Source organism: Mauremys mutica, chromosome 2 (assembly GCF_020497125.1).
Source record: "Mauremys mutica isolate MM-2020 ecotype Southern chromosome 2, ASM2049712v1, whole genome shotgun sequence".
Lineage (NCBI taxonomy): Eukaryota > Metazoa > Chordata > Testudines > Geoemydidae > Mauremys > Mauremys mutica.
Window position 1 is genome coordinate 128,752,516 of NC_059073.1, and position 72,089 is coordinate 128,824,604.

General features: G+C 40.5%; 1 long non-coding RNA gene across 1 annotated transcript; it reads left to right on the forward strand.

Annotated features, from left to right (window-relative positions):
- The first annotated feature begins 8,893 nt into the window (after window positions 1-8,893).
- Window positions 8,894-36,951, forward strand: LOC123362501. Its single transcript, XR_006576459.1, has 2 exons — window positions 8,894-9,089; window positions 36,760-36,951. It is a non-coding gene; the product is annotated as an uncharacterized LOC123362501 (long non-coding RNA).
- The last annotated feature ends 35,138 nt before the right edge of the window (window positions 36,952-72,089 follow it).

The following is a 72,089-nucleotide window of genomic DNA, read 5'->3' on the forward strand; positions in this document are numbered from 1 at the left end:
TGTTGACGTGGACGGTGTATCGCTTCATGAGCCGGGGGAGCAAGTGATAGACTAGGTCCCCCGGATCAATACTGGCAATTTGACATTTCCAATGGTAGTCAGGAAAGAAAGATCCATCTTGCAAATTTCTTAACAGTCCTGTGTTCCTAAAGATATGGGCATCATGTACCAGCTAACAATGATGTCACTGAAGTGTCCCTGGTGATCCACCAATGCTTCCATCACCATATAAAATATCAATTTTGGTTGATGCTAAAACAGGGATATCTATGCCATGTATTGCTACACTGCAAATCCTTCTGCTATGTCCTGCATATTGCTGAGAGTCACAGTGCTGAATAGCAGATGTTAAATGAACTCTGCACACTTGCATGACAATGGTCCCACAGTGGATTTTCCAGCTCCAAAATGATTTCCCACTGACTGGTAACAATACGGCATTGCAAATTTCCACAATGTGATCACCACTCATTTCTCCACTGTCAGTTCAGCTCTAGAGGGCTGGGCGAGCTCATCAGACAGATCCAGGAATGTTCCCTTGTGCATCCAAAAGTTCTGCAGTTGCTGCTTGGCAACCCAACCCTGGATTACAATGTAATCCCATCAATCACTTATCATATCTTGGGTGCAGATGTACTATTGGGTTACCGGGAGAGGGGGCGGGCGGAAGCCCGCCCCATGCTAACGGATCTCCCCCCCAGCCTAAGGGGAGGATCCACAGGGCCACGGAAACCCACTAAATGCGTGGGTGCAGATGTGGCACTCTGTCATCTGCTGCTGCTATGTGAACATCACCAACAGCCTTGAATTGGTTCTCACCATGTCCCACACCAATCTGTCCTCCACATAATTGTTATGTTCCTCACTTATTCAGTTCTTCTTGCAGATCTGCAAATACCAGGCAATTGTATGTCCTGTGCTTGCAACACTCATGACAATGGTGAAGAGCAGTGCCAGCTCCATGCTTCTGTAGAGATGGCAGACAGTGAGGAAGGATGCACATATTCATGGGATTTTTTTTTTAAAAAGTGCAAAAATGATGAGATATAGATTCCATTCTAAGGTGGAGAATGTTGCATGCTGGGAAGTTGACCTGTGTGACTCATTTTTGCTTCACCATGCTTTGCCAAAATTTCTGAAAAGACAGGGAGCTGGATGTTGGCTAGTTGCACTCTGAGATACATACCCAGGATGCACTACACTGTGCATTGACACAAGAACTTCTTTTGAGTACATGCAGCACTGACGCAAGGAGTCAAGTATACATGTGCACAAGCTATATACTAACTGCAGTGGCCTTATGTTGACGTAACTTGCATTGGAAAAAGTTTGTAGTGTTGACATGCCCTAAAGGCCCTCTGTTCCTCTCTGTGGAGTGTGTGTACTGAGGCAGGGGAGGACAAACACACTGAAGTACAAACCAAATATAGCCTGGACGTGTGAAAATAGGAAAGCAGAGGCTACTGAGCATGCTCTACTTGCTCTCAGGCTGTCCAGTGGTGCTGGTGTCAGAACAATATGGTTGCTTCCATCAGTGAAAAAGCCAATAGATGGATAGGAGAACAGTGAGAAAAAAAAAACCACCTTGAAAAATGTTGCTTATAACTAGGAACTAGCCCAATCTAACACCTGGCCCAAGGTCACAAAGCATCTTGTTAGCCCATCAGGAAACAGCTCTGAACTCCTAATTCACAGTCTGGTGTCTAGGTATTAGGAATTCTAAACCAAACTCCACCCTTTTGTGTCTCAGCTGATGTGCTATTACCTATATGTATTGAAGTCAATGGAATTAAATCAGAAATGAATTTGGCCCACTCACTGTAAACCTTTTTAAAATTACTTCTTAAATAGCCTCATCTGAAAGTTACCAAATCTGAAACAAGTGTTGCATAAACTGGCCATAGAATATGCAAATATCTGCACATTTTCTCTTCCTTCTATTGCAAAGGAATGTGTGCACTGATTGATGGCATCATAATTCATGGCTCTGACACAAGATGTTAAACTATCATCCTTAAGGAAGTCATGCATTAGGAAGCTCCATTTTTTTAAACCAAATATTAGTGAGATTGTGGCATATAAGCTATGCTTGGGGGGAGTTCCTTAAGGCAGTGCCTGACTCAGGAGCCCTGGAAGAATATAGGCCAGCAAAAATCACTTCAATCCCAGAGGAGGCCTGATTGGGGGTAATTCAGAGTTGGAGAGAATGAGCCAGGAGAGAGATTGAGGGCAGGCACTAAAATGGAACTGAGACTGGAAGACATTGATGGGCACAAAGCAGCAGCCAAGGACCCCTTTTCATCCCTATCCTAGTGCATCTCCTCAACAGGTCCACAGATCACTTGCGTCACGACAAACAGCTTGTGCTCCATTCTCAAGGATGGGTAGAGGTAACACACATGGGGCACAGCATCTGCTACTTCCATGCTGGCCTAGTAAAGGGTGTGTGGCCTTAGTGTTTTTCATGCCTTTCAGTTGTAGCGAGGCTGATACTACTGTTATCATTCACTGTGTGCATTTCTTGCAGTCTATGAGCACATGGAGTGAAATTATGAGTAGCTTTTCAGAGAGCACAGGCACAAAGATGAATGCTTCCTGCATTTTCTTCTTCTCTCCACTCCATGTATTTGTCTAAGTCTAGGAACACTCCAGCTCAGTGGTTCTCAACCATTCCTATACAATGACCTAATGTTACAACAGAAATAAGATTTGGGACAGTCCTCCTATAATTCATCAAGGAGGACAGGTCATTGGTACAGAGCGATCTGGATGGTTCAGTAAACTGGGCACAAGCAAACAGTATGTTTAGGAAAAAAAGAATGAAGGCCATATTTACAGGATGGGGTACTCTACCCTGCAAAGAAGTGACTCTAAAAGATATTTGGGATGGGGGTGAGGGTGGATAATAAACTGAATGTGAGCTCCTAGTACAATGCTGTCGCCAAAAGGGATAATGTGATCCTTCTGAGTAAACAGGAAGAACTCAAGTAGGAGTAGAGAAGTTATTTAATATCTGTATTTGGCATTGGTGTGACCATTGATGGAATATTGTGCCCAGTTCTGGTGTCCACAATTCAAGAAGGATTGATAAATTGGAGACGGTTCACAGAAGAGCCACAAGAATGATTAAAGGATTAGAAACCCCGCCTTACAGTGGTAGTTAAGGAGCTCAATCTATTTAGTTTAACAAAGAGAAGGTTAAGGGGATCACAGTTGGTAAGTACCTTCATAAGGAACAGAAATTTGACAATAGATGTCTCATCAGTCTAGAACATAAAGGTATAACAGGTTCCAATGGCTGGAAGTTGAAGCTAGACAAATTCAGTCTAGAAATAAGAAGCAATTTTTTAACAATGAAGGTAGTCAAACACTGGAACAGCTTACCAAGGATTGTGGTGGATTCTCCATCATTGGCAATTTTTAAATCAATAATGGATTTTTTTTTCTAAAAAATATGCTGTAGTTGAACTAGAAATTAATTCAGGGAGGACCTGAGGCCTGTGTTATACAGGAGGTCAGACTAGATGATCTCAATGGTCTCTTCTGGCTTTACCATCTATGGATTCCCCCCCACGCCCCGTTCCCCATCAAGACTGGAGAGCTGTCTGAAAGAGATGCTCTAACTCAAACAGAAGTTATGGGTTCAATGCAGGGATCATTGGGGAAAGTTCAATGGTCTATATTATCCAGGAGGGCAAACTAGATCATACTGGTCCCTTTTGGCCTTAAAATCTATGAAACGAAAGGGAGTAATGAACCATCTAAACCTGTTTGCAATCCCCCATCCCCTGGTAAAGAATTCATTTTTAGCTTGTAATACATATGTATTAAACAATAAGATATTTTTTCATTAAATTAATGTCAAAGTAACTCAGAATTGGAACCCAGTTCACAATGTCCTTTCACAATGCCAAATATCATCACTTTTTAGCCAGAGTGTGTTGCCAGAACCTAAATGTGAACCGTTGTAATTAAAATGAATTAGTAATGTTTCCCAATTTTATGCATGCAGACAAACACTTTGTACCATGTGAATGTTTCTGATCTTAGGGCAGAGAAAAATTGGTTCCGTTTTTCTTTAAGAGATTAAATAATGTTACAGATTTCCATAGAAGTTGATTTGAGTGATTCTTGCAATGCAGCTGCTACTCCTGAAGACCAAGAAGAGAAGGTTGAATAGCTGATGCTGAAGGATTACTGGAATATGAATAAGACTAAAGAATGAGGACAGTACTTTCAGTTCTGGCAACTGGAGGCTGAAAGAGAAAATTTAGCACCTTCTACAGCTGCTGTTGCACCATCTGCCTCTGCTTTTTTATGTGATTGTTTTTAAACTGAAAGAAACTAAGCAGAAATCTTTGCTGTCTTGTGTTCCCAATACTTTCCCTTCTCATGCATATCTTTTTGCCTTTTTTTCTGTTTTTATAAATCAGATGCTAGGATATTTAAAATCACTTGCCCTCTTTTGGGATGCCACCTGATGTACTGGGATTTCACTGAGCCTCTCCTGCTTAATCAGCCTGGGTTCCCTCTCCCTGCTTTGCTGAATTAGGTTCTCCAGTCTCTTGCAACACACACACACACAGGTAGGGCCACACGCAGCTGCAGACACAGACTGAAGTCAGTTCTGTGTGAGAGGAGTCCCCCAGCACTCACATGCCCACCCCTTTTGGGAGACAAACTCAAAATAATACTGTCTTGAACTGTTTAGAAATATCTGTACAACACAAGCTCATAAAATTCGCCCTCTTCATTAATGTGAAGAGAGATATGCATGACTTCTTACCTCCCCCCAGTTAGAAATTGCATAAGATGGGTTTAATAATAAACAAAACAAATTGTATTTACTATAAAAGGCAGATTTTAAGTGGTTCAATCAGATTACTAAGTAAATGAAACAAAACATGCAAATTAAGCTTGACACACTAGATAGGTAGGGTACAAATTAGCAAATTCTCACCCTGAGTGAAAAACAGGCTGACAGATTCTTAAGGCACAAGTTGCCTTGGCTTTCCCAGGTTTTTATACACAGGCTAAAGATCTTAGCCTGGGACCATCACTTCTCACAGTTCAGTCTTCACACTTCAGGTGTTTCCAGGTGTGTTGTTGTAGGGAAAGTGAGGTTCTCTCATGTTGTCATTGTCCCTCTTTTAAATCTTCCTCCCACTTGCTGAAAAGCTTTTTTGTTGTGACCTGGGTCAAACAGTGTCCATTTTGTAGAGCTCTCTCTGAGAGGTTTCTATTGCACACAGTTCCTGGGGTAATCATCATGCTTGTGTGCATTTCTTCAATAATCCACTAACATTGTTTGGCCTCATCCAACGTAGCACATTTGAAATACAGAGCCATGGTCAATATTCTCAGCTTCAGATAAAAACATGGTACATGCATACAAATTGGATAAACACATTCAGTAAATCATAACCTTTCCAATGATACCTTACGAGTCATCGTGCATAAAGTACATCTCTTCTGTCATATCCATATCATAAGGGTATTTCCATAAAGAATATGGAGTGAAACGTCACACACAGAGGTAAAATCTGCCTTCTGTTACACCAGTGAAATCCGGTACATTTCAGTGGTGTTGCACAAGAGAAGAATTTGGCTCATAGAGCCTCAGAGAGGTTGCTGTCCTTTTTAAATTGTTATTAATCACATTTTAATCTCAGTTTCCTTCTTCCTCCTTTATCTACGATCAAAATAAAACTGGGCACAACAGAACTGAATTATATGCATTACAATATTCAAAAGGTGAATTAAATATGGATTGCAAGTATTCTATACATCTCAGTATTGACATAGTGACACCAGTGCAAATATCTTATGTAGATGTTCTGCACAAGCACAAATTTGGGTTTAGATAGGAGTGACTTACCCTGATGAATTACTGGAGTCAGCTACACTCATACTAACCCTGCTTTATACCAGTACCATGTTCCTACATTAGGGGTTTATACTGATGTCACTGCATTGATGTACTTCCAACAGTGCAGATTTCTCCAGTGTGGTGAGGGATTAAAAAACAAAATAAAAACAGAAAACAAACCACAACAAAGCCTTACCAAGTGTGTTGACAGTTTTGCAATATTTGTCAACTTTCCCAACATGTCTGCTCAGGTGCTGATCACATGGACAGTGATTTCTCCTACGAAAATGGGATACGTCTCATAAAAGTTACTTTTCAACTTGATTTGTTTTGTTCCAAAGCTTAAAAGTTGCTTGGTTTGGATTTTCATTACAAATCCTGAAACTGAGCCCAAGTTCCTGAAAGCATCCTGATCACAATTATGCCAATTCCAATCAGAATGTAAATGAGATGTGAAGGATTAGGTCAACAGTTTGCAAAACACATATACAGCTGTTGCCATTGCTTGTACGATCCTGTACCAATTTTCCTCAATGGATGTTATTTTTGGTAGGGTACAGGATTTGTTTTTGTTTAATTTGTGTTCTGACTCAACAGCAATGAACCCACTGACACCAGCATTGATGGTTTCTCATTTTATTCTTCCTTCTCATCTGCCTTTTTTTTTTAAAGGCTTTATTTCTCTTACCTATCACTTTCAGCCCACTGGATGGTTGTATTTTGGCTGGTCTTATTTCTCACAACCACAGTGAGATTTGGGGGATAGAGAGGGGTTTAGATTTGAAGAGCTGGTGCAAATCCATATTGCTTCACTGAAGTCAACTGAGCTAACATACATCAGCCAATGATCCAGTCATTGCATCAGTGTCATCTGCCCTACTACCTCTGATGCCCCAATTCCCAGCATCTAATGGACCTGCACTGTTACTGCAGAGATAGTAATTACAATGATATTTTACATTTTATGATACACACCGACACATCTTTTATTCCTTTCTTTTCTTCAGTGTTAGCATCGGTTACAAAGAATCTCAAAGATAAAACATGGCACTTAGCGGGCTATCGCCACCAAAGTGCTTTGCAATTCCTGACTGTCTGCAGGTATACCACAACCAAAAATGCATGTGTAAAGAAAGAAGGCTTGTCAGACCGTGGGATACAAATAGAGCTAGCACTAAAAGTGTTGTTCTGGAGTTTTGTCCGTTGTTCTTATTAATGGCTCTAAGAATAAAAAACTAGCAACTTTAAAGGACCCCTTTTACTCTATTACCATAAAAAATGTTTCCCCCCCATGTTATTTACAATCCATGACTTGACCTTTGCATGTAGACTAAACCCAGATTGCCTCAATAACAGGAGTAGTCCCACTAGAAGAAATTGGATCACTCAGTGATTAAAGTGAGATGGATTTGTCTCACAAAGTGTATTTACCACATTTTTCTCTCTTACATTTGACTGAAATAGTATGGTTTGGCCTACATTTAGTGTTATTGTCTAAGTGTTGGCTTGCACTTGAATTTTCAGTGAATAGGAGCTCAAAGAACTTTAAACAGGGGGGAAAAAGGGGGACAGTATTGTGACAGTCCCCAGGGTACAATCTGGACTGTTGGACAGTTGTGTCCCCTCAGTTCTCCAACCTGGGGTGCCTTTTACACTGCTTTGATGTGAGAGTAACCACTGCTGGCCTGCTCCTATACAGCTGCTAGCATATTAATTACTCCCAGATGAGTTATATGAGTGCTCTCAGCCAGCCACTCCTCAATTCTATTGTAGAGCAACACCAGCAAATTCCCAGTTCCAGACTTGCTCCTAGAAATGTTCCCAGCTCTTTCCTTCTGGACAATACAAGCTCATCATTTTGTTAACAGGATTTGTACATATTTTCAATTATCTCAAATGAAGTTTCCCCAAACACTTCAATTCAAACACATACTGGTTTAGATAAAACAATAAAACAAGGTTATTAACTACAGAAAGAGAGATTTTAAGTGATTATAAGTTATGATGCATAAAAGTCAGAATTATACAAATAAAAGGTAAAATGCAAACTAATATCTAATTTAACAAGCTTAGTGAATTCAAAGCAAAAAGGGTTTTCTCACCATATGCTTACAGCTGTCTGGCTAGATTCCTTCAGCCAGGATCCCTCCCCCAGTTCAACAATGCTTTTTTTGTCCTTCAAATGCTGTTGATGCCATGAGTAGAGATGAGGGAGAGTGGTAATTTTGGGTCTCTTTTCCTCATTTTTATATCTTTTCCTCCTCTTTGAGAATCACCTCCTGGGGTTCTGACAACAGCCAGTCTGTTTACATGGGATGGTAAATTTCTCACTCACACCCTTCTCCCTGCCAAAGAATAGCCGCTCAGCCAGGTGATAGTCCATTTGATTTTGTTGACACCTGGCTGAGGCATCAGTTTGCCTTTGTCTCTGAAGAACTGGTTTGTACCTACTTTTCTAAAATTGGAGGATGTCTCAGAAATGTCATATGGTAGAATCTTATAATTTTACATACAATATTGTTACACACATTTTACCAGTATAATAAAGATCAGCAAATTATAAGTTTTCAAATGATACTTCACAAGGCATGATTTGTACAAGATTTTACATAGTTTTGTAAAAAAGATGAACATGAAGATACAGACTGTCACAAGTATTATTAGCCCCAATTTACAGATGGAGAAACAGACAAGAAGTGAGCTATCCAAAGCAGCTGAGCCAGGAGTAAAATAAAGACATCCTCATTTCCAGGCCCCTGCTCTAACTACTAGACAACCCTGCTTCCACTGAGTTTTGTGTATCTTGTTCTCAGGACCATAAACTGTGAAGGTATCTGAGACTGCAGAGGAGATTGGTAAAACAGATTGGAAGTAGCTGACACACTTTTGATCCAGGCATATCTCGTCACAGGAGATGACACAACAATGCAGTGATGTCAGCAGCTCATCCCTGATACAACTTGTCACAGAAAATGACAAAAACTTTGTGATGTCAGATGCTCATACCTGGTGCTGCCTAGCAACTTCATAACATTCTGGTCCCAGAGAACAGGAGAGCCAACCAAGACTGGAGGAGGTGGGGTGCCTTTATCCATTAACCAGACTGCAGATTGCAGGGGCAGAAACAGCAAAGAGAAAGGAATGACAAGGGTCAGAGAGGAAGAAGCGGAAACAATGAAGAGGTGATGAGGGAGGAATAATGAAGGATGAGAAAGGAATGGTGAGTGAGAAAGAGTCACTGAGAGGAGCTTCACAGGGGACATATGAAGTTTCATTCCTTTATGTTTGTAAAGTACTTTGAGCCTCTTAATAGAGAAAGGCTAAAACTTTGTGGTTATTCTCCTTCATGCGTGTAACTGAGACAGATATAAAACTTACTTATGTTTGTATGAGGATTGTCTCCAGTGGTGCGTTCCCCACTCCTGGGTATTACCTTGGCGTGGTATCTGGGCTTCTCTACTTTCTCTTCTGAAATAGACAGCACCAAAGACTATCACCTCACTTATGGCTCCACAAGTTACGGTCCAGATTTCTGAGGGTTAGATGGACAGGTTCAAAATACCCCAATGTAACCACTGTCAGGGGAATCTGATGCACACCGGGCATCACACACTGTTGTCTGGGATTATCTGTTCCCATGTTCTGCAATGTCCCTAAATCCTAACCCTGAATAGACCCAGTGTCTGTGAGATAGAGAAAATGCACCACACAGTGACACAAAACCTGATATGTTCAACATATGGTGATGAGTCAGTAAGTATTGTCACTTTTGAAATATGATATTGTCTTCCGTGGGATATGTATCCTGCAATACTTAAAAAGGCAAACAGTGCTTAGTACAGTACTGAGCAATGCAGTCATGGAGTTTGTAGACTTCTCACATTTGGCAGCGTGTGCCTCCATAAAATACATCTGCTGAACAAAGTCTAATAACACAGAAGGTGATTGGTAACATTTTCCAAAACATGTGACTTGAAAATTAGACTTTGACCCAGATTTTTAAAGAATTTAAATGTGAGTTAAGTGCTTAAATATCTTTAACATCTGGTGCTTTGGCTTCAAAGTCACTTGTGTAATTCTGAACATTTTGAAAGACGTGACTTTGGAAAATGAGACTTCAGCTCCTAAAACTGATGTTGGCGCTTCCGACATGTTAACTCACATGCATGCAAAGCAAGGTTATAGATGGAGCAGATAGTGTCACCTATAGTAAAGGTTTCCTGATGCTGCTCAAAATAAGACTTGGCTTTCAGTTGCTTATAACTTTGCCAAACTTTTCCATTCCGGATTCTGCCTCAAGATGAAGTTTTTTGGGAAAAAATGGTCCAGCACTTGACATTTTGCAGGAGGGGTCTCGCTGGTATCTGGGATGTGCCTCTTCTAAACCCATGGGAATTCACCTGACATTCTGCCAAATTTAAGCTTCTGAAAAATCTCAGTTCAGACATGTTCAGTAGAGAGTTAGAGATTTAGACCTAAATTCTCTAAGGCTTTTCTACGTAACCGATTAGTTCACAGCAGTAGGCTTTGAGCTAGTCCTGTTTCAAAGAGGAAGACTAGTACAGGAGATTCACAGTCAAGTTTGTCACAAACTAAATTTTCATGTAGACAAGTCCAAAGATTCTATTTGCACTGAGCATGCTCCAACCTGGGACTGCAGGTGCAGAGCAGAATTTTCATGCAACTGTTGCTGTGGGCTGTGCCATGTCGCTGGGCACCAGAACTGAAAGCAGAGAGATTTTATCTGTGCTCTTAATGCTCCCTCTGCTGGCATCCAAGTTGCATGGAGAGGAAAAGCAACCTGTCTCCAATGCACTCCAGACATTGTGGGAGAGCCAAACCCGGGGTGTGGGAGGGGACAGCAGACTGGAACAGCATGGGGACAAGGAGACTGGAAGCGACTGGGACTGGCTGGACAAGGAGATGGGGACCAGGAGCTAGTGAGGAGGAAAACTGGGGTGGGGGCAAAACTGGGACCCAATGGAGTGGGAGGAAGAGTAAGATTGGACAAGGAACTGGGTAGGGAGGAGATGGGAACTCTGTGAGCAAGGAGACAGAGTAGGAGCTGGGTGAGAAGACAGACATGGAGGGGGTTTCCAGACACACCTTAATTCTGCCATTTCCTAAATGTTGGGTGCCTGACTTTGAAAACTTAACATTCTTTTAAAATAGGGCACCGCTGTCAGCTATTACAGGATCATAGAATTCTATGATAGCAAAAAGGGCAATAGTGCTGTAGGCTATCACGAAAGTCAAAGCCACATGAGCCAAACAGTACAATGGACACTGCTGTACAAGTCAAGACATGTAAATAGGTCTTGTAAATAGGTCTTTTCTCTGTTATGTTTACAATTTTTTTCTGATTTTTTCTCATTTGTAACTTGATATAGCGAATAGAGAGTTCTCTTGTTATTTTCTCCATTCCTATGATCCTGAACTACCTGATGGTAGAAAATAATTAGTACCCTTATTTTAAAAATGGAATGTATGTTTCCTAAATAATATACAAGTTTATTTTAAAATTTCCATTTCAAAGGATCAGCTAATTAAACTGTAAGGCATAAAGGCTCCTCACCCTCCATTCTGGCTTTATCAAAAGACAGGGACCGGGGGAGCAAAATTCACAGATTAGAAGATCCATTTAATAAGAGAAGCAGGTTCACATCAGACGAAAGCTTTAATTCTTTCCGAGTTTTACTATATCTGTCCTGAAATACAAGTAAAAATATGACAAAAATGTAATAGGCTTAACATCAAACTCACAAAATTAAAATTATGGTCACTTAAGTGAATGCAGGACTTTGATGATAGATTCAGAAAAAATATTGTGAGAAAAAAGCATCTATTTAAACTCCTTTGAATCAGTGATGGACAATCCTAACAGGGGGCAGAATTTGGATTAGGTTTCTCTGTATTATCCAAAGCTTCTCCATTATTGGCAAACCTTTGAAGGCACCATGACTCTGTGTCACCAGACAATTCCCTGCTACCTACCTGGTATGTGTCTGCTGGAAGAGGATACCAGTTCAGGGATCTGCTATCTCCTTCCAAGAGAGGGAATCAAGGAGAATAGGGTGGGCTTTTCCTTCATTCCGGTTGGGCTGCTACAACAGAGAGCTCAGTTATCCCCCCATCCCACTCCTCAGATTCAGGTCTCCTCTTATGGGGGAAAACTACAGTGCCTTTCTATTGCAGTGGGACCAAGTGACCTCAATTCTACTGTGTTATCAGCCGCTCTTTTAAGATATGAAGCAACAAGAAGCTTATTACACAATATGCATCATAGTGTTGTAAAATCCCCTTCCCCCACAGACACACTTAATGTTACAGTCGTTAATGCTGTGGGAATCGAGGGAGGTAGTGAGGAACTCATCAGTTCATTGCCTATCACCAAGGAGCTCGAATTCTGGGAATGGTAGCAGACTCCAGGGAGTCATTGCCAAAAAGATAATGCAGTTTGTATGAACAAGTTGCAATGGGAAAGTATAAATTAACAAAGGTGTTTGACTGAGAGGGGGAGGTTACAACATTGGCAGACCAAGCGCCAGCTCATGCCAAGGCCCAGGGCCTCACTGAATACTGATAAATGCTTACATGTGGGTTTGTATAGTTAAAATAAATATTTGTGTTATAAGAATGAGTTTAGACTTTATGAAATGTTTGTAGGATGCTGCATGTATTAATCCTTATATCATCTGTATCCCATGGTATAAATTTATATTCGAGGTTTGCGTCCTAAACCTCTGTAATTGTGTAACTCACCAAATGGGAAAAGAAACATTAATTAAGGTAAAGTGCTCATCCTGCTCACAAGATGACCCATTGAAGGAAAATGAGGCATTGTGTGTCATCAAAGGACAAAGACCACATTGATTATATTCCTCAGTCCCTCCAGGAAGGGGAGGCCTGCACATGAACTCAGAGCATCAACTTGGATTCTGGTGATAAAAATCCCTGACAAGGAGAAACAGGAACTTTCATGCTTTCTAGATTCTGAGGGGCAAAGATGCCTATACATAAGCAGGAGATCCCCTTGCTGCTTGGCAGGGGTCAGCCCAAAATATAAAGCTGCTTATTATAGAATCTTATGTTATCTTTTTAAACCTAAGACTAACTTGTTGTGTGTTGGATGTTCCCTGTTTTAACCTTGAACATAACCAATTGACCTATGGAATCCTGCCAAGACTACACCAATTGTCACAATGTCTGGAGTGGATCATAACCATGAGTGCCAACCACAGGGTAGATGATCACAAAAACAGTACAGAAACCACAAACTCATATGTTCTATAATTGGATTTCACCAAACCCAGTAACAAGTATGAACTCCTAAAGCACTACTGCAGTCTTAGCACAGCATTACAGAAAGCCCCCTTGGGCATTCCAGACTAAGGAACCCTGAATGCTGAGTCACTGTCAAAAAGATAATGCAGCAAGTTTAAATAGGTTGAAGTGGTAACAATAAGGATGGTGTTTTTCTGGGACATGGGAGGTGATGGCCTCAAACCTCAGAAGAGGGTCATGTTTAATTTGAATAAGGGAAGGGAAGGGGGGTTTTAAAACCATATTGAAGTCGCTACTGATATGAGATTCTGCTTTCAGCTACTCCCTGTGCAACCACAGTAACTTTAACTCACCTCCACGGGGTTACCTGAGGTGAAGACAGAATTTGGCCAGAATGTACAGAAATAGTTACATATAGGGTCATATTGTGACTTAGCCTAAATGTGCCTGCATAGAAAAATAAAAGCACACACATCACAGACTGATGCTCTTAGGAGGGGGATGTATGGAAAGAACAGATTCCTAACCAGCCCTGCTTATAGCTTTGATTCCTATTAAATTATTTCAGTTTTAACCTAATGTTAAGAAGTAATACACATTTCACACTATATTACACCCTCAATCACAAACCACATTATTCTTAAGAACTAGTGACACATATTGTAGATTAAAAATGGGGCTGCCCAAACTTTTACACAAACTCAAACTAAATTTTAAGAGACCTTTTTGAAGTCTGTAAACTTTCGGATAAAAATAATAGAAAGGAAAAGTTAAGTTCTATTCATCTTTGCCCTTTCTGGTTCTAGTCAATTTTGGAAACAGAAGTGCCAAAATATTGTGAGAAGGATTTTTCTTGCAAGATTCCAAAATGTGCAGATTCAAAAGGTTCTGAACTTCAGGTAAAGTTTGGATGAGCATCCAAAGGGATATTTGATGTTTGACCATCACTAGTTATTAAATTATAAAATATTATTATAAGAGTTGGGCAACATTTTTCATACAACATTTGTGTATGAAAAAAATGCAGATTGGGTAACACAAACATTTGGGAAATTTGTGAAATAATTCTGCAAAGTTGACAATCAAACAATAAACCTAAAATGAATTCAGAAAAAGAATCAAAATGTTTGATTTTGACATTTTTAAAACCAACAATTTTTTTGGCTTGAAACGATGTTTTATTTCAAAATATCCTTTAATTGTATTTAAAAATGTTCACAATAAAAAAAAATCAGGTTGAATGTAATGTTTTGATCCACCTTCAATGATTTTTGAACTGTTCAATTTGCTGCAAAAATTGTTTTTGTTTGACCTGAAACTATTTCTTTAAATCATTTTTTTTAATTGGTAGTGAACCAAAAAAAAATTCTTGTTCATCTGATTTGAATTGAACACTGTTATATAAATAACTGTTGGGCTATGACAGACCAAGACATTTTTCAACATTGACTCCAGCTCCATCTTCTGCTTTCATAATATGATAAGTAATTTTATTTGAGTGAAAACAGCTATTGAGCATAACTGGCAATGATGCAACTTGCAGAAAGTGAGTTTTATTGAATGTGTCACAGAGTTCTAATAAGGGGTATGAGTAGGTTTTAACAAAGTTTCCAATCCCAGTTCACAATGATGTTTACATAAGACTTGTCAACCTCACTAGTCAAGGCTTTAAAAAGTATGCATAATGAAGTTCAGGATTTGAAATTTGACTGATTAACATAAGAAGATAAACTATTCTATCCCAAAGGCCATATATAGCAGCTGCTGCAGACTCACGTGACTCAACTTAAAGGAACAAAATATTAGCAAACAGAGTTTTTTGAGGCTCTGAACCAGACTAATAATAGCTAGTAAAATGAGAGGCAAATCCAAAACTGAATGAGAAAAATGAAAATCTTTCTGCTGACTTCAACTGGCTTTAGATTGGGACTTCAATAACAAAGTGAGAAGATCTTTCCTCTGGGTTTGTATCTTCATTTGGGTGTCACATAAACTGGATTTTTTCTCAGGGCCTGATCCAAAGTGCATTGTGGATCTTACCAGTTGCTCCCATGGGCTTTGAATCAGGCCCTTAGAGTACTCACATTTCCCCCACATTATTTCTATGCAAGATTTCTTCTGTCTTTTAGACTGATTCTGGAGATTTTTGCCTTTTAAAACTAAAGCAAATAACTGTAACCCTTCTGCCAGGTGGAGCTGGCAGCAACCAGGGCTGGGTTCAATATCTAGGGTTCCTTTTCAACAATACAACACAGAACCTGCTCGAGCCCCCACCCAGCAACATGGAAAAATTACACACCACCCCTGCACGCCTCTTAGAGGCAATATTTTCCCACTCACAAGCACAGAGTCTGAGTATAGAAAATGACCATTTAATGAAAGAAGGAAAATCACCCAACATTAATTGCGGAAAATGCCACAAGCAGGATTCATAATCATAAAACTGTGAACAGGACACCCACCCCAGAATGGGTGGGGCAGTGCCTTCTGCCTCATGTTCTTGAGTTCTACAACCAAAAGTTCCTTTTCTGTGCCCCTCTCTGCTCCCTCACCATACCTCACTCACAGTGGTTGTTCTTGGTCAGTGAGGACCCAGGGTTCAGAGGTCCATCTGTGTGAGTTCTCCTCTGACCCAGGGAAGAAGGCACCTTTCTTGCTTCACCACCTGAACCCTTGATCTGGCTGGCTGCTCTGCCGGCCGCGGTTCCTCTCCTCTGGCCGTCCTGCCAGCTACAGTTCCTCTCCATTGGCAACCCCACCAGCTACTCATTCCATTACCGCCAGCCACTTGTTCGCTGCTCCCGACTGTCACTCTGCTGTGACCTCTGCAGGTCAATCTCTTAGTGACTGTCAGGAGATCTGGGGAGGTTGGTGGGACAAGTTCATTGTCCCAGGCTGTTCTCATCGTTGATGGGGGGTTGCCAGCAACAGGCCTAAATGCTTCTGCCATGGGGTTTAGAGCTGAAGCAGTGGAGCTCTCACTGGGTTCAGCTGATGGAGGCCAGAATCTGATCTCCATTCTAGGATACTCCACAACAGTTTCCTCCTCTTCAGTCTCACTCTCGGATGTGCTAGATAAGGGTGGATTAGCACCACAGGGCCCACTGTGCATGTTGGGTGGTGGATTTGGTCCAACACCCTTTTTCTGCCCAGGTCTTATGTCATGGTCCATTCCATAAGGGGCGCCTACCAACTCCTCCCCAGTCAGGTTCCCTTTGTTTGACCTTTTGACTGCAATCATGTTCCTGTTATTTCATTAGTTGTCCCCCGGAATCATTTGGTTTCCAGGCCCAATGGATCCTCCCCTTACGCTGGGGGGAGGCTCTTTAGCACTTCCTGGATCCCAATAGGAACTCCTCCACAGGTACTAGGAGGTTTCTATGTATTATCTTAATTTGCCCTGGCCCCATCTCAGGTTTAATTCTGTAGACCAGCAGATCTCCCAGCTTTTCCAGGTATGGTATTGCCTTCCATCTGTCAGCAAACTTGTGTTTGCCAGTAACACCCAAATTCCGCACCCAGAAGTAGGTGTGTCCACGTAAATACAGTTTTCTCCTGAAGTCTCTCCCCCTCCCAGCTAGCTGTCAGGAGAGAGTTCATTCAGACCCTGGTTACATAACTTTAGTGTGCAAATGAATCCAGGAAAGGAGAGCCATAGATTTCTTCTGTTTTAAAGACACCTTTCCCCCCATCCTTTCTTTCTTAACATTATATCTACCTAAATGTGTAACTGTATGCCTGATACTAATAAAGTGGAAACCTACCCTCATGGCTTGGCTTAACAGTGAAATCCTTGCTGATCTTAAACACAAAAAAGCAGCTTACAAGAAGTGGAAGATTGGACAAATGACCAGGGAGGAGTATAAAAATATTGCTCAGGCATGCAGGAGTGAAATCAGGAACGCCAAATCACACTTGGAGTTGCAGCTAGCAAGATATGTTAAGAGTAGCAAGAAGGGTTTCTTCAGGTATGTTAGCAACAAGAAGAAAGTAAAGGAAAGTGTGGTTCCCTTACTGAATGAGGCAGGCAACCTAGTGACAGAGGATGTGGAAAAAGCTAATGTACTCAATTCTTTTTTTGCCTCTGTCTTCATGAACAAGGTCAGCTCCCAGACTGCTGCACTGGGCAGCACAGCATGGGGAGGAGGTGACCAGCCCTATGTGGAGAAAGAAGTGGTTTGGGACTATTTAGAAAACCTGGATGAGCACAAATCCATGGGGCCGGATGTGCTGCATCTGAGGGTGCTAAAGGAGTTGGTGGATGTGATTACAAAGCCATTGGCCATTATCTTTGAAAATTCATGGTGATCCGGGGAGGTGATCCGGATAACTTTTATCTTTAAAAAAGGGAAGGAGGAGGATCCGGGGATGGAGGATCCCATCAGCCTCACCTCAATCCCTGGAAAAATCATGGAGCAGGTCCTCAAGGAATCAATTCTGAAGCACTTAGAGGAGAAGAAAGTGATCAGGAACAGTCAGCATGGATTCACCAAGGGCAAGTCATGCCTGACTAACCTAATTGCCTTCTGTGAGGAGATAACTGGGTCTGTGGATGAGGGGAAAGCAGTGGATGTGTTATTCCTTGACTTTAGCAAAGCTTTTGATACGGTCTCCCACAGTATTCTTGCCGGCAAGTTAAAGAAGTATGGTCTGGATGAATGGACTATAAGGTGGATAGAAATGTGGCTAGATCGTCGGGCTCAACAGGTAGTGATCAGTGGCTCCAAAGGTCAGTCCTGGGGCCGATTTTGTTCAATATTTTCATTAATGATCTGGAGGATGGCGTGGACTGCACTCTCAGCAAGTTTGCAGATGACACTAAACTGGGAGGAGTGGTAGATACACTGGAGGGTAGGGATAGGATACAGAGGGACCTAGCCAAATTAGAGGATTGGGCCAAAAGAAACCTGATGAGGTTCAGCAAGGACAAGTTCAGGGTCCTGCACTTAGGACGGAAGAATCCTATGCACTGTTACAGACTAGGAACCGAATGGGTAGGCAGAAGTTCTGCAGAAAAGGACCTAGGGGTTACAGTGGACGAGAAGCTGGATATGAGTCAACAGTGTGCCCTTGTTGCCAAGAAGGCTAACTGCATTTTGGGCTGTATAAGTAGGGGCATTACCAGCAGATTGAGGGACGTGATCATTCCCCTCTATTTGACATTGGTGAAGCCTCATTTGGAGTACTGTGTGCAATGATTAGGGGGCTGGAGAACATGACTTATGAGGAGAGGCTGAGGGAACTGGGATTGTTTAGTCTGCAGAAAAGAAGAATGAGGGGGGATTTGATAGCTGCTTTCAACTACCTGAAAGGGGGTTCCAAAGAGGATGGATCTAGACTGTTCGCAGTGGTAACAGAGGACAGAACAAGGAGTAATGGTCTCAAGTTGTAGTGGGGGAGGTTTAGGTTGGATATTAGGAAAAACTTTTTCATTAGGAGGATGGTGAAGCACCGGAATGGGTTACCTAGGGAGGTGGTGAATCAACTTCCTTAGAGGTTTTTAAGGCCTGTCTTGACAAAGCCCTGGCTGCTATGATTTAGTTGGGAATTGGTCCTGCTTTGAGCAGGGGGTTGGACTAGATGACCTCCTGAGGTCCCTTCCAACCCTGATGTTCTATGATTCTAAGTAGAATAGTTAACTTTTAAAGTTGATAGTCACTTTAGTCATCTTCCTTAATATCATTCCATCCAAAGTGTTCATAGAGCAAAATAGGGAAAATTTCTCTCCTCCACGTCTCAAAATTGAAAGCTCAGATCTCCTAGCCATTGCTTGCTTGGAGAACAAAATTCCTAAAATGAACATAAAAATGGCCCCATAGTCTGATATTAAGTTTGGAGGGTGTGTGTTAAAATACAGTAGAACTCCAGATGATATTAACAGGAGTTCTATGCAGAGTCAGCAGGGCCACTATTATAGTCACTTAAATCATGTTAGATAACTTGAAACAGGAGGACTAAATACGTCTTTGGAATGAACTGATCTCATAATTTTTCATCTAATTGGATAGTTTAGGAATCTTTAGCAAATTCTCTTATATACAGTATGCATATATTTCAATATACTGCTGTTGTGCCTTTTTTTCCCCTTAAAAACGAGTTGAAAGAAACTATGCATTTTGATTATGTAGATCATTATCTTGTGTAGCAGTGCAATTAGCTGTCTGCTGGTCCAATAACATTGTTTAACCTCCAGCAATGAAGATACATACTGGATTAGAACTTTGAGATCCTGATGGAATTTGTATTTTCTATCTAGAGTTATTACCTCTGAACAGCAACTGGCAAACCAATAATCTTTTTCACCAGCATTGAAAATAAATTCAGCCAAGGACGATAACTGGCCAACCATGAAATTGTGCACTTAAGCGAACTTCACACTGAAAACAGAAATGCCAGATGAAATTTATATAGGCCTGCTAGTCTCACATCTGCTGAGTCTTATTCTCCAGAATCTTCTTTACCAAAATCCATTTGTAATGAAAGGAACGGTCTATCTAGTTGCTGTATCAATGACAGTTTTCAGCCGTATGTTGATCAATTTTTTGTTCCCTAAAGTTCAAACAGCAGAAATTATTCCCTTCATTCCAAACTTTTAAAAGAAAGTGGCAGCTTACAAACTTTATGTCTGAATGTCAGGAAAAAGAATTGGTATCTTAAAGAAGCTACTGTACCTTTTTGATATTATAATATGTGATAAAATGGGATATAGTGTGAAAAAGCATGATTTCAAAGGCTGGGAAATTGGAGAAAATGCATTTTATGAAAAACAACAGAAAGTACATGAGTTAAAAGTGTGTTAAAACACGTGTTGAATTAAAGCATGTACATGACTGGCAAAAATGACTTGTCAAGCAGGAAGACAAAGCGATCTCTGGAAAAATATGACTTTTCTGTTTGCTTTTAAAAGACTGAATTTGATAGGGTTGAATTTGTTCTTGTATGTTTGTTGTGTTTGTTTTGTTATTTGTTTAAAAACAGAGTTAGGTCCTTAATAAACATGTTTTCCCATCAAATAGTGATTTTAAGCCTACTTCATTATTTTTAAAAAGACCAATTTTTTTTTCTACAACTCCATTTTTTTCTTGAGCACTTATAATGATAGTTTTGAGAATACTCATTACACTGACACAGAATCTGGACTGCTGCAGCTCATATTACATACAAGGCTGAGAAAATATTTTTCAGTAAATATTAAATACATATGGCTGAGTGACCATGGTCTCTCAAAAGTCCTATTGCCATAGAAAGTCTAGAAGTGCCCATCTGAAGTTCTAATTTTCTTCAGACCAGCATTCTCCACACAAATCAAGTAGCTGCACATATAAATACCCAAATTCCATTAATAAATTTGAGGTTTTGGGCATGCCCAAATATGAATCCTGAATACAGTGAGCACAAATTTAGCCTCAAATTCTGCAACTGATAGCATATGGTCAAACTGCTGTGACTGCATGGAACCCTATGCAACTCAAGAGGGCTCTCTGCAGGCAAAATAATGCACCCACACATTATCAACTTCAGGATCAGGGTCATAGGAGGTGGGTTAATTCCATTCTGAAAATATGATCCACTGTGCCAGATCTTTAGGTGGTATAAATAGGTGTAGCTCCATTAATTTCAATGGAGCTGTGCTGCTCTATACCATCTGAGCATCTGGCCCAATTACTATTTTTAATGTGTGTTATAAAATGAATTTTTAGTCCTGGCAAGCATAGCATAGCTTCCATTGGCGCACACAAGGGTGCCAGCTGGAATTTCAGCCCCAGCCCACATCCTCTCGCCATAAAACAGACTGTGTCTCCTTCTGTGCAGATGAGGGATGTGAAGGAAAACCCCTTGTCCTCCACCCACTTCCTCCCTGGAGCACCTGGCAAGGGCCTGCCGTGGATCAGAGAGTCCATCCACTCAGTGAAATATAACACTGATCTTACTCAGTGACAGAAAACCACACCCTTCTGGTATGTAGCAGTGCTTAGTTGCACTGAGTGCCCCAGAAGCAGACCAGAGACTGAATTGCAACTCAAGAGAGTGACAGTTTGTACCCTCATTCCCCCTTGCTCCAAGGAGGAAGAAAGTTGCATCACTTGTATACCTAGCATACAGTAATTATTCCCCAAGCAGACTCAGCTATCCTGGCCACTGAGTTGAGTTGGGGAAACAGAGTCCAAGTTTACCCCCTCCCTGCCCTGCCTACATGCATGAAAGGGGGAGTAGAGACCCAATGGAGGCTATTCTGCACCCTGTACTGCAACTTGTAGCCTGAACAAGGGAGTAAGGAGTATCTTAAATGCAGTTTACACCCCTCTGCTGGCAAACAGATTGTCATGGTGACCTTATCCCAAGTTAGTAGCAACAATCTATTGTAGTCTTGATCATGGTTTTCACTAAACAATTCCGGATAGTGGTTTTCAGTAACAACTTGTAACCACATTATAACTTGTGCACAACGGGGGCAAAATTAAAGTAGGTAAAACCATTTTTAACCATGGTCTTGTTAGCAATGTAGAGAGGAGCTTGTTGGCAGATACAGAGCTAGTACATGAAGAAAGACCAAATAAATGAGTGTTGTTCTGCTTGCATCATCCATTTCTGCAAATCATGGTGCTGAATTTTATATGGCTTCATTCAGAACATCTATAATAGAAAACCAATTTTCTATGACATCTTACACTAATCCAAGGTTGACTAGGAAAGGGATAAATTAGCATCTTATCTGGACCAAGCCGATCAGTTGTTTTAAAAGGTTATTTTTAAGATCCTCCCCTCACACCCATGTAAATCAGGCACTGAAGTCAGCGGAGTGACAACAGTGTAAAACAGGCATATGTGAGAGAAGCATTCAACCCCTAACAGCCATTAGCGCTACTATTATTACTCACTAATAATATTTTCAGTCTAAAAATGTGAAAGACACTTAATTCTTAGCACATTAACAAACACTTTCACCTCCCTAGAAGTATCAGTGGCTAAACTGTTCATTTCCAATCCTGAGGTGCTGACAGACAGTGCAGAATAATGCTGCTCTAGTTGCTGGAGTTAGTCACCTCATGTTATGAAGTGACACAGAAGGAGCTGCCAAATTCCCAGGGGAACGGCAATTCACAGGGCAGTTGCCTGCTACTTGGCATGTGTTTGTTTCATCAGAATATTGTCAGTGAAATTTTTAGAGACGGATGCAGCTACAAAAAGTAAATGATCCATATTTTTGAATGAAAATCTCCAAAGATTTTTTTTAAGTAGGTTAGTATGCGCATAAAGTTTTCTATGCCATCCCCAGTTACATTTCTGTGACTTTGTAGATTTCTTTTAAATAGTTGAAATTCCCACACAAACACAATTAACTTAGAATAAAGGTTATTAAGGTAATAAATCTAATTCTCATACAAAATATATATCTCTAAAGCATTACCACTTAAAAAACCTACCATCTGCACTAAAATACTGGAAATAACCAAGTACACTAATTTACATGAATATTCTATTACCATTGGATTTCATACATTTGGTTAATGGTATTACTGATCTATGAAAACACACCTTGCACATCCCAATACCAATGTTAATTCTTATCTATAACACGTACTCACTGACTTTTCCAACACATACATCACTTCTTATAGGCAGTGCTGATAGCTCTGACAACCGGTGGGATGAAGAGAAGGAGGTAGGGGCTGCTGCTGACCCATGGCATGTCTTTTTTTTTTTAAAGGTATTAAGTTACAGGAATTGTGAAACAAAACAAAAACCCTATGTAAAAGGAACATTCAGATTGCAAGTCAGGCACTCAAAAGTTAGGAAATACTGGAATTAAGGTTTACCATCCAACTATAATTCACCTCCATTTTCTGCATGCATTATGATACAACAGTTAATGACATGATCACAGGCTATTTTCCCATGGAATACCTGCCTCATATAGTGCATAGGATGGACCTGCTTGGGGATGAATCAGGGCTGTGTAATAAAGGAGGCTGTTCTCTACTTGATTCCTGATGTATTTGTTGCAGAAGCTGGAAGGTGTGCAGTGAATGAGGAAGGACACTGCAGGAAGAGAAAGGAAGTTCTCATAGTGAAGGCAGTTGAATGCTGCCCCGGAGAACAGGATTCTATCCCTGTCTCTGCCACAGAGTTTCTGTGTGATCTAGGCAAGTCACTTAACCCACATTTTTAACAGATGGTCACCAATTCTGTGTTCCTCATTTTCTGGGTAGCTGACTTGAGATCCTAGGGTCTGATTTGCAGAAGTGCTAAGCACTCACAGCTGCAGCTGAAGTCAATGGCAACTGTGCTTTGAACATATACAACCTGATATATTATGTTATGTACTCTGAAAAACTTGGGTTCCAGGTTTCTCAAAGTGGGAATCCAGAATTAGTGGATGTTTTGACCTTAAGCTCTTTATCCCCATTTTACAGATGGGGAACTAGGGCACAAAAAATACTCCCTGACCTCACATGAGTGCTCATTAATATTGAAATGTTCATTAATACTTACAAAACACTCAGATATTACAGTGATGAGCACCATTGAAAAGTCCAAGAGGAAATTAATAATTCTGACTATAAAGCAGGGTTTGAATAATAGGAGTAAATAAGGCTTGGGGCCATACATTGAACAATGAGGAGAAAACAAAATATTGTTTTGTTAATGAGTGCCATCCATCCTGTGCACTGAATGACACAGGGATCCAATGGAAGAAAACAGTATGTGAGAATGCAAGTAAAGAATGTCATAATTCATACATACAAGAGGGGTGAATTAAGGTTGAGAGCTTTAAGTTTGTTTCACCTTAACTTTTTATTTTCCTGGTGTTCAAAGGTTTCAATATAATTGCATTTCACATTCTGGAAGGGTACAAAAAACTGCTGGTTAACCTTAACTCTGCATTAATGAAGGCAGCGAATTTCCCTTTTCTTTTGAGCAAGTGGTAATAGCGGGGGTGAGGCCATGACTGCATGGTGGAGGTCAGGGGGCACAAAGGGCACAGCTACCAGCTTTGCTCTTTTCTTGGACCTGCCATCCCAGTAGGATTGCAAGGATCATAGGGAGAAAGGAAGGTGGAAACTAACAGGATGGGGGACAGAGGCTGACAAGGGGAGTGGAACGGAGTCCCACACTATGCACTCTTCTTTCAGGGCTAGTGTAGGGGGAAGGAGCTCTGCACAAAACTTCTGCATTATAAAAGAAGTGCAGCGATGGAAAATGGCCTATTCCTCTTTGTGATGTTCTCAGTAGAGCCAGTCAGAACCTTTGACTAAATGAAACTCTGAAATTGTGTCAGAACTCGGGAACAAAATCAAACTTAGAAGCCTTAAAAGTTGCTTCAACATGGGACTGTCACCTCCAGTTAGCTCTAGCTGTCAGATGAATCAGAACTAGGGTTGCCAGGTGTCCGTTTTTTGAGTGGAAAGCCCAGTTGAAAAGGGACACTGACAGCTCTGATCAGCACCACTGACTGAGCTGTTTAAAGTCCAATCGGTGGTGCAACGGGGTTAAGGCAGGCTCCCTGCCTGCCATCGCTCTGTGCGGCTCCCAAAAGCAGCATCATGTCCCCACTCTGGCTCCTACACATAGGGGCAGCCAGGGCCTCTGAATGCTGCCCCTGCCTCAAGCTGCAGAGGCAGTGCCTGTGGACAGGGCAGTGGGCAGAGCCATCTGGCTGTGCCTCCGCATAGGAGCTGGAGAAGAGTCATGCTGCTGCTTCCAGGAGCTGTTGCAGATGCTCAGATTCTGCACCCCTAACCCCCTCCCATTCCCCAACCCCCTACCCAAGCCCTGATCCCCCTCCCACCCTCCAAACCTCTTGGTTCCAGCCCAGAGCACCCTCCTACACTCCAAACCCTTCATCCCCACCCCACCCCAGAGCCTGCACCCCAGCTGGAGCCACCACCACACTCCAACCCCCTGCCACAGCCCAGAGCCCCCTCCCACACCCTGACCCCCTCATTTCTGGCCCCACCCTGGAACAGTCACCCCATCCCAGAGTCTATACTCCTTCCTACTCCCCAACCCCTGCCTCAGTCCAGAGCCCCCTTCCATACTCTGAAACCCTTGGCTCCACCCCCAATCCCCTCCTACACTACAAACCCCTCATCCTTGCCCCCCCCAGCCAGAGCTCTCATCCCCTCCTGCATCCCAACCCACTACCTCATCCTGGAGTCCCCTCCTGCACCCTGAACTCCTCATTTCTGGCCCCACCCTGGAACCTGCACCCCCTGACGGAGCCCTCACACCCTCCTGCATCCAAACCCCCTGAGATAGCCTGCTGAAAATGAGCAAGTGAGTGAGTATGGGGAGAGTGAGTGACAGAGGAATGGGTGATGGAGTGAGCAGGGGGTGGGGCCTCAGAGGAGGGGCAGGTCCAGGGCAGAGCAAGGGTGTTCAGTTTTGTGTAAGTAGAAAGCTGACAACCCTAACCCCTGAAGAATCCAGGCAGAGAGTAATTAAAGTGAACTTGAGCTACACTGGAGATCCAACTTTTACCCTGAACATTTGAAATGCCACTTCCTCAAAGAGGCAGTGGGTGCCAGACACTAGTAGAGATATAATCATAGAATAGCAAGGTTGGAAGGGACCTCAGGAGGTCATCTAGTCCAACCCGCTGCTCAAAGCAGGACCAATCCCCAGACAGATTTTTTTTATGCCAGTTCCCTAAATGGCCCCCTCAAGGATTGAACTCACAACACTGGGTTTAACAGGCCAATGCTCAAACCACTGAGCTCTCCCTCTGCTCCAATGAATCTGATCTATCCTGATCCTGCAGAGCTGAATGGAAGGAGAGACTGAAATTAAGAGGCTGTTATTCTCATTGGCCATCGCTACCGGTGCAATCAACAATGGGGTCACAATGCTGATGGCCTTGCCTTTCCATTAAGTCTTCAGGACCAATATCAGCAGCGAGTGTCATGGTGAATCAGACAGCAGAATTGCTAATAGTGTGCTTCTCCAGTTTTGCCCAAGATTCACTAGAGATAGGCCTGATCCAAAGAATTTAGATGCAAACCTATATTTTGACACACTTCTTGGAAAGACAGAGGTGTTCAAATCCAAACTTTTTGTTTGTGCCCATCTCTAATCCAAAATATAGTGATAATGAGGCAGCAAGGAAGTTGGAATCCTGCACAAGGCACAGAATCTCCCCTTTAGGGAGAAAGAACAGGAGTACATGTGGCACCTTAAAGACTAACAAATTTATTTTAGCATGAGCTTTCGTGAGCTGCAGCTCACTTCTTCGGATGCATAGAATGGAACACACAGACAGGAGATATTTACACATACAGAGAACATGAAAAGGTGGAAGTATGCATACCAACAGGAAGAGTCTAATCAATTGAGATGAGCTATCATCAGTAGGAGGAAAAAAAACTTTTTGAAGTGATAATTAAGATGGCCCATAGAAGGTGTGAGGAGAACTTAACATAGGGAAATAGATTCAATTAGTGTAATGACCCAACCATTCCCAGTCTCTGTTTAGGCCACAGTTAATTGTATCTAGTTTGCATATTAATTCGAGTTCAGCAGTTTCTCTTTGGAGTCTGTTTTTGAAGTTTTTTTGTTGCAAAATTGTCACCTTCAAGTCTGTCACTGAGTGGTTAGAGAGGTTGAAGTGTTGTCCCACTGGTTTTTGAATGTTATGATTCCTGATGTCAGATTTGTGTCCATTTATTCTTTTGCGTAGAGACTGTCCGGTTTGGCCAATGTACATGGCAGAAGGGCATTGCTGGCACATGATGGCATTACACTAATTGAATCTATTTCCCTATGTTAAGTTCTCCTCACACCTTCTATGGGCCATCTTAATTATCACTTCAAAAAGTTTATTTTCCTCCTACTGATGATAGTTCATCTCAATTGATTAGACTCTTCCTGTTGGTATGCATACTTCCACCTTTTCATGTTCTCTGTATGTATAAATATCTCCTGTCTGTGTGTTCCATTCTATGCATCCGAAGAAGTGAGCTGCAGCTCACGAAAGCTCATGCTAAAATAAATTTGTTAGTCTTTAAGGTGCCACAAGTACTCCTGTTCTTTTTGCAGATACAGACTAACACGGCTGCTACTCTGAAACCTTTAGGGAGAGTAAGTCCAGTGGTTTTCTTCAATGTATAAATAATGGGTTACCGATTATGTCTGTTCATTCTCTGGTTGTCCCATGGTCACTGCTTCTTTGTGTGTCTCTAAAAGATAAAGAGGAGCCTGAAAAGTTTCTTTGTGTTTATGCTGAGGGATATGTCATTATTACCAGAAACTGGTTCCAAGTTGTGAGATACAGATACAGACTCCAATCCCCCCAAAGTCTGAATGGGTTTGGTACCAGGATTTTGATTTGATCCATTATATAGATGGTAGAGATCTCTGAAATTGAATTCAATTCCCAGTTCAGATTGCAAATCTCCCCAAGGTTAGGGGTCTGTAGATCTGGAATCTGATTTTAGACCTATATTTAGCCAATATGGTTCTAAAGAGCTGAAATGAGGTGGCCAGAGAGAAAAATAAGAGACCAGGTTGCTATATGTGTGAAATGTAGCAAAGACAAGACTGAGGATTTGATCAGATATGATTAATATTGATAACTACCTAACAGGAAGAAAGAAGGGGAATTATTCACAGCCTTGAAGGATGGTAGAACAGGCAGCACAAGCATGTAGCCAAAGAGGGAAACATTTAGCTGAGAAATAAGGCAAAATGTATGCACAGTGAGAACAGTTCTTTAGTAACAGACTAACAAGGAGGCCACAAATCAATAACCACAAAAGTTCCTTTCCCATTTGTCTGTCTGTCTGTCTGTCCATCTTGATTCTGCCCAGCCATTTTGCTTCATTGATATTCTCTTCATGATCCATTGGTGCCCTCTTAACACTTGATTTGGAAAAAAAAACACCTATGAAATTAATTCAATGTAAGGAGACCAGAGCATCTAGATTCAAAAGGGAAGACATGGAAGCTGGATAGGTGAATAAATCCAAAGAGAGTATAGAGCAAAGAGATTGGTTAAGATGTAAAATCTTCATTGCTCAGCTATAATTCCAGGCAGTTCTCACAGCAGGAGTGGCATTGCAGGAGATGGCCCCAGCTTCAGTTACTATCTTCCATGCCTCTGTCACTGAGAGTCAGGTTGGAGAAGGATGAGGCTCATATACAGCCAACACTATGGCCAGGTCTACATTACAGCCTTACATGGGTATAAATTTGTCACTCAGGTGTGCAAAAAATCCACACCCTTGGGAAATGTAGGTAAATAATGAAGAGTACAGGTCACATACAGAGTGCTCTGGATATTGGTAAACTGGGTGTAAGCAAACTTTCCTTTTTAGTACAACTAAATGAATGTATACATCTAAGAACAAAAAATGTAGGCCATACTTAAATGATGAGGGACTCTGTCCGGCAGTGACTCTGGAAAAGATTTGGGGGTCATGGTGGATAGTCAGCTGAACATGAGCTCCCAGTGTGACACTGAGGTATTTTACTATTTTAGATTATTAGAAACTGGCAGAAACTCCAATAACTGGCAAGAAACAGGCATACCTGTGTGATACCTAGAAGGGGATACTTTTTAATTCTATAACTGGGTAAGCGTTTCTGAGAAAACACAGTATTCTTCATTGTTTTGGATACCCTTCTGGAACCATCACACTTTTTGACTAAAGGAAGTTAAAGCAGAGAGAGGCTGGCTGGTGTGATTCAAGGGGGGAAGAACACATTGGAGTTCTCCAAAGTTAAGTGTCTGAAAAGGTTGGGAAGACAAAAGTTGCATAAGATAAGCTTTGTAGGTCAAAATTAAGTGAGATGGAGTACAGTTGTATTTCGTACAATTGAAAACTAGATACTTATGCAAGTACATTATTCTTACTGCTTCTTAATATAAATTAAACTGGTACCTAATGAGAAAATGGCATTCCGATCCTGGGTTATTGCATGTAATACAGAAGACTCATTTCAGTTAATATAGTCCTACATTTATTGACTCGTATGTGATCAAGAAATAAGATCTTCCTTGATGAGTAGTTTAGTTTTGATATACTGTTGCTTTTTCTCCAGGAAAATAAAACATTAATATTCATTCAGTTCTGGTGCATAAATGGTGGATTTTTACTTAACTTCTGTAGAGAACTTTTTTACCAGAAGAATGCAAGAGGTGTGTGGTGTACTCCTTGTACACAGTAGGTTGCAGGGCTGCTACCAGCAGATCAGGCTTAAGTACCAGAGATGAACTGGCTACAGAGTGTCTTTCCCAGAAAGATACACCAGATGTGTTCACTATAAAATCCTTTAATGCATTGCCACGAGTGGCTGTTGTGAGCTTAAATATGATATGTTACACATTGTACCGCCAAGTGGCTGACAGTAGAATACAGTTTAAAGCTCAATTACAACCTGTTCCACTGCTTTGCCTTTTATGATCTAAAGGGGGAGTAGGAGTGAGGTTGTACCATTCAAATAAAGGGGAAAACCCCTTAGTTATGTACTGTACGCTGGCTACCGAGTGTAACCCTACTGAAATCAATGGAGTTACATGAGGGATGAATTTGTCCCACTGTTAATAAATGGTGACATCATAAAGAGGCAGCATGATCTAAATCCCCCCGCTCACGGCGCTTTGCGGGCAGCCCAGAGCCCTTTAAATCCCGGTCGCGGGCAGGAAGCAAAGAGCTCTGGGCTGCCGGCAACCGCGGGGAGCCCAGAGCCCTTTATATCCCAGCCGCGGCCGGGAATCAAAGGGTTCTGGGTTGCCCGCAGTGGCGGGGAGCGTAGAGCCCTTTAAATCTCAGCTGCGGCTGGGAGTCAGAGGGCCCTGGACTGTCCGCAGCGGCGGGGAGCCCAGAGCCCTTTAAATCTCAGCTGCGGCGAGCCCAGAGCCCTTTAAATCTCAGCTGGGGCCGGGAGTCAGAGGGCTCTGGGCTGCCCGCAGAGATTGCCAGCCGCGGCTGGGATTTAAAGGGTTCAGGGCTCCCCGCGGCTGCAGGCAGCCCAGAGCCGTTTGAATCCCGGCATGCGGCCACTGTTTGCCCCCTCCCTGGACCCCTGCCCCAACTGCCCCCCAGGACCCTCACCCCCTAACACCGCTGGTCCTTGTCCCCCACTGACTTGCTAGGTGACCTTGGGCAAGTCACTTTCACTCTGTGCCTGTTTCCCTTCCCAGACTTTGTCTTGTATTTTTACAGTATACACTCTTTGGAACAGGGATTGTCTTTTTCGATATCCAGGTGCAGCTCTGCGCAAAAGGGGCCATTGATTTCATTTGGGGGCTTTATGCACTACCATAAAACAAATAACTAATAATAATAATTCTCTTCAGCTGTAATGAATTCAAAGCTGTAGCTGTAGCCATTCAAAGCATGTTTTGGAGACCCTCCAGATCTTTCTATGCATTGCAGATGAAGCATCTAGATCTCATTACCTGAGCAGAGATAGCCACAAATGAAACTCTGATTTAAACAAATACATGTGTAAGCCTCAGTGCCGGGAGACTTGGAGAGATAGAACTCTATGCCCCTGATATAAAAGGAGGGGAAAATACAGCTGTGGACAGGTTAATTAACATAAATTATGATATCGCTTACCTACAATTCTACCTACTGAGTGTTGTTGTTTTGAATGTATACATTATATTAGATGATCATATCACTGTACTCATGAAAAGGGATTAGAATGATGGAAGCTTGATAACCCAGAGTTTAGAGGTAGTGAACTTTGACTTGGTAACAAAATCCAAATTCAACAGGATGATTAGGAGAGAGCTTTGTCTTAGTAATATGTAGGGACTTTGTTTCCACTTGGTAAAATATGTGAGACTTGACAAGTGGTGGCAACATTGCAGAGCTGATTTTGCAGTGAGGCCAGATTAGAAAAGCAGCTAAGCAGAGCTGACTTCACACTCTACACGTGCCCTACACATTACCACTAATGTAGAGAAGGCCTAAGAATTCTAGGTTCAGCTTTTATTTCTTACCTTGAGTAATATCTCACTCTATAAGCAGTACCATTCATTCAAATGGCACCTCCTGGGGAGTGAGGTTCAACTCAACCCAAGTAAGGTGGGAGAATCTGGTTCCTACAGAGCACCACAAATATAAGACACATGGATAACAAAGGGCTAGACTGTGGAGTCTTTCCTCACCCTGGAGAGTATTTATTTATGCTATAGATTTTACCACTGAAGTCAACAGGACTACCTGTGTGAGAAACTGCTTTCCAATGGGAGTAAGGGGTTCACACTATGATTCTAAATATAGGGATAAAATCAGTCTGGGCTTCTGTACACATGCATGTAAGGCAAGCTCTTTAGAGACCCCATGAGGCTGTTCATTTTTGTCTTGTAGCACACACCCCTCTTCTGCTCCCCTTCCTCCTTCTTCCCCGTTAAGAAGTAAGGATGCTTATGCACTCAGACCTGTAGAACAAAACATCATTAGAGCAACTGTGTTACCATGGTTCCACAACTGGGCCAGTGTCTGATGTGGAAAAGGTGGGTTGACGGTCTGTAGTATTGCTATCGCTTTCTGCTTAGTATATTTTCTCAGAATTCAAACAACTATTTCAAATAAAGAAACAGTAACATACTGTAACTGTAGTTCTTTGAGATGTGATGCAGACATATTTCAAGTAGATGTGCACCCTGGATCCGGAGACTTTTGCCCAACAGTACCTGTAGCGGGGCAGCGCTCCTGCCTTGTGCCTGTAGCCCCTCCCCTAGATGCCCCGACACCCCCCCTCCCTCAGTTCCTTTGCATTGAATGTCAAGAGGAAGATTCCAATGCAGGGGGGACGGAGGGTGGGTCATGGAATACATGTCTGCATCACATCTCGGAGAACCACAGTTACCATACATGACCATTTCTTCTTCAAGTAGACACAGATATGAATTCCAAGTAGGTGACTAGGAAGCAGTATCCCCATCCAGAGTCGGGAGTTTACCTGAATAAGAATTGCAGGACCACTCTTCTGCTATTAGCATTCACTCTGGAAGAAGCAGTGATCATGTAACGGTCCGTAAATGTATGTAAGGCTGAGCATGTGGCTGCCCTACAAACGTCCAATATAGAAATGTAATTGAGGAAAAGTGTCAGTTTGGCTGTGCTCATATCTGCTGAACAGGCATAGCCAACACTATCTTATATGCAGTCTTGATACACGACGTTATCCATCTAGAGATGATTTGCGCAGAGACTGCTTGTCCCTTCATGCAGTCCACATATGGTATGAACAGGGGAGGCAAAGCACAAAACTATTCAGTCCTGTTCAGATAAAAGGCTAGATGGCATCTTATGTCTAAAGGCATTCTTCCTCCAGGGAGGAATGTGTCTTAAGGAAAAATACATGCAAATACTCCACTTGGTTCAAGTGAAACTGAAAGACCACCTTGGATACAAATTTTGGGTGTGACCAGAGCGTAGCCTTGTCTCTGGAGAACTGTGCATAAGGAGGCCCAGCCATCAGGGCCTGCAACTCTCGCACCCTCTTGACAGAGGTAATGGCTATCAAGAATCCCGATAGTTTTCTGAGACTGGAGTGGCAGCTGAAAGGAAGCAAGGGGCTGGAATAGAGGACCCATTAGAGCTGCTAAAACTGTGTTCAGATCCCACTTGGGGCTCTTGGATTGGAGGAGAAAGGTGAAGAAGTCCTTTCAGAAATCTCATCACCATGACATTGGAGGAAACCAATTTCCCTTGTATAGGTGGATGAAATGCCAATATTGCTGCCAAGTCCACTCTCAGAGAACTGAGTGCTAAGCCCAATTCCTGAAAGTGTAGCAGCTACTCCAAAATTTCCTGGATGGAAATCTCTGCTGAGTAGGTCCCAAAGGCCAAGGGCCATGCAGAAAACCTCATCCATTTTGCTAAATAGGCTGTTCTAAAGGCTTCCTACTGTTAAGTAGGAGAGCCTCTGAGCAACAGTCTTCCTCCTCATTCAGCTATGAAGCAGCCACGCCATAAGGTCCAGGGAGCAGATCACTGAATGTAGGGTGTGGTGCAGCTGTGCGAGGAGGTCAGGAAGGAGATGAAGTAGCATGGGAATCTGGACTGAGAGAAAGACAGTTCAAGAATCTTTCTTGGCAACGTTGTGGGGTCAGCATGAGCCTGGCTCGATCCACCTTAAGCTTGACAATGATCTGGGGAATGATTGAGATAGGAGGGAATGTAGGAGAGCACCAGAGAGGGAGCCTGGGCTGAGCTCCTTCAGAGAACAGAGTAGGCAACACTTCCTGTTTTCCCTCATCATAAAGAGATTGATTGTGCAGATGCCCCACGTTGCAAAAACCATCCAAAGGACCTCTGCCTTCAGGGACCATTTTTGGCTCAGGGAGAAAAACCTGCTGAGATTATTCATGAGGCAGTTCTAGACCCCTGGTAGTTAGACAGCTAACAGGGTGATGTCCTCTTTAATGCTGAACTGCCCTGGGTTGATAACCTACAGGCACAAATGCCTTATCCCACAATTAGTTAGATTTTATCACTGCTGCTTCCATTTGCTGAACTGCTTTATTTATTGTAGGTAATTCATGAGGTCTGTGAGGTGTTGGGCAGGGATGCCTGGGTTGAAGTGTTCTCCTACAGGTTTTTGTATATTGTATATTGTATTTTGCATTGGAAAGAAACCAACAGGACTCCACTGGCCATCACATACAGTCCTCAGCTAAAACCCCTCCAGCGCATCATCAGGGATCTACAACCCATCCTGGACAATGATCCCACACTTTCACAGGCCTTGGGTGGCAGGCCAGTCTTCGCCCACAGACAACCTGCCAACCTGAAGCATATTCTCACCAGTAACTGCACACCGCACCATAGTAACTGTAGCTCAGGAACCAATCCATGCAACAAACCTCGATGCCAACTCTGCCCACATATCTACACCAGCGACACCATCACAGGACCTAACCAGATCAGCCACACCATCACCAGTTCATTCACCTGCACGTCCACCAATGTAATATACGCCATCATATGCCAGCAATGCCTCTCTGCTATGTACATCGGCCAAACTGGACAGTCTCTACGGAAAAGGATAAATTGACACAAATCAGATATTAGGAATGGCAATATACAAAAACCTGTAGGAGAACACTTCAACCTCCCTGGCCACACAATAGCAGATCTTAAGGTGGCCATCCTGCAGCAAAAAAACTTCGGAACCAGACTTCAAAGAGAAACTGCTGAGCTTCAGTTCATCTGCAAATTTGACACCATCAGCTCAGGATTAAACAAAGACTGTGAATGGCTTGCCAACTACAAAACCAGTGTCTCCTCCCTTGGTTTTCACACCTCAACTGCTAGAACAGGGCCTCATCCTCCCTGATTGAACTAACCTTGTTATCTCTAGCTTGCTTCTTGCTTGCATATATATACCTGCCCCTGGACATTTCCACTACTTGTATCCGACGAAGTGGGTATTCACCCACGAAAGTTCATGCTCCAAAACGTCTGTTAGTCTATAAGGTGCCACAGGATTCTTTGCTTCTGTTACCTGGAGTACTCACAAGAATATATTGTGCATTAAATCAAATTATATTGGTGAATGAATGTTCATGCTAACTAATGAATTCACTGGAACAAACAAGATTATGGACCCAGTTCTCCACTGTTTTGCATCTTGTCTAGTTAATTGCACCTGTGCAAAGTGAGTATGAAATGCTATCAAATCAGATTTTTTCTACTCACAGCTGGAAAGACTTTACAACTATTTTGAACTCACTTTACACAGGTGCAATTAACTAGACAAGGTGCAAGACAGTTGGGAACCAGGCCACAGCATCTTCCTAAAATTTGATGTGTTGAGCCTGATTCTGCTTTAACTTATAATGATTTCATATTGGCTTGAATGAAGTAACTCGTAATTCAGTCTGATGTGAAGGCAGAAACAGGACCAGTGTATTTTTTTTAAATGGTAAATTAAACAAAAAAGTTTTGGTGTTTTTGAAAGTCAAGATGAGCAAACTGAAAAAACCCAAACTAAATGTTACAGAGAATATTAAAAATCATGTGAATTGTGAACGTGTGCAAAGCAAATATGAAAACCTTTAGACCAGCTGTTAGTTAACATTTGAAAACCAAATGAAGTGAGTTTGGAAAATAATGCACCAGATGGAGGGAATATATACACCCAGGGAATAACAGTGTTTCTTTATCTGTCATTCTAACTTAATTTTGGACATGTGCTTATCAGAAAATAAATGCAAGTCTGAAGAAAACTATTTTATAGAGATGCGACGCCTTTCAGTGAAGTACTACTGTTAATTTCCTAGCCACTTTTCGCTCCTATAAATGAATAGAAGAACAGTATGAACATCTTTATTTCAAACCTGAAGTGTCTGCGTGTGATTGTCTATTGTAAGCTGGAGTGCTAATAAATGCAAGTAGAAGCTAAAATACATGTATAGCGGTGCAGTTTAAACTAATAATTTCTTGTGTGGGGGATGTCTTGGATGAGCAGACGTAACTATGAACTAAGTAGAAATTGATTTAGTTGGCAAGTATTTGGGCTTTCAGGAAGCTTTGGCGACACACTGAAATATAAAATGGATATGCTGAAACTGATGCTGCCAAACTGAATATTTAACTAGAACAGGAGTATGAGAGTTGTGCCAGTATGAAATTTGTTACTAACAACTGATTGGAAAATTATAGGTAATATTTCAAAATTGTTTATGTACAAAATTGAATTGTTCATCTTAATTTCCCCCCAATACTATGTGATGCCCAAAGCACTGAAAGAGATGCTACTCTATACACCAAGAAAGCAAATGTATGAAAAATAAAGGGCACCCATCATCCTCATCTGCTGTAAATCAGCCTCTCCCTCATGGCATCGCTGGAACTACGCCCTTTGCACCGGCTGAGAATCTTGGACCCCCTATTTTTACGTCACACTGCTTTCAGGGCCAGATTTTCTGAGACAAAAATTTTTGTGCACTTAACAAATGTCAGATGTGTATATTCAAATAAGGTATTGTCAGATGCACAAATACCAGATTTGCACATACACATCTTGACATTGCGTACATTAGGTAGGTGCACACAGACATATGACACACTTATCCTTGACTAGGTTGCTTGTGGTGCTGTTAATGTGCTCTCAGCTATTTGAGTATGCTACAAACTAAGGAAGACTACAGTGCATCTATATTACGCAAACGTCAAATAGTAAGAAAGTCATATACTCTATTTTTTTCCTCATTTGCTATTTGTTAAATTAGGAATGTGTGCATTTGTTGATTTTAATGTTACAGGGAAATGAAATTACCACCCAATGTATAGAGATAAAGTAAGATGTTTTCCCTTGTTTGTATTATGACTGCAATGATTTTGTGTAATCACTGCAGCAAGTTGTGAAAGAGGCAGAAAATGAATAAAATCTGCCAAGTGCACAGTGAGAATAAAGTCATTGCTGTGAATGTGAGTGTGCTGCACTGTGCTATTTACTGCATGCTACTCACACAATATTCAGTTCAGATGAAGCCAGGGGAAAAAAAAAAAACCTACCAACTCCAGATGTCTTATTACTAAAAAAAAAAAAAAAAAAGAAAGAAAAGAAAAAGAAAAAAGCTGACATTTTTAAAGTGTTAGTATTTTATTTTTAAATCGTTTCATTTTTTTTCCCTGCAGGCACCATTTCCTCTCTCCTCTCTTCATTCAAACAACCAGATGGCTGGAGACTTGTGGACCTAGAATTACTCCCACTTTTTAATTTCTTGCTCTCACAGTTTGAACCAAATTTGGTAGAAAACTTTAGATTTTTGCTTTTACAAATATCAATTGCTCATTTGTAATAAAAACGATGATGTTACTAAAACAAAAGGGAGTTGGGAGACAACCTAAAGTTAATACATTTACCTCATCCCTGAAAGGCTGAATCCAAGTCCTGGATTAAAGTGAATTTGCTGGCCTCAGGTCAATTTCAGAGCTACCATAGGGATTGACCCAATGCAGCACTGTAAGAATTGGAACAGTCTGAGACTGATTCTCATCCTGTCCAAACTAGGGTAAAATCAAATGAGCTGAAGTCAATGGCATTACAATGGTATAAGATTGGTGTAAAGGGAGATCAGAATCTGGCTTTCTGTGCAACACAGTACAAAAGACTTGTCACCTGGTGGCAGTTGCAGTTGAATCCTGACCCTAACAATGAAATAGAGATACTGTAGTTTGTAACTGAGTGACTTTCACAGGCCTTATGCTTGGTAGGAATAAAAGGTGTGTTCTTAACTCATGTAAGCTGACGTATAGTAACTAATACAAGATAAAATCCTAGTGAAGACAGGACAGTTGTAGTTTTCATGTGAGTCAGCAGGTAGAAGTAAACACTATGGAGGAGCCAAGAGTTTACTTTGACCTGTAACTCATGTGAAAACTACAAATTAATTTGTCTTCATTAGAATTTTACCACGCTAATTACTACGGGCAGCTCTACACTTAAAAAGCTGCAGTGACACAGCTGCATCACTGTAGTGCTTTAGTGAAGACCTATGCCATCCGGAGAGCTTCTGCTGTCAGCAGGGTTAATCAACCTCCACGAGAGGCGGTAGCTATGTCGACGGGAGATGCTCTCCCATCAACATGGCGCTGTCTACACCAGGGGTTAGGCTGGCATAACTACTTTGCACAGGGATGTGGATTTTTCACACCTTTGAGTGACAATCATACCAATGTAAGTTTGCATGTAGGCTTGGCCTCAATGTTAGTAACATGAGTTAAACACACACCTTTTATTCTTATTGAAGATGCACCCTCACTTTGTAGTCTTGATTAGGGTTTTTGTGTTACTTTATTTCCTTGTTATTTTGATCCAAGTAAAGCCACTGCACTGAAATGAAAAGGAATGATTAGCTCAGTGGAGGAACTAATCAATCATGCTCATGATAGACTCATTCCAGTGTGTGACTGGGAAGGCCAGGTAGGGATGTTTGCACCGTGCTTGAACACTTAAGCTGGTGTGATTTGGTGCTATTCTTCCCTTCATGAGCTTTAAAATTACATCTTTAAAAAAACTCTGATGATTAGGCAAACTGTATGGAAAGGATGGAAATAAATCCATGTGTGTGAATGCTTGGGAAAGTGTTCCCATCCTCCATCCAAAACTTGTTTGAGAGGTTTTGTTACTTTTGGGGTGTTTTTTGTTTTTTTTCTTTATACAGTGCTATCACCTTACAAATTGTTTCTTCTCAGGACTCAGGAAAGGGTCTCACATGAACTGCAAAATTCAATCCACCCTGGATTCTCTCTTTCTGAAGGCCCGATATTTAAAAGCCTCTTCTATGACTTTTTCAGGTCAAAGAGTGGAACTTTTGGAAATTCATTCCCAATGCAAGACAAAACCAACTTCATGGGCATTGTGGATTCATTTCCAGATATAACACACTGAGGAGAGTTAACCAAAAGAGTTGTTCTTTGATAACAGTGCCTATGTCAACCAAAGAACATCCTTCTTCTGGGAAAGATGCACTCAAAGAGGAACAATATATACACCTCTACGTCGGTATAATGCGACCCGATATAACACGAATTCGGATACAATGCGGTAAAGCAGTGCTCGGGGGGGGGCTGCGCACTCCGGTGGATCAAAGCAAGTTCGATAAAATGTGGTTTCACCTATAATGCGGTAAGATTTTTTGGCTCCCGAGGACAGCATTACATTATTGGTGGTTGCTAATATACATATATATATATGTATGTATGTATTTGTGTTGAAACCCCTCAGTCTTCCTTCTACAGCAGACAACTTATGGCACACTCAGTCTGTTTCTCCAATTGCTATCTTAGGAACTAAAGGAATAACATTAACACTTGAAAATGCTTTTGGATTTTCTCTTGACTCTCTGAGGAGCTAAATAAGTCTCCTGTAGCCATCAGTAATGCTTTAAGGACATTTATGAAAGTGAAGGAAAATTAAATACTCCCAAGTATTTTCTTTTCTTTTGTCAGAACAGAATTATCCTGTCTGTGCACAGCTAGCTGCTGCATTTAGTATGCACAATAATCATGGCTCTATTTATAGGTAATGAAGCAATCAATGATTCAGGTAGAAACCAAGATAATCGGTCTTATGTTCTTGGTTTGATTTCTTTTTAAAATATGATTTGTTAAAAATAAAGAAAGACATCGCTGAATTATAATCAATTATTAAATAATGATACTTTGCATTTACATAGTGTCTTTATTCTGAAATTCTCATAGTGCTTTATAAAAGCCCTGATTCAGTTTGTTCAAACAGGAAATCTGAGACACAGGGCAAGTTAAGTGATTTAACCAAGCTCACAGAGTAAGTCAAAGGCATTGGGAATAGGTCTCTGGTTTCCAGACTCAGTCCATTGCTCTAACCACTGTTTATTAATTTATATGGCCCTCATTAGCATAGCCTTTGAGTGCCTTAGAAAAATTTGCCCACTGCTACTGTGTACCATTGAACCATTATTGTCTTCTGTACAGATGGACAACTGAGGCAGAGAGAGATCAGGTGACTTGCCAAATCTCACACAGGAAGTCTGTGACAGAGCTGAAAACAACCTAGACTCCTCAGTCCTAGTCCAATCATACCACCACATTTTCTCTCTAGACCACGTTGCCTCTCATGCTGCCTATTCTGCTGTAGGTTTAGGATGAAATAAATGGGGCAATAGAAGGGGGAAGATGCTTGATTGACCAATCACTAGAAAAACAGATACATGTAGCTGTGCCACTGGCTTCCCTCCCCATGAATGCTCAGCTACTTGTCATAAGGAATCTCATTAACTTTTTGTTATCTAATACAAATTGCTGGTCAAAAAAATAAGTTGGATGGTAGGAATGAAATGCAAAGTTCTAACTCTGCTAAGGAGGAGAATAAAGGTGATATCATCCATCTGCATTGGTTGCTAAACCCAGGGTTGTGAGTTCAATCCTTGAGGGGGCCATTTAGGGATCTGGGGCAAAAATCTGTCTGGGGATTGGTCCTGCTTTGAGCAGGGGGTTGGACTACATGACCTCCTTATATTCTATGATCTGTTAACTTCATGATCCAAAGGACAATCCTCTCCTTCCTTCTGGAAAGATAGACTGCCTGGGAGAGACTGGAATGACCAGGTGATTCTAATTAGGTAATATCACCAGTAGGAAATTAACTGAGTAGCTTACAGTAAGGAATATTTCATACAGTGATGCAAGCTATTTTTCTCTGATGTAAATATAATTTAACATGGGCATCTTTCCTCTAACTGTGTTCTATGTAAAGTCTTAGTCATTATCCTGCCTCTGTTTTTCATATTTAAGGGACAAAGTTAGGGTCTGAATTGTTTGTCATCATAATGAATAACCAATAGCATGGTGCTGTTTAAACCCAGCCATTGCTTCATTAGCACAGGTGTTTAGTACTCATCTTTTTATCCAAAATTTGGTTTTCTCACATTTAACTAGAAGATATATTCAGGTAGCCACTTAGAACCAAGTGCTCTCCCCTTACTACTCAAAACTGTGCAGAAGCCCTGTTTGTTGTATAACTGTTCTCCATCACACTTGTTGAAAATTTTCATGGAAGTGAAATTGCACAATATTTTGTTTGAGAAAGACCAAAACATTCCCAACAGTGAAATATGCCCTCAATTTTTCAGCAAGGCTGGGCTCCACAGATAAGGAGCCCGGGAGCTTGGGAGATCCAGATCATAAGTGTCCTGCCAGGTGGGCTGCCAAGGAGCCAGGTGGGGTGGGTGAGCTAATAGGAAACTAGGTCAGAAACGTGCCTGGTTACCTTGAAAAGATTCATTAAAAGTGACATTCCCATGGGACATCTTGCTTTTGCCACCTCACTTTCTCGGACTGAAAGATATTCTATTAGAAAATTTGCAACCAGTTCTATTAAGTGCCCAACTTTCAATGCCTGTAGAGGGATATCATAAATCAGATAACAAAAGCAGACAATTTTAGAGCCAAATGTGCCTTCATTTTTTCATCTCATGTAGTTTGCCATATTCTTTCAGTTCTATATTCTTTCCTGTTCCATAGCTTTTTCATTCAGCGTGACATCTTCTATATCAATGTTTCCCAAACTTGGGATGCCGCTTGTGTAGGGAAAGCTCCTGGAGGGCTGGGCCAGTTTGTTTACCTGCCGCGTCCGCAGGTCTGGCCCATCGTGGCTCCCACTGGCCGCGGTTCGCTGCTCCAGGCCAATGGGAGCTGCTGGAATTGGCGGCCAGTATAAAGAATAAAGAGCTTCTATTGCTCAGGATGTCATCCTGCACCTCTTTATGAGCATCACACTTTGAATGATTTAATAAATGGAATATTAAGTTACATTTCTAAAGACTTGTAATTTTGAAGTAGGCAGAAGATCTGAAGAAGGGCACACATACTTATGGGCAACAGCTGGTGACAAAGGGAACAGCTGGTAGTTGTCAATGGCTGGTGATGACAATAGCTGATCAGAGAGACTTCAGTGTTTGATGAAGAATAAATCATCACTACTGTTTCTGAAGACTGAAAATACAGTCAGTTAGAGCTATTATTGTTGGATTGTCTCCTATTACAAACCTGGAGCATGATTGTGTACTTATTCACCTAGTCCTAGGAGTTGCTGCAAGAAATGGTTATGCTGTAGAATTTTGGATTGTAGATCCATATTTTATCCATTACTATTTCTATCATGGCAGCACCCTAAAACCCCAGTTAATCAAACTATCAGTATGATAAGTACTATTGAGAGGAAGGATGGTGCAAGGATTAGGTCTTTAGATTAGGATTTGGGAGGACCATTTCCCTGCTCTTCCACAGCTAATGGGGGATGCCAATGGGGGGTGGGACTTGCTAAACCCTTCTCCTCTCTAGGATATATGCTTCTAACTCCAGGCTTCAAGGACATGCTAATCTCTGTTTAGGGATCAATGAATAGGGACACTCCACCTGGAGTCAGATGGTTTAGGCATCTAATGCACTTCTGGAAGGAATGAGTTAGGTGTCTGTCTCACTTCACATAAAACAGTAGAAGGTGGTGGTGGTGCCCACCTTGTGACTTTTAGTCCTGTGGTTACCATATTAACATGGGATGTGGAACCCCAGGTTCAATTCCCCCCTCTCTGGCAGAGGGGGAGATTTGAACAGGGCTCTCCCATGTCTCAGGAAAGTGCTCTAACCACTGAGCTATGCGATATTCTGATGTGAGGCTCCTCAGTCTCTCCTGTTGATGCCGTTTCAATGGATTAAAAAAAAACCAGAGGAGTAATTGGAGCAGGGGAAGTGGACCCTGGGTCTATTGCCTCTTGCGTGTGTGTATGGGGGGAGGGGAAGGAGCCCTAACTACTGAACTACTGAGTCATCCCCATTCTCTCTCGTTCCCTCCCCTGACCCAATGACAGTTTCACTGTGGATAAATACTTAAAGTCATTGGGCCAGAGAGAGACAGATAGAAATAAACATTAACCATGCTAGCCTTGAGGAGGGGCAGGGAGTGGGTTATCCGCAGACAGAAGCTGACACTCAAATTGACAGAGGGAGCATGCTGCAAGCAGAACAAGCGGGCTCCAGCTCTTCTCCCTGAGCTATGACTATCAAGAAGCTAAGCTTAGGAAGGGTATTGGAGTCTAGTCCTTTCATTGAGTTAATCAACATTGCTTTGCCTAAATGCTTTGAGAAATGAATAAATAACACTTTGTTTTGAAGATGCTGTTCCTTTGTCACTGCCAATGTGTATTCTGCCAATCGCCTAACGGGAAACTCCTACAGGTCCAAAACCAAATTGGGTCTGTGTTCTCAACACAGTTGACAACTGGGGGGACTACAGTCCAGAGATACCTGCTAAGAGTGCTTGATCTAAGAGTGGTTCCACCCCTGAGGTGCAGGAAACTAGGTCTGGCACCTGAGGGGTGCCCTCAGAAGAGTCTAAAAGGGGTCTAAGGCACAGGTTACCCTATGGCCTTGTCACCGGGTAAACATTCTTTACAAACTCCATCATGTAAAACACAATTCTGGGCATGCTCTTAGAATTAAATGCTGTAGTTCTTACAGACAACCAAATATGCTGGAACAATGTGCACAGCTGCTTACGGTGTAATTCTAAACCCTGTCCTATACTCTTCATAAAAGGGAGGGCCAGGGCGGACAGGGGCCCAGTCTTAACCTTGGTAAATATATTTATTACCTTTAGTGACCCTCTCCCTTCCTCTGTGTGGAAAAGCTACACTCCTTGACTGGGTATTTTATTCATTTTGATTTATAACTAAAAGAAAATAAAGTACTTCCCCTGGGACGGTTAGAGGCCTTTGTTAACATTTGAGTGACAAAAAAAAAATACAGCAGAGAAGAAATTAACCAACCAGTGATAACTGATTCTAAACAATACCACTCCATACCTACAGATACCAGCCTTTCTTATATTTGTTTCCCAAAAGCCTGGATAAAGAAATAGGCCTTAAAACACCAATTACGGGAAACAAATTTGGGCTATTTCAGTGTTAATTCTGAAGTGAAGGCTAATCCTAAACGAGTGGTTCCCTTATGGAGAACGCTTTACTGGCAACTCTCTCTTTTATATTGAGGGGCTCTGGTTCAAGGACTTCTGCTCATCCCAGATGCAGGAATAGCACCTGGGAGGGGTGTCAGTTAAATAGATTACAAGCCACTTAAGGCTTTATAGATAAAAATAGTTCTACGTTATTTAAACTTCTTCTGGAAACCTATACATTATCAGGAGGGCATGGGACCTGAAGAGGCTGCCTGAATTACTAAAGCTGCTCCTAAGAAAAGGTGTTCTAAGATTATCAGAAGTATCCCAAGCAGATAGATATTGAACTATACTGCTCCAGAGAATCTGAGAGATATTTCAGGGGCTGGGTACAGGCTGTCTATTGTAAATTCTAAAAAAACCCACCCATCTAACCTCAAAGCCTAAACAAAGCCTCCTGTCCTGCACAAACTGCACTGGTAAATCATCCCCAGATGATTTGCCAATAGATTGGGAACTCTCATAGATGTAAGCCTCCCCGCCACCCCCCCTACCCACCAATAGTTCTTGTATTAAAACCCATAAACCAACCGAAGACCTTAAAATGTCAGGAAAAATACAAACTTTCAAATAAAATCTGATACCTTGTAATTAAAAATCTATAAATGCAATCTCATTGAAAAGCAATGAAATAGGATTTTTCAGTTTTACCTTCCCAGGATTACAGTGAATGATTTCTCTCCCATAAACACCAACATATAAATTAAGGAAAGTTTCCCAAATCTCTAACATTTACAGTGCATTTGTCATTTTACTTTAAACAGCAGATGTTTGAGGAATCACTTAATGATCTCACCACATGTATTTAACAACTCTAAACAATTCACACTGTTAACACAGCATCATAGCCTTGATAATTCAAACAAACTGGCCTACTAATGATAATTTCAGTAAATTCATTGAAGACTAGCTAGATGATATATGAATTAGACAATGAACTATTTGACACTTATCTAGAGTAATTTTTCATGGTTTTTCATGATTAAAGATTACACTGCCACCACCACCAAAAATATTTAAGATATTCTCATGCTAGATCCTAAACCTGAGAATAATTTTAATATAAAAATGTACGTTCTAAATTCTCTGTCTCAAGCAAGACAAGTTAGAAAGACATGGATTATACAAAGCAGCAGAACCTTGCCTTTTAAGAATTCATAAGTTAGTTTCTCTACTACAATCCTTAATGAACACTGATTTATAACCACATTTAGTTACATAATCTAGTTATGAAGCAGATCCTTGGTCTTCAGCACAGCTTTTCCAGCCTCCTCTGCTCATTTTCAATACTAATGACAAGCAATTAGCATGTGGCACACACTGGCCCACTGGCAAGAGGCTCAAAAAGCCTAACAGGACGATTATGACTGCATAAGAGTAATCATACACTGATGGGAACAAGACATTCTTTTAGCAATTCTTCTATTCCCTGGTAATAAGCAATTGTTTTAACACAGTCAATTGGTTTGATAGTCTCCAGCACTAGTAACGGGTAAATTTGTGCATGCGTGAGGTGGGCTGAACGTGTGATTAGAATGAGAGAAGAACAACTAACAAAGAAAGAATGGGAGGAAGAGGACAGCAAGAAAGGCATGAAAGACTGAGGATACGATGTAAGGAATGTGAAGAGAAGTTCGAAGACAAAGTGACCTGGAACTCTAAGACCTAAGAACCTGTGCCATGGACTGGAAGGAATGGCAAAGAATTGTGGGCACCTCTGACCCTGTTCAAATGGGAAAAAGTCAAGAGGTAAAGTGGAGTCTGAAGTCCAAGTTACAAAATTCAACACCTTCTGTTGTGGTAAACGTTATACCTCTCAAAATCAAAATCTGCCAATAATGCCTTCTAATTTAATCACAATGACTTAAAAAGCACCACAATGAAAACAAGAAAAATAAGCAGTAACTAAGTTAACAAGGTGCAATTTCCTACAGGGCCAAATTCAAAGAAGATGCATAATGTGGTGTAAATTAAACCTCCCTCTCTCTTCCTTGCACTCTGTTATTATTTTGACTGCTCCTAAAGGTACCAGAGCAAGTGCCCCATTTTACTAAACATTCAACACCCATAGAACAGAAGACTGACCTTGCACAGAAGACTCCCTTAGAAGTTTTGATTTCAACCTTGCTGTCGTATAAAATATTTTAAGGGCTAGGTCCTGTAAGTTGCTTTGCCCACGTGATGCTCCCTGTTGAAATCTCTGGATCTGTGTGAGTGCAGAGGTTCATTATGGTAGATCCATTTGCATTAGTTAGTCATAGACTGATGTAATTTATGCACCAGGAGCTGTGCAGAAAAACACCCCTTTAACATATTTTGTGGCAACAACTTTGCCTGTGATCAGCAGTGATTTTAAATGGAAAGTTAGATGAGAGGTGCCCTTCAACTAAAGTTACTTTAGAAATGACCTTGAGTTAAAAACTTATTGTTGAAGCCCATTAAGAAGAAATCTTAGCTTAAATTAATTTAACCTGAAAGCTCAGCAGAGCGACATACTCAGGCCCATAGCCAGACAAGTTAAGTCAGGGAGGCTTTTGGGCAGTGTAGGATGTAAAATTAATTAAATCAGAAAGAGGAGCTCCAGAGATCCCCTACCCTGGAAAACTTTGAAATGCCAGATACTAGTGGAAGAACAGACACAAAATGTAGCATATTATATTGACTAGGTTTTAGCTATGAAAATTTCATTGGTTATTGGGATTGTGACAAATAAGATTCCTATTCTTTTCTTCCTTTTTAACCCCTTTTGCTCCCCCTCATCTGTCCTTTTTCTTGTCTCTTTCCTATCCTCCTCTCTGCCTCCCTCCGTCCTGCCACTTCCATCCCCTTTTCCTCTTCTCCCTTCTCCTCTATTATACTTTCCCCTTTCTGCTGTTTCACTAACTTTTTTCACTAGTTGCCTTCTCCTGGTTCTCCTCATCTCTCTTGTACTTGGATTTATGTCTGCATGGCTTAAGCGTACACTATCCATTAGAGTGCTGTGGTACATACAAACATTGTGAGATGGCAAACACACCTGCAAACCTAACCTAGATTTGTACAGATTAATTACTTATGAGTAGTGCACCTTCTAGTATCTAGATTTCTACCCTTTGGAACATAGTATGCCTCATATAACTACCACACTGAAATGTGTACCAGGATTGGCAATTCAAAAGAACACACTTTAGTTTACACTGCAGGCTCCTTAGGGCATGGATTATCTGTTTTGTGTTTATACAGCTCCACAACTGCGGCTCCAAGGTGCTACAGTAAAACAAATCAACAAACAAAACAATAATTTATAATTTAACTCTTTCATGGTTTGAAACCAGGCTGGTTTAGAAGCTACCATCCCACCAGCTGAGACCATTAGTATTAATTATTTATTAATTATTATTATTTGTATTACCAGGGTGCCTAACAGCTCTAGTCATGGGGAAGGACCCCATTGTGTTACGTGCTGTACAAAAAGACATTCCGTGACCCAAAGACCTCTGGAAGGCTCCTAGTACCAGTCCTTGATCTGAACTTGGGGTAGAAAGCTGGCGGCAGAATGTTTTCAGTGGTGGCCTCTCAACACAGAGATGTTTCCATCACTGATTTGGCAAAGACTACATTTCTTAACCTTCAAGATATGCTGCAAAGTTGGCTTATTTACTCAAACTTTCCCTGAGTCTGTCTTCATCCCATTTATAGCACTGTTTGGAGGTTGAAGATCTGTTTTTAAGTTAATTTATTTCAGTCATTTTATTATGGATTTCAGTGTAGTGCGTGTGATTATTATTTTACTAATAATCAATAACTATCAACAATGGAAAAAATCTTTATTATATGCTGCAGACTAAAAGTATCTCACCACTTTATAGATGGGTAAAATATATACCACCATTTTGGTGCTGTTCTTGTGAGCGTACAACTTTGGACATGTACTTTATTTTTCAGATGGGACAGTTACTTAATATTGTACCTTGTAGGAGGAAAAGTTCATAAAAAGCAGAATAAGGAAGCTACTATCTAAAACCTGACTGCTTTTACCAAGTAAGACTCCACACTTTGAGATCATAAAATAGAGAACGTTGGTTCTCAAAAAATTACAAATAATTTATCAAGGATATGATGCATGAAAGGTATGGCTTATAGTGCAATAAAATTTAAGCATTGGAACGACACAAGATAAGTCAATGTGATTAAGCCAAGATGTAAGTAGCATAAGAATGAAAAAGATCATTAGCGGCATAAAGAATTTAGTAAATAGGATGATTGGACAGATTTTCTGAAGAAGCTGAAGCCAGCGAAATAGAATAATTAGAGACACTATTACAAATGAGTGTTAAAACAGTAAGCATCTTAACTAACAATGATTACTTCAAGTATACATTGAATATAGATTGCGAAACTAAAGATTGCTTCTCTTTTGAAATTGAAGAACTCTTGAAATACATTTCTGATACTCAGTTCATTTGGAGTGCATGTCTAACTCAAATATTTATGGGTTTATAATTTACGCAAAGAACTGACTTTTCTATAAGATGATCTTCCAACAGTACGAGTTGTTTAATTTCCAGAGGCTATGGTACTCCAAGGTGATGCAGCTCAACAACTGTAGCAAAGCCAAAGTTCAGCATGCTATGTGAGCCACCTGGTATCCAGAAACATAAGACACAAGGATATCAATGTTAGCATAAATCTAAGAACCATGTTATCAGCAGAATGGTCAGAATCCCCAAAGGACTCAATTGGCAAGCTGCTCGGAAGCTCAGCTAAACCCTGTTGTACACGTTGCAGGTATTAACAGTGATACAAAGCATTACAGGCACTTGGAGTGCCTATTGGTGTAGCAGAGCTCCCACTGTGCTTCAACAGGAATGCTGCTATACCAACAGTCATTTCCTCTGTGCCACCAAAGGGGTTTCCTAGCTCTGGGTATTATGGGTCATCTTTGCCAATAAGGTCTTCAGTGAGATGTGACCAGTCAAAATGTTTCCATGCTCCTGCTGCCCTATTTAAGGTGAGTACATTCTCTGCCCAGCTCATTCATGATTTGGGTGAAAGGATTCAAGCTGAAGAGTTTGCTGCAAGGGAATCTGCTACCCATTGTGCCTTAAAGGCCAGGCATGGAAGAAGGTCAATGCATTCACAAGGACATATAAAAAGGAGGGAGTCTTTGGGCTTGTAGGAGGAGGAGTGTAGCTGTTGATGGCAGAAGGAGGGCTGAAAATAGGTTCTGGAAGCTCAACACAACACAAGCTCTAACCCAGGCTAAATCTGAGTGAGTGCACTTCAATGCAAATGTCTCACTCAACTCTGCTGTAGTAACATCGCTGAATGACATTTGCACAGCTTCCAGGGAGCTACCTTATACTTTCTGCTCATCATTTTTATCGTATGCCAGCTTCACATTGAGGCCATTATGTGACACGCCGTTGGCTTGTGTGTAGAACCTCCAGCAATCTGGCTTATTGCGGAAGAGGTATTAAGCCTATTACCCAGTGAGAACTGAATGCTCCTTATATAAAATGAGCAGGGAGTTCAAGGTTCTTGTAATCCAGCACCAGTATTAGCCAAGACTCTGCAGACAAATACTTAAACATCACCCTCAGCTTTTCTTTTTTAGCCTCCTTCCTGCAAAGAAATAAGAATGGCCATTTTTTTTCTTATTCAGGAGTTAAGCCTTTGTCTATGATAACAGATTCCCCAGGAGCAAACACACACTACAAACCTGGTGATAAAGAGCTCATGCTACATACAATTCCTGATAAGTCTGGTGCCCTGATTGTGGCCTCTGTCACAATCCGATACATAGTTATGGCTCTGTATGGCCAATTGTCGGTCCACGGCCATCTTGTCCTGTTAAAAGGACAAGGCAGCCTCCATCTTGGACCAGGTTCTTGTTGTATAGGAGAGGGCAGAGACTCAATCCTGCCCAGCAACACTGGCTGTGTATGCTCTCCTGTGTTTTTGTTCTTTTTCTCTCCTGCTGGGCCATCTAAAGGTCAGGCTAGTTCTGTGTGTGAAGGCCTGATTCTGCCCGGCAACCTGTTTTTTTTTAGGTCAGTCATCTGGAGGTCAGGTTAATTCTGCCCAGCGACTCACTTTCCCGCTCTTTTTGGACCCAGTCATCTAAGGGTCAAGTTTGTTTACGTGTCAACTCCAGTGTGCCGTGTGCAAATCCTGCAGACGTGGGGTGGCAACAGCTCGAAGCCTGAAGGGAGGAGGGACCAGGGAGCCAATCAGATGCTGACACGAGGGAGTGAGACCTTTCTATAAAACTAGGTTTCCCCCCAAAATTTGTGTGGAGTATCCGCGTGTTAGCTGAAAGAACTGATCACTCTTTCGGCCAGGGTCTCCTCCCGGTAAAGTGCACTCGTGTCGTATCGTTTGGATTCGTTGTCGTTTGGACCCGATCCCTGTCAGCTCGTCATGCTTCTAGTGTCTGTTCTGCTTATATATACTCTTTAGTATATGTTATTTTTTCCCTTATATTTTGAATAGGACAAACTGTGTGAATAAGACTTCCAGGAGCAAAGGTTGCAGAATCAGTCCTAAATTGAATTTTAATTGCATGAATACCCACAATAATTAGTAAGAGGAAGGCATAGTCTCCTGTTCTGCTTCTCTTTCAAGTTTCAGAGGGTTATTCAAGTCATTCTCTGAGATCATTCTTCAATATATAAATTTAGAGTGCAGATGTACCAAAATCTTTGACAGCCTGGGGATGTCCATCTCAAACTGGAATTTGGATAGGAAAAAACTATTTGCTTCCTTCTACTAGCAGCAGAATTTTCCCCCTCTCTCTTTAATACTATAATAGTATCAATATCCACAAAAATATAGTCAGTGAAGTCCTAGCCCTGTTATAAAGAAGAATAAGGGAAAACTAACTGGGAGTGTTATGCCGCTTCATGTGATGTAAACTGACACGAAGCATGTGAGACATATTGTAGTGTTGAACATAAAGAGCATAAGGGTGGGGAGAAGAGAGAGATCATGGCCCAGATTCAGCCCTGCATTCAGGTCTATAGGCTGCTCTGACTTCACTAGGGGATTAGCCGGGAGTGAAGCCAGCCTATGATTGGAGGAGTACAAAGGGTCTTTAAAGCAATCCATGCACCCTTCACTCCTATGGGCTCTTTGGCTTCAGTTCAAGATCCAGGCTCATCTGTCTCCTAGCCACAGTCATTCATATTCTAGGCAGAAATAAATCAAAACTGTTGTTTATTATACTAATTATTAAGAGGTGGAAAGTCATGCTAGTTGACTACAGGCAGGGATAAAAATAGAATATAGGAGTGTTCCCATTAAAGGTGATTTGGTTTGGGGGATATTGCTATTCTGGCCCTGAGCGTCTTCTCACATGTGTGGCTGTCACTATTCTAAGTATCATCATTTGAAATATATTGATAGACAAATAGAGCCTGATTTGTATTTATGCTAAAATCATTTTAAGGCCCTTTTACTCTACCGGAACAGTATAAAGTGTGTGGAAATATAACTTACTCTGACTTTAAGACCCTTTACATTGCCAGAGTGGTGTAAAACAACTTTATTGTAGATGATATCAAGCCCATTGCACCTCTTGATTTATATTAGTAACAGGATGCTGCCAAAGTTACAAGTTTCTGCTTCCTGGCAATACTGTACTTGGTATAAAAGTAAAGCAGGGGCAGAAAAATCATTTGAGGAGAAAATAGTCTGAGGGAGCTAAAAATATGTTGTAAGTGAAAGCAGGATGGAACTAAAAACAAGAGACAGAAACATCCCTAGTGAAGGGTTAAAATCCATGTGCATTTTATATAACAACTTGGTATATGGATTGTGCCAGCTCTTTCTCAGACCCAAAGTCCAGAGTTTGGTCAAGAGACCAGAGGCCTAGCAAATAGTGATTTGCTAAGAGAAAGCTGGGGTAAACAAGATAACTGCCTTTGCTAAGATATGCTTGGTCAGTAGAAATGCCAGATGTTGAAGCAATAACTGAATAATTATGTTTCATCTAATGTTTCAGATTGAACAAAGGATCCCTGTTCCTATTGTGTCAGTCTCTTCTGTAGGGAACGTTCTTCCCACAGATCGAACCTTGAGTTTATGAAAAATTGGCACATATCAGTATAAGATATGGCATCCTTCCACCTCCCTTCCCAGGGACCAATGCCTGCCTTAAGACATAAAGGGGACAATCTTTATTGTCATATAATTTCACTGTTTCTTTGCTTTAACCCCTAGGAATGTACCTGTTGGACAATCAAAGGAGTTGCTCCATTCCTATGGACCCCAAATCAGAATTCAACATATATATTTTATACTAATAACATTTTATCAAAGTATTAATTAAACGTTAACTTGCTAACTTGAGACCATGGGCGGAGACATTATGTAATCTTTTAACCATTGGCTAACGTGCTATCCTGTCTTGCTGCAAAACTTATCCCGGGGTGTGGAACTGCCTACCCCATCACTTTCCCCAACCCATGGAAAATCTATATATTCTATTGTAATCAATTGATTGACAGTATCTCTGAGCCTAATAAGCAAGGTGACACTCCGCCAGTGCTGTGTGTAATAAACTCCTATGCTTGACCTCTACATGGTGTGCATTTATGTCCTTCACCTAGTAATCAAGGGCTTTTAAAGCCCTATGGTATCTCAGCATGACCTATTGTTCATATTCTAAATGTGAGATCTGTTGATTCTGAGTGTAAATATCCATTCATATATGGATAGATTGCATCCATTGGATGCAAACAAAGCCATCATATCTATTTATGTGGAATACACTGTTTATATTTATATGGACTTTTAGTTTGGGATGCAGTCCAGCAATCCCAGATGTGGCATAGCCATATAGCTGAAGTATATGTGTTGATTCTGCCCCTGAGATCTGTGTATGAAGTACAGATCCACATTCACATCTCAACATGTCCTTACCCAACTAGGGCTCAGATAACTTCATGGCACCATCCCCTACACACTGGAGCTGGTTGAAGGCTGTCGGTGTGGGTAAGTAGTTTAAATTGGGGTGTGTGAGGCTGGCTGAGAAGGATGTTCATTGGACTGCCTACAGCCAGAACTTGATTTGGGTACCTAATGCACACCCAATCTGCAATAACTTTCCTATGGATCCTCCCCACCAACCTCTGGGAAAAAGCAGGACTGGGAAAGTCCCTGCCTGCAGTTTAGCATTGAAGCCATACCACCAGGGTAATGGGGAGGCTGCTGGGTGTCAACACCACTACAGAACCTCAAGTGGTAGCCTCCAGTTGATCCCCTGGAATGTGCCAGATTCCAGGGCACTAAACTCCGCCCCCTTCTTTAAGAATCTTCACTGGGAAATTACTGTGGAGTTTCTCTTTTACGTCCCTCTCGAGCTTTAAGCATGGAAGGAGGATGCTCTGAATTATTTTGTATACATTTCTCCTTCTGTTATGTAAATGAGAATTTTTTAAAGCTCATTACAAAATTCATCTGGGACTCTGAATCTGAGGTACATCAAGTTTTAGTGCTGAGATTTCCCCCTCCCACCCCCGAACCAAATTATAAATCACAAAAAACAAGTCTTATAATGAAAACGTTAAGTGACCTTCTACTAAAGCATCATCATTGGATTCTGCTATAATTGAATTGTCATTGTGAAATAGAAATGGGTTTAATTTGGTTTTCCTAATTACACTGTATTCTGACCATTTTATAGCTCACCATGTACAGAATAGCCAAGTTCAAGATACATTTTAAAATGGTACCATTCTAGTAGAATCATCTTATCACTTAACATGTTTCTTGATTCTTTCTGTCATTGTGTGAGGAGCTGTCAAGATTTGCACCTTGCTAGATAAAACCTTTAACGCTCCTTAAAAGAAGTCAGAATTTTTGAGTCAAGAGGGAGGGATCTACATTCCACTGCTGAAGCAGATATGAGTGAAATAAATTTAGAGAGAGTGAAATGGGTCACATTGTATTTTTTCCATCCGTGCACGCACTAGTAAGATACTTTACAAGTGAGATTTTGCCAACATATGAGATGCAGCGACTGCAATTATATTAAACAATTAAAGCCTTAGTATTCCATCTGTCCTATGGGAAATTTTCATTAGTTTTTTTTTAATTCATTGAATTCTTTCAATAGAGACACTTCCTTTTTTCAGGATACATACAACCTTAAATCTTCAGATCTGTATCTTGGGAATTAAATGGACCTCACCTAGATTCTGTGCCTCTAATTAAAAAATAGCTTTAAAAAAATTGCAAGAGAAACTGCAACAATATAAAATCACAATTGTCAGATTTTCAATTGTCACCAATCCTACAATGTATCCATGGTGCTCCACTGCACTCTGTGGGACTTGGCATGAGTCCAGAGGTCCATCTGCATCATTCCAATTGCAGAATCAGGCCTTACATTTTGAACGCATTTTAGATTATTCACAATCACATTATCCTGCCAGAAGATTTATAACTGGCATTTTAATTTATCAATGTTTATACTTCCGTATGAAAAAAAAATCTATATACTCTATGGAGACTTTTTCAAGGATGCTACGTAATAATTTTGATTTAGTCTTCATATACTTATGGATCAATTAACTTTTTCCCTTAGTTCTGTGCCTCATTCATTTGATAGATTATTGAAAGAGTATAAATGGATTTTGAACCATCCTTGGTTCTTTATAAAAGAAAGAAACGTAGGTGATACTGCTTGCCATATCTGCCAGTTTGATTATACAACTTGCTTCCTGATGCTGAAATGAAGGTCAGCTTCTGTAGGCTGAGATTTCCCAAAACATCTTTTAGGCTTCCTGTGAGCAATTTATTAGGAAAGCTATTATTTCACTAGCTACTAGAGGGGAAAACCCAACATGAATAATTTCAAGAATGAATTGGAGCCCTGGAGCAGAACAGGGGATCTAGACAAATGAATCCAGGATGCCATTAACATTGTATCCTCCAGTTTGGTGCCTTAACTCTTCAGGACTGCTCTTAACTCAGACAAGGTGGGTGAGGTAATATCTTTTGTTGGACCAATTTCTATTGGTGAGAGGGAAGTTTTCAAGCTTACATAGAGCTCTTCTTCAGGTCCAAAAAAAGAGAGATTACCTCAGCCACCTGGTCTCTCTAATATCCTGGGACCAACACAGCTATAACACGGATCTTAAATCTGGCATTCAGTGTTCAGAGAGGTGTGCAGATACTGCATCAGTGAAGAGCAGAGTGAGCTGGCTACAATGAGACCAGCAAAGTCTAATGTTCCTTTTGAGGATACTTCTGCTTTGTCACAGATGATGGGACTGATCTTGTAAGATACAGAGCAATCTCAATTTCCACAAGGAGTACTCAGATGCAGGATCAAGTGCTGGGTAGTGGAAGGTTAATGGTGTGGTACTGAGGACTGTGCCTTTAAGGACTGAGCTACCCAGTGTGTCTAGCAGGGTCACTATTAAGCTTTTGTTATGCACAGTAAGTTAGAACTAGGTACACAGTAAAACAGATCTCTTCCACACTTCTTAAGCACTGAGTCATCATTATAACCAGGGCCTTAAAAACCCTGTAAGTGAAGCTTTCTGCTCAAGACATAACTTCCTTTCTGATAAATACACATACTGTATTCATGCAAGTAAAACAATCTTCTGGATTAGGTAACCTTACTGGAAATACAGGTCTCTGGATATTAAAACTGCAGTGTGCCATCAGGCTTCTGGGACTTTTGATTACAGATTTGAAAAGCTTTCAGCTGGAGGTGAGATAATCAGTTCTCAGAAATGAATTAGGTTTGATCAAGTGATTCAGAAACATATGGCACAATGTCACATATTATAAGAAATTCCCAATCCTTAAAACCTTGAAAGATAAAAAAAATGAAGACAGGGATGGGAAAGACAAAACAAGACAAGGAATGGAAAATATAATGAGCACAACAACTGAAAATAACACTTGAGGGATTGTCAACAGAAGGGAATTTATTACAACAGATTGGCATCCGTGTCATAGAATCAGAGAAGATTAGGGTTGGAAGAGATCCCAGGAGGTCATCTAGTCCAACCTCCTGCTCAAAGCAGGACCAACCCCAACTAAATCATCCCAGACAGGGCTTTGTCAAGCCGGGTCTTAAAAACCTCTAAGGATGGAGAGTCCACCACCTCCCTAGATAACCCATTTCAGTGTTTTACCTCCCTCCTAGTGTCAGGGACTCTAACCCCGACAGCGAAGTTCGTTGTCTGACCGCAGAGAGACAGGCAACACCAGCAAGGTCCGATCAAAAGCTCTTTATTTACAAGTGCACACGTCAATAGAGAGCAGCTCGTCCCCGAAGAGAACCAGCCCCCTCTTTTACAACTAAGTATAGGTTATATAGACAGTTCCGTCGCGTCACAAATTATTCATTTCACACAACCCATATCCCACCCCCCTTTGGTTAGTAACAAACCCTAATAACAAAGCACATCTTGAACTAACTCTAATGTTGCAAATGGGAACCTATAAGATAGCCCATTCAGTTGCCCTTACTGTCAGCTATTTGTTAGTCAATCATCCATTTTATATATATTCTCATGTACCACAAATTCCCCTTTTTTCTGGTTTGATAAGATCTCATGTTGATCTCACACTTAAGAAAAGGGAAGATCCTGAGTTGTTCCTATCAGATCAAACCTGTCATTATAAAGAACAATTTGAATATCTGTCTTTGATTATACCCACAATTTTCCCCCACAAGTTTTTGCACATGCAAAATTTTGGATTTATTGCTAGACATATAATGACAATTTGCACATGCAAATGCATCTTATGTGCCCAAGAATTAAGATAGGAATAAAACTGCACTGAATAAATCTGCACTTGCCATTTCAGAGTTTGGTTTGAGTTAGTTTTCAAAATACAGTCCTGAATGAGGCTATAAGGTCCTAAAAGATTGCAGAGCACATTAAACTAGTAGTATTAGTGGACATAACTTATGACATATTTGTTACCTGCACTGTCTCATTGATACATCGTGGCAGTAGTGAGTTGGAGTTTCATGGTGTCTTTTATGTTGGTTTTTACTTTGTTAAATGGGTGCAACTGTTCTTTTGAATTCAAGGGTCACCTCTGTCACAACAAATAGCATTATGTTTACTATGTTAAATTGCAGCTTACTCCATTTTGCACTCTTTGTGGAGACACTGGCCGTTTCCATTAGATAAACATGATAAAACATTAGGAAAGACAGCTGGGGAGGGGGAATAGCATAAATCTCTGTACATTCATTAGAAGGGTCAATATATTTACCTGACCCAGTTAGCTCTGTTCTTCTGTTATCCAGATGACTGAATCCTTTAGATATGGTTTAAAATGTATTGTCTAAAGTTAAAGGCCTTTTATATTGCTGTTCTAATTTCTTATTTAAAAGGCAACTCAAAAAAGTTTATTTGGGAAGACCATGACTCCACAAATGTTTTCCAACTATAAATGTTATGGAAGGAGGATTTATCTTGTCCCAGTTTCTGTTGTTCCCCAGAATATTTACAGGTATAAAAACAATCCCTGTATTTCTGTATTTTATAAATTAATCTAATGGAATGTTGTTAGATTATAATAAGAAAAGGAAGATAAATTCCTTTTCTAGTCACAGTCATAAAACAATGGTAAAGAATCACAGAAGGTCTGCTTTCTTCTAACACTGAAGAAGGAATTTTACTATAGTAAGGTAAAATATTATCTCACTTGGTCACTGATTCAAACCAAGCACTAGATTGGTAGTGTGCATAATTTATTCCTGACTGTTGGCAGTTCAGTGACATTTGTGAAAGGACACAGTACCATTTTCTAGTGTGCAGGTATACACATTTAGAAAATCCACGGTCATCAACATTAATAGATTTTCTTAGCAGAGAAGCCAAGGTTCAGATCATACCAACAACAACATCAGTAAACATAACAAGGCAATCAGGTTTATTATGATCTTGAACAAGATCCACTGGAAGTGAATATGAAATGAGTCTTTGCATACTCTGGTCTGACTCCTTTGAGTCAGCTGTTGAAAGCTGTTTTTTTCCAGGCCAAATTCTGCTTCTACTGTTATAAGTGGGAATTTAAAGTGATGCTAATAAACTCTTGAGAGAATATACTTATGCTGCTGGAATTTAAAATAACCAAATATAATTTCCCTTGGCATTTTTTTTGTGTGCAACACATCTACCCACGAATCCATAATAAAAATCTGCTAAAATGTCAAAGGAAAAGTTCTTAAAGACTGAACATTGTTATCTTCAGACATTATATGAATATTTTCTCCATGGCTCAGTGACATGCAAGATCATAATAGGTCTTTCTTAAATACACTGATTTATGCAGTACAGCATATCACACCTACTGCCCTCAGAGGAACTGTATATCATTGAGTTCATTGCACAAGAACACTGGTCCTGGTTATCAGATATCCTTATAAAATTGCTGATGCAAAATAGTTATACAGAGAAATTAACTAGATTTTTTATGCTGGGAAAAAAGCCAAAGTGATTGCTTGGTTACCTGGAAAAAAATATCTTTGGTTCAATACTGACAGATTTCAGTAAAAGTTCAGGGCAATCTCAACTATACAGGGTCAGGTTTAAGAATATGATTCAGCATGTTCTTAACTTTGAAATATGGTGGGATTACTCATGTTTAAGGTTAATCACAGACTTAAATTCTTTGCTGGCTCAGTGCCTAAACATTTACACTTTTTAAAGCATGAGATTAAAAAAAATCAGTAACTTTTTGGGGGATGGGGGGAGGAAAGGGTTGAACACTTTTGTAACCCAAAAAACTAGACACGCTAATAAAAAAAATTAAAATTCCTCTGAGATGAGTCTGACCTTGTATGTCAAGTTTCAACTAAAAGTTTTATGATCAAATTATAAACCACCAAATCCAAGATTTATAATGGAAATGTTGAGTGACTCCACACTAAAGCAGCAGCAGATGATTCTGCTATAAAATTGTCGTAGTGATTTAGAAATAGGGCTTACTTTGGTTTTCTCGACATCTACAGTACATCAGAGTGAAGGATCCAGTTTTCTGTTTTCTACCACTTTAGTGGAATGTTTGGAATGAGACTGTCACAACCTGTAGCTTTCCCACACTGGGAGAAGACTAGGAAAGGAAGTCTGAGAATCACAATTCTTCCCCTAGCACAGTGTATGTAGGGGGGAATTTGCTACTGGCCCATACTACTATCAACTTTATTCCACTTCTAGGCTAGGTCAGCTAAGATGGCTGGTTTGTTGGGGCTGGGAGGAGCCATGACTGCATCTGTTCCCCAACACAGCTTGCACAAGGCGGGAGATAAGTAGAGTCTCTACAAATCCTGCTGTTCCACTGTAGACTGAATATAAGTACAGGGAAGCTGCACAGTGGACTAAGAGGGTTCCTTAGATTCTCTTATACCCTTGTGCACCCACCTATCAACAACCTTACCCTTCATTCATATTTTTTCTTGACTCTTTGTATATCTATAAGTACTATTTCTTGGTATAAAATACAAAACTGGATGATTCAGACTTATGAGTTGTTCTGGTGGTTATATAGACTTTGCCAGCATTTTGGAAAGTGTCCCGTTAATAAAAAATGACAGCTGTATATTATTGACTAGATGAAGGTTTTTGTGCCTTTATTTTTTCATTTTATTTCACCAATATCTATGCAGATGAAATGTAAAATATTCAGTGGGAGGTAGACTTTTTCTGCCTTCTTTCCAGTTGCTGATCAAGAAGTTAGAGTGAATTATTGCTGGCAGCTTATTCAGAATTTTGAATAATTTAAATATCCCTCTATTCCAATCTCTAACATCTACATAAATTGGTAATGCAGTAGTTTAATAAAAAGTAGTCTTAGCAAATAAAATACAAGTTTAAAAAATCTGATCCAAACAAGTAAACTGTAAAGTGAAATGAGAAATGAGTCCAGTCATTTCAGTAATGAGTTTATACTTAATCTAGTATTTACTTTGTAGTTTTCATGCAACTTGTCAAAAAATTTCCCAACAAAACAGGGCCTCATCAGAAAACAACAATTAATTGAACCTCAAATCATTTCACAGAAATGTGTGTGGTTTGATGAACTTCTGACAAGCCACAGGGAGGGTTCTGACAGAACCCTGCCTGATTTCCTACCAGCTCACCTGGCAGGCTACTAGGTAGCCTGGGCTTTTCGGGTACATGACAGCCCCACCATGCAGGCTACCTCAGGATCAGAGGCCCAGGGACTTCCAAATTCTCAGACAGAGCCAGGATGAGGTCTCTCAGGGCTTCTTGGATCTCTGTTCCCTGGAGACACGTCCAGCTTCCCTGACTATAGTGAACTCCCTAGTCTACTCCTGGGGAGTTAAGGATAGCTCAGGGAGTTCCAGGGAGCCAACTGCTCCATGTCCCTTTAGGGAAAAAAATGAATTTAAATGGTTTGATTATTCCAAGATTAAAAATTTTGGAATTTCTTTTTCACAGGAAGTATTGAAATGTAATGTTTTCATCCCAAATCGAAACAAAACCTTTCGACGTGCTGGGATTTCTGAGTTTCAACAACTTCACTTGAGTCTCATTGTTACCTTGAAAATAGATTTTTATGCTGCAAAAAGGTTATATTCTGATGCCCTGGTAATTATGATGGAGAGTTTTCACTTAATGAGTAGCTTTGCATTGACTTCAGTGGGACTACTTGTGGAGCAAGGTGTTATTCAACAAGAACAAGGATATCAAAATCTGGCAACAAAAATCTTGTGAACAAAGATAAAATGCTAAGAGGTCCCATAAGACTGGATGGTTCAGAGCAGTGTTTCCCAAACTTGGGATGCCACTTGTTTAGGGAAAGCCCCTGGCAGGCTGGGCCAGTTTGTTTACCTGGAAACAGCGTGGGCCGAGGGACATGCTGGCCACCCTTTCAGCAGCTCCCATTGGCCTGGAGCAGCATGCGGCAGGTAAACAAACCAGCCCGGCCTGCCAGGGGTTTTCCCTAAACAAGCGGCTAAACAAGTTTGGGAAACACTGGTTCAGAGGATACCAGTGATGGGATACACACTGCTTTTTATCTCTGTTCCATATCTGAATCTGGCTAGTGTAAGGAGAGGCTTACTTTGGCTACATATCCACCAGTTTGGAAGCTCCTCGGAAATATCTTGAGGCCCACCTTTCTCGTTACCTCCTCTAGGAGGGCCAGGCCTCACCTCTACAGACAGACTCAGATATAAGGTGAACTCTCATGAGAGGGACAGTAGCTTGCCTTTTGTCTGCCCATGAGAAGATGGGAATATTTTGTTTTCCAGGGCTTTCACCATGACACCTTTCATGATTATTACATTACTGTAAAAAAAGTATGAAATGGGAACTGTGTCATCCAACTGGCAAAACAGTACATTACAGTTACAATTCACATGACATTTTGTAATGTCTGTAAAAGGCTCACTTCAACAGCATTAAATAATTTCACTACAAGCGTTTTGGAAAACTGATATAACATCATGCGCTACAGCATTTTGGCAGAAGTATATTTGTTTATATAAGAGCAGGCAATTCCTTATTGACAAATCATATCTGTGACACTGACAAGACTGGTCAACTTGTGTGTGACCCATAACATCTTAACAGGAGGCATTGAAATGTAATCAAGAAAATCTACTTGTATGTGAATTTCAACAAAATGTTCTAGACCAGCAACCATTAACCCATTTATTTGTAGTTGTAGAGATCAAGGGTAGATGCTAAGTATACTTGCATGTGTTTGTTAATCTTCTAACAAGATACAGGTAGAGTGCTCTAATTAGCTTGTAGATGCTAATCCTGTTCCTGTCTCATAATAATTCATTACTGTATTCTATGGAGTCAACAGATAAAAGATGCAAGTTACTACAGGAACTAATATTATTTACATTGTCTTCAGCTTAATTATCTATTCTATAATGAACTGCCTTGATAGTTTGAATGGCTAATTGCCTTATGTGAATGGATGCAGCTAGTTTACCTCTATACGCATAGGAAATAGATTAGCTTCAAACAAAAATATACCTGGTCTATTCTTCATCCAGGGAAGGTCTTGCTGTGATAGTTTCTGTCAATAGGCTTATCAGCTTGCTAGAAGACTATAAAGAAAAGCCCTGGGCCTGATCCTGCCATCTCAGGTCTGCTTTTTATTTATTTATTTATTTGTACAGAGAAGATCTAAGCCACAAAACTGAGGTCCCCATGTTTGCTGTGGGTTTACCCTGGATTTCTCATGGAAGAATTTGAACAAACTCCACCTGGACTCCCTATTGGACTATATAACTTTTTAAATTGACTCCAGAAAGACTTGTACAAATCAGCAGTCTCACCATCTTTTCTATGAATCTGACCTAAGGACTTTTTACACATGTGTATGTATATTGATCTCAACCACTGCAAATGTCTTCCTTCTTTTTCCTTTTATTATTAAAACCTTTAGTTTTAGTTACTAAGGGATTGGCATCTGCTTGATTACTGGGTAAGATCTAAAACTCATATTGACCTGGGGATTAGTGTCAAGTCCTTTGGGACTGGTGGACCTAACATATGGTGAATCTGGCTTTCAGTAACCACTCATTATATTAGACTTGGATGTTTAGACAGGAATCAGGGGCTGGGATGCTTAAAAGGAACTGGATTTGGTTTTTGATAACCAGAGTGGTATTATCTAATTATAGAATAAACCATCAGTTTTGGGGATTGCCTGCCTTACAATTTGCCCTGAGTAAGCACACTCATTGTGGCCCCATGAGGCACCCAATCACAATACTATAGAGGTCTTCTCTGCAATATGCAGGTCAGAACGCTAAAATGCTTTTCACACTGTTAGTACAGTGAACACTCCAGAAAGCTATAGAAGCTATCTGTGGCACCCAGCTGTGCTCACATTGAATATCAGATATCAGCAGTACTATTAGCAGCTATAAAACTCTTTATTCCTTTAATACTAATTACGTCCTTTTGGATCAGAATTGTCCAATTGTCAGTGATCCATGAACTATGTTTAGACTTGGAAGGATTAGATTTTATCAATAAATATCAGTAAACATCAATTTCACCATACACACACGAACCAACAAAAATATTTCCATTGATAATAATCAAAATTTACAGATAGGCAAAATAAGAAAAATTCTGCTTGAGAGTTTGATTTACAGATATTTTTACTTTGTATATTTTGACATGTGACATTGTTCAAACACCAGTCGTCAATTATAAAGCTTTATCTTTTTGAAACTCAGCATTCTACTGTCATTAAATATTCATAGTCTGCTTCCTTTCCCCATAATTTCCCACAACTGTGAACATTTAAATCAATAAAAATAATTTTTAAAATGTTTTAAGCCCCATATCACGGGTAACTGAAAATTTACAATTAATAAAACAAAGATTAAAATAAACATCAATAGTATCCATCAAAATTCTAAAAAAATAGGCTAAACAGAATTTGATTTGGAAGTATGTTCCATAGATTGATTTGAACCACAAACACACATCCCAGCATGGCGTTAAGGGGCACTATTTCCAAAGGTGGGGTTTTTTTTTGTTTGTTTTTTTTGTTTTTAATAAGACTACATCCAAAGGTTATCATCGTTATGAAGGGCCCACTTTTCAGAGATGCCAAGCACTTGCAGATCCAGTGTAATTTTAGTTGGGGGTACTCAACACTTAAAAAAAGCAGGTCCTAAATCTCTTATGAAAAAAATAATTAAAAATTAGCACAGGTTAATTTCCCAAATTCCATTTTGGAGAATATTCTGCCTACTTGCTCCACCAGTAATCTGAAAGACTGCTGCTTTTGCATCAGCCTAACAATTTAAGGGTGCTGAACCAGCATCATTACTAAGACCTGTGCCTTGACAAAGACCAGCAAATTGGAGAGCCTTACTCAGTAACTCTCAGAGAGACTTGGACTTTGACATCAAATCAGCAAGTCAGACAGACAGAACTAGAGATCACAAATATCTGCCTTAAAATCAGCCTTGTGATCTGGATGGATTCCAGACAAACCAGCTAAACTGTGACGTGCAGTTCCCTTGAAACTCTGACATGTATTCACCTTCTGTGGTCTACCAAGGACAAGAATTAAAGGTTTCCAGCTCCCAGACTTGTGTTTCGCTCCCTCCTGACCAGGTTTTTTTTTTTTTTCCCAGACTGCACAGTTCCCTGCTTTACAACTGCAATAGCCCTACCAAGTCAGACTGCTTAAAACAGGCCAGTGTCTGCACTTTGCTTTCTCTCCAAACTCTATGAGCAGGCTGTCATTGCCCACCATTGCTAGCTATTGCACAATTCTTTCTAACCAAGCGTATTTCTTCAGGAGAAATCATCACAAAAACAATAAAATAACCTGCTGCGTGCTAAAAAGCTTATCAGAAGTCACCCCCAACTCCAACCTCAGTCTCTGCTAGGTGCCAGTCCTTCGAAACCCACAACTAGGTTTTCCCTGGGGTTACAAGTTCATAATTGTCTCAGATTCAGAACCAGAGAGTTCATCTGTTTCTTAATACAGTTTTGGGTCTTTGATCTCCAGTCTCCAGGAACAGGTAATCAGCAGACAAAGATCCTCCCCTCAGGGCATAGCTTCAAAAGGAAGGGCCTGAGATGGTGAATTTGCACTAACTTCCCACTCGGTATTCCCCGGGAAATATACTTAAAACTTCTTTCCCCAAAGTCCACTCTTGTCTGGCACATTTTCAGTACAGTCCTTTGAATTCCCAGGCCTCACATCAAATCTCCCTCTTAGAGAGATTACTTACAATCCAAGCCCACAATAATTCATAAACTTTACATTCAATACAAATAGCTTCCCCTCAGCCCTGAAGTATATTGCAGGAAATTGCCATTCTGCTGCATAAGTAGTTTAGAAAAATGTCTCAGAACCCTGGACCACAATAAATCCAAACTGGAAATGCTGAGTCAGTGATATCAAAGGTGTAGGCCTTAGACCACTAAGCCAGAGGACTCATGGAGCTGTGCTTTGACTTCACATGGGACAGCTGGGAGGCCAATGAGCTCACAGAGTCCTCTGCCCTCAGACCAGCAAGTTGGCGATACTCAGCTAGTACAGAAAACTGTTCTTTCATACCAGATCAGTCTAGCTTTCCTAGGACAGCTAGCTAGAAGTCCCAAGTAGAGTTACTAAAAAAATTACAACTTCAAATATTGAATTTTTTTCAACCAACTCCAGTTTCAAGCCAGTAAATTCACCTGAGTTTTTACATCAGCCCATCAAGTTTGATGTTACAAGGTCTGCACCTCTCCTAGGCCAATCCTTTGACATCAGCTTAAAAAAAAAGGGTGGGGGGGCATAGCTGTGTGGCCTCTCAGAGGCCTGTGTAGTATTTTCAGCCCAGGAAGTTGGAAGTCCTGATTAAAATACTTCATGAAAACATGTTCTTTGATATCATCACCGGAAGGCAGAGGTGCGATCAAGTAACCCAAAGGTAAAGTCAGCCCAGCAAGCTACGGATGCCTAGCCAGTGACCAACAGTGGATTGTTATTTAGTATCAAGCCCAGTAAACTAGAAGTTATTTTTATTATTACTGTAGCATTTAGGGAAGTGCTGTTCCAGTAACCTCAGGGGCTTGCCACTTATCACTTCTCACCTTTGCAAACAAGATGAAGGTACTGAGCCACTGAACTCAGAGGGGGTGATACCTGGCTACCTGCTAGCCAGCTATAGATGCCGTATCTGAGTTCAGAGGCCTACAGCTTGTCATCAGCCCAGAAATCTTGACAGGGTATGTCTACATTTTGAGCTGGAGAAGATATACCCATGCTAGGACTCTAAAAATCAGGTCTTAAGAAATAGGGGACACAGTGCCACTTCTGTTAAAAACCAGGTACACTTTGAATAAATCTGGGAAACTAGGAACAGCGTAATGTCTAGTATGAACATAAGTTTGTAGTCTGCTACACGCAGACTCGCTCCAGAGACTAAGCAGCAATAGATTTTGACACCTCTTCTAATTGGTTCTCCCTGCTGAGCTTCACCTCTATCTTGTCTATAGAGGAAAATAAGAAGAACATTAAAGAAAACATAAATCTTGCAAGGAAAAGAACAGATGATCCTTGAGGTGTAACTAATTAGAAAACAAGGGGTTATTGTGGAAGATACTAGTCTATATGGAATTCTAAGGTCCCTACACTGTGTGTGTGTTTAAAGTGTGCAATGTGTTCTTCACAAATTACTTCACTAACTGAAAAAAAGGAAATGCATGTCTTAGAACTAGTGTTTTGTCCCTATCCATAAAGGAGAGAGAGAATGTTTTTGATTCTCAATTTGTTTACATTCATGTGCTTACTGGAAAGGTAAAGTTTTTACAAATTCTATTTTTGCCAAATTATGTGTTTCATAAAAATAACGTCTGTACTGGATATTCATTGAATCCAATTATAAAGTGAAACTTTGGCAACTGAGTATTATGTATGACAGTTCTTTTATACCATCTGTGCTTATCTGTAGATAATCCGAAAGCATTTCTACATTGCTTCTTTATATGGGATTCTGAAGACATTTCAAGAAATATTGTATTTGATAACCATGTAGTCTAGCCTAAATCAGGGATCGGCAACCTTTCAGAAGTGGTGTGCTGAATCTTCATTTATTCACTCTAATTTAAGGTTTTGCGTGCCAGTAATACATTTTAACATTTTTAGAAGGTCTTTTTCTATAAGTTATAATATATAACTAAACTATTGTTGTATGTAAAATAAATAAGGCTTTTAAAATGTTTAAGAAGCTTCATTTAAAATTAAATTAAAATGCAGAGCCCCCCGGACTGGTGGCCAGGACCTGGGCAGTGTGAGTGCCACTGAAAATCAGCTCACATGCCGCCTTCGGCACCTGTGCCATAGGTTGCCTACCCCTGGCCTAAATGGTAGCAATCACAATACATTTGAAGGTTCCAGAACTGAATTGTGTTCAAGGGAGTTCTTCCCCTGCAGGGGCCATTGAACAATGCCAAGTTCCTATTGAGACATTTCCTCCCTGAAGGTGGGGTGAATATTAAGGCTACATGAGTGTAGTTAAGATGGCATAAGTGTTTCCATTCTAATTGCCCACTTTGTGTACATTTCCTAAATGTTCTGGACAGGTTGAAGTTTGCCATGCCTAATCTTTCCTACATCTGACTTTTTTTCCCCTAAAGTTTTAACAAAACTAGTTCCATCACTTTGTAGTAAAATGGGGGGGGGAACTTTTGTCATTATAAAAAAATGTTCCCTTTAAGAAGAAATTCAAGAGCTAAAACATTGAGGGTTCGAAAGCTAAAATTTAGCATGAAAATAGTCCTCCAATATTTGTGACTGTTCTGGTGAAAACTAGTTTCCATTTGACCCTTAATGACCATGTGGAAAGAAAAAAAAAAGTCACAAGCTGAAAATGTACTTTACTTTTGTACATAAATTTCTCACCAATTTTATACCTCAGCTGGTATAAATTGGTATAGTTCCATTGAAGTCAATTGACACTAGCCAAGGACCTGACCCTGGACTTTTAAACAGTACAACTGAAGAAAACCTCTATGTGCAAGAAAGCATTGCTGTCACAGAATTTATGCAAAAACAACAGGAGTACTTGTGGCATCTTAGAGACTAACAATTTATTTGAGCATAAGCTTTTGTGGGCTAAAACCCACTTCATCTGATGCATGCAGTGGAAAATACAGTAGGAAGCTATATATATACACAGAGAACATGAAACAATGGGTGATACCATACACACTATAACAAGAGTGATCTGTTAAGGTGAGCTATTTCTAGCAGGAGAGAAAAAAAACTTTTTGTAGTGGTAATCAAAATGGCCTATTTCCAGCAGTCAACAAGAAGGCACGAGAAGCAGTAGGGGGTGGAAATAAATATGGGGAAATAGTTTTACTTTGTGTAATGACCCATCCACTACAAGTCTTTATTCAAGCCTAATTTAATGGTGTCCAGTTTGCAAATTAATTCCAATTCAGCAGGCTCTTGTTGGAGTATGTTTTTGAAGTTTTTTTGTTGTAATATTGCGACTTTTAGGTCTATAATCAATTTGGATTGCTTTATGGCTGTGGAATGGTGGGAAGATGAAAATTGCTGCAAAAAAGTGTCAGCGTTGTTGCTGACTCATCCCCTGGGAATGCTGGGTTTAAAGGGAGCATCTCAGTGCCTAAAGCCTTCTTTTTTACATGGACCAAGGCTGAAGCCTTAGTACGGTCCTGGCCACAGATTTGCTGGAGGGACCTGGATGGAAAAAGAGGAGGAGCTTGTAAAAGGAATTACAAAATAAAATAAACATGGGGTTATCTGCACTGTACACTGTTATCTGCAGGGTAGTCCCAGACATCTAATAATAAAGTTGTGGCTTGATTAAACCCATGTCAATATGTCTCCTGTCCCTCTTTCAGCATAGCCAGACAAAATCCCTAACTTGAGTATAGTGGCACTTTTAACTTGAGTTGCCTGGCCCATCGGGTGATATAGGCTAGGTTTTAGATAGCACAACTCAGCAGCTGCTAATAATCACTCTGTGCAGCTCAAATATTTTTCAGTGTGGCTGCTCTCATTCAAGTGGAGTTAATTTGCAATAACTGTAAAGTGAAGACATAGCCTTAACTACACAGTGAAAAACTTGGCAAGATATGAAAGGAATGATTTGGGCTTTCTGCAGTGCTCAGAAGGTGCATTAGATAGGTCATTCTGGTAATGTATACCCCAATTAGTTTCACATAATAGCAAATTCAACATCTTCTGGACTAGTTCACTCACTTAGGGTATGTCTACATTTTGAGCTGGAGAAGATATACCCATGCTAGGACTCTAAAAATCATCCAGGGTGGCAAGAGGGGCTAGGTGCCCTGAGTACAATCTCATCTGTGTTGCTAGGCAAGTATGTAAATGGCTAACCCTCCAGCCTTTCACAGCACTGCAGCTATATTGTACTTTTAGCACACTAGCTTGATCAGACCCAATACACTTATGTCTCAATATGAAATTTACATCTCCAGCTCCTAGTGCAGATGTACCCTAACTGTGGATAAATTCTGTAGACCAGGCATAATTGGGATATGTTTATTGGTACACTTAAGCGGCTTTGCATCATTCCAGTGACACAAAGCAATTTCTGCATAAGATTTTCTCATGTTCTTTATTTTTTTGGAATGGACTGAAGTCAGTGGGAAGTACTGGAGGTGCAAGGAAGGCAAGAGTAAGCCCATAGTGAAGAAAAAAGAAAATGATGCTCCTAGGTCTGAATTACAAGTCTTTCTGTCTCCTCATCTGTGAAAAGTGACATCATGATCTATGATTGAAGCCATTTTACTTGTAAAGGCAGTGTGTCGACAGTCATCTGTTAAAATATGCTGATTTCACCCAGAGGGGATTTGATTGTCCTTCAAATAAATGTCTCTCTGTTGACTATTCAGGGTTTTCCATACCAATCTTAAATCTTTGGAAAAGGTTCAGTCTCCTTAAAATTCCAAATTTTAGTCTCCTTTAGTTTAAGTTGCTTTGGGAGTTTGTCTATTTGTGAAAAATCTATTTATCACTTCAGCTTGCTTTCAGAATGCACCATTAATTGTTTTTATGCTTGAGAGCTGTGTTGATTGAACTTGGTTCCATTTTCCAAAAACAGTGAAATTTTCTCATTAATATTTTTTCTACACTCCTACCCTCATTTTCTCTTATTGTCAACTTCCATGTTTGACTCAGACTGTTGAAAACTGAATCTTCTCCATATTTAAGTGATTTTTTTCTGCAAATCAGAGACTCGGTAGACTGCTGTCATGCTTTCCAGGCCTTTCAGTGGGAGTTTGATGGCACAATGAATGAAGGATCAAAACTTTATGGCTGTACATTTTTAGAAGCTATGTGAAACTTTTATAATGAAATCCAAAACTGGAGAAACTTGCTTGGTTTCAGATTTCATTAGAAACTCCAAAATGAGTTTAGGTTCATCAAAGTTCAGGACTCTTCCAGCAAACCTGGACTGAGCGTCAAGTGGACCTAGCCAATTTGCAGTTCCTATAATGTGTCTGATTTGGAGCTTGTGCTCTGAAAGGAATGCAAGTACAATCAATATGTACTGCAGTACTCAGACAATATAGAAAATGAACAGTTTCATAAAACTTTTATTACATGCTTTGTAATAAATAATGCTCTCTCTTTTGCCAAGAAAATGGATATATTGATTCCCGACCCCCCCCTCCATTATGTTATGGAGAGATAGTAGCTTCCTTCAGTTATAAGCCCAATTTATAATGGGAGGAAGCTGTCATGTTATTGTGAAGTAAGACTCATCTTCACATTATAAGATTGATTTTTTATTCATTTCTAAAATTCTCAAAAGGTCATTTTCAAGTCAAACTTTGCCTGTAATGTCTGTGGCAAGATTTATTTTTTACCCTCAAATTTAAAGTGATTCAGACAAGCCATTTTAGATATAAGGATCTTAGACACACTAGGTGTTATTCATATTTGAAAATACTCTAACTTCATTGTTCCATGGGATTGGGTAGGCCATTGAGACAATCCAAGCTGATAGCTCCAGAGTGCCTTGTGATGGCTTCTCAGTGAGAGTCATTCAATTTTGTCAAATACATCACAGTAACCTTGCTTTGGGTAAGGATAAACCTGAGTTTAGCACATAATACAAAATAGAACTCTTAATACAAAATGAAGGTCACCGTACAAAATGTAGTTCACAATTTGACCTAGACATATTCCCCTTTTATTAAGTGATCAAATCATACTTGCTGAGCCTCCAAGTTTCCTCATGCTCAATCATTCTCCCCTTATTTGTCCATCATCCATATCCTACTACAAATGTCACCTATATTTCATTATTGTTAGAGATTTCAATCAGCTCTTAACTACTCCGTCCTACACACTTTATTACTTCTGTAAAGCATCATTAAACAAGGTGGCTTTGATTCAGTAATCTCTTATGGCAGCAGTACATGGACAAGCATGGTTGGAGCTGTTCCAAAACATTCACATAGCACCCTCATTGTACCTCCATGCAAATATCTGGAAAACTTATGTTCCCAAAAGTCTCTTGTTTTACTATCTTTATTGTTGCACTAACCCTAACCCTAAGTGCCTCTACATGGGGACACACCCATCCATTCATACTTGAACAAACATCTTAAAGAGCTGGGCATTGCTTATTTTGCTTGGACAACAGCCCTCAAGAGTGTATCACAATTCTCTTTGGCTTACAGCCCCTCTGGGTATTTGCTTTTTGGAAGAAAAGAAGAGGGAGACATTTATTTGAAGTCATTCTTCCTTCTTTATTCCTTCAGATAAAGCTTACATTTTTTAAAATCAATAAATTTATCTGGTTGCACTATGGGTGCTTATTTTGCATTCAGTTATTCTGATATTTTGATATACTCACATCATTTTGATATTTATGTAAAGTTACATGTCACTATAGTAGCTATTTTATGATTAACAGTATTAGAGTGCAGAGTATGTCTGTACTCTGTAAATATAAATTGGAAAGATTTTATTTCCAATGTTTTTTTATTCTCCCCAAAGTATATAGAAAAATTGCCACGGGAAATTTGTAACAGATAAATAATCATAATTCATGACATAAAAGCCCATGCAAAGATAGATGTAGTGTAATTTTTTTAGATAAGGTTTTTTTCTCCTGTCCATATAAAAAAAAAGCTTTCCTCATTCAATTCTCTGACATTTAAGATGAAATATTTTAGAAGCTGAGAAAGACAAACTAGTAATTGAGATTTTTTCCCCCCACAAGCTATTAGTCAATCTCTAGTAGAACACATGCTATTTCATTAAAGTAGCATATATAATCTATCATAAGCGTACATTTTCAAAAAAGACTAGTGATTTTGGGTATCCAACTTGATACCTTAAAAGGGTTTGACTTTCAGCAGGTGGGTGCTCAGCACTTTCTAAAAATCCTTAAGGATGTAAAATTTAACACCCAAAACAGGAGGCATCCTAAAATCAGTCCTTTTTGAAAATCTGGGCCTGCATTTATTACCAGTGTTCCAAGATCCTTGGCACTGAATTCCAGTATTAGACACCAAATTATCCATAGGTAGCATTAAGGTAAAAGGGTGAAATACTGACCCTGCTGGAGTCATTGGGAATTTTTCCATTGACTTCAATGGCATTAGGATTTCACTCAGAATACATATATGGTCATAGAAAGGTAGGAACACCACCTCAGACAGGGTAAGAAGAAACCTAACCCCCTATCTATATATCAAAACAATCAATTATTGTATTGTACGTTTTTATATTTGCGTGCGCACACACAAATATAACAACAAGCATACACTATAAGAATTGACCTTTAGAAAATATATCACTATTCTTTTATTCTTATACGGTTCTGGCTTCTGGAGCCAGAAGCAGATGTGCTGCAATCAGGGCCGGCTCCAGGCACCAGCATTCCAAGCTGGTGCTTGGGGCGGCAATCTGCAAGGGGTGGCAGTCCCTGTTGTTTTGCCTCCAAGCAGCATGCCGAATTGCTGCCGCGGACGGCAGGGGCAGT